General features: G+C 35.3%; 4 protein-coding genes, 1 long non-coding RNA gene and 1 pseudogene across 5 annotated transcripts; 3 read left to right on the top strand and 3 right to left on the bottom strand.

The window, feature by feature from the left end:
• The first annotated feature begins 2,040 nt into the window (after positions 1-2,040).
• LOC147405309 (pentatricopeptide repeat-containing protein DOT4, chloroplastic pseudogene) lies at positions 2,041-4,918 on the top strand (annotated as a pseudogene).
• Positions 4,919-5,051: 133 nt separating this feature from the next.
• On the bottom strand, positions 5,052-11,757 carry LOC147405308 (calnexin homolog). Its single transcript, XM_086432983.1, has 6 exons — positions 11,379-11,757; positions 11,213-11,282; positions 6,383-7,512; positions 5,791-5,862; positions 5,544-5,660; positions 5,052-5,402 (listed from the first exon to the last, which is right to left on the bottom strand). The coding sequence occupies exons 1-6, from the start codon at positions 11,457-11,459 to the stop codon at positions 5,268-5,270; spliced, it is 1,605 nt and encodes a 534-aa protein (XP_086289109.1). The 5' UTR covers positions 11,460-11,757; the 3' UTR covers positions 5,052-5,267.
• Positions 11,758-16,594: 4,837 nt separating this feature from the next.
• On the bottom strand, positions 16,595-19,942 carry LOC147405307 (uncharacterized). Its single transcript, XM_086432918.1, has 5 exons — positions 19,770-19,942; positions 18,808-19,299; positions 18,571-18,693; positions 17,619-18,160; positions 16,595-17,570 (listed from the first exon to the last, which is right to left on the bottom strand). The coding sequence occupies exons 2-5, from the start codon at positions 19,279-19,281 to the stop codon at positions 16,832-16,834; spliced, it is 1,878 nt and encodes a 625-aa protein (XP_086289044.1). The 5' UTR covers positions 19,282-19,299; positions 19,770-19,942; the 3' UTR covers positions 16,595-16,831.
• A 9,173-nt stretch (positions 19,943-29,115) lies between these two features.
• On the top strand, positions 29,116-29,760 carry LOC147405306 (uncharacterized). The gene has a single exon (XM_086432917.1). It carries the CDS (start codon positions 29,116-29,118, stop codon positions 29,758-29,760), a length of 645 nt encoding a protein of 214 aa, XP_086289043.1.
• Positions 29,761-33,533: 3,773 nt separating this feature from the next.
• HYD1 (C-8,7 sterol isomerase) lies at positions 33,534-38,682 on the bottom strand. Its single transcript, XM_086432981.1, has 4 exons — positions 38,375-38,682; positions 36,174-36,320; positions 35,939-36,047; positions 33,534-34,016 (listed from the first exon to the last, which is right to left on the bottom strand). The coding sequence occupies exons 1-4, from the start codon at positions 38,517-38,519 to the stop codon at positions 33,758-33,760; spliced, it is 660 nt and encodes a 219-aa protein (XP_086289107.1). The 5' UTR covers positions 38,520-38,682; the 3' UTR covers positions 33,534-33,757.
• A 10,744-nt stretch (positions 38,683-49,426) lies between these two features.
• On the top strand, positions 49,427-51,681 carry LOC147405304 (uncharacterized). The gene is made up of 4 exons (XR_015175732.1): positions 49,427-49,876; positions 51,310-51,393; positions 51,463-51,531; positions 51,620-51,681. It is a non-coding gene; the product is annotated as an uncharacterized LOC147405304 (long non-coding RNA).
• Positions 51,682-60,948: the final 9,267 nt, after the last annotated feature.

Genomic DNA, 60,948 nt, shown 5'->3' with positions numbered 1-60,948 from the left:
ATTTGATGGTTTTGGTCCATCAAAAAAAAATTGACAATGAAAAATTCGTCGGTCTTGGACCATCAAATATAGGCTTTTTTCATGTTGTGTCTTTTTCTCGAATCTATTATATGTGAAGATGAAAATTTTATAAAGACATTACAAGTATAATCATAATTGGATAGTTATAATAGAAATGTATTTTTTGAGTATCATATGAGAGATGCATATCAATCAAATTAAAATAAAATTTTATTAGATGGTAGTAAGACCAATGAAATGATTTGTTTGAAGGTCAAGAAGCATCACATTAATAAATTAAGTATAACTTAGATGAAGATGTTGAGATAGATTAGTAGAAAGATTAAGAATTATATAAAATTAGAAACAAATGCATGTGAAAAAATTATATACTAGTAGACAATAAAGTGAAAATTAATCGAGATAGTTTGAACTTGTTCGATGAAGACCTATTGTAGTCATAGTTAGAAGAATATTCAAGTTGAAGGTTTTAAATGAGTGATATGAACATGATTTGTTTAATTGATCCTAAAATTTTGGATAAGGCTTTGTTATTGATATATTTAAATAGTTGATTGATTCTCTCTAGAGCTTAGGAATGTAGTCATCGATTTTACTTGTTATCTGTTGTATAGATTAATACATATTTTTTTTTAGACTTTTGTGCATATGTTGACATGCTACACATTTGAAAATTATGATTATGAATTGAATCTTGAGGAACGAATAACAAATACAAAATTTATAATTAAAGCATGGGTATTTGTTATGAGTGCTGATATTCTAACTAGAAAGTCTTCACTCGGTCAATGCTCGACTAACGTGTTATGGATGTGAAACCATCGATCTATTTTCTTGAGATACACAAATGTACATCTTTTATGAAGATTTGCATTTGTGTATCCTGAGAAAATAGATCAATGATTCTATGCACGTAACACGTCAGACTAGTATTGACCGAGTGACGACCTTCTAGTTAGAAAATCATTATGATGATCTATGACGAATAAAGATCAACCACCATAGGCAATTAAGCACAACCATTGAGAATGTGATACACGATCATCGACTTGTTCTAACATCTAATCCCACTATATATATTTTAATAAAATTGGAAATTTAGACAGAATCCTCAACACCACCTTTTCCCATAGTGTTGTCTTTAAAAATAAAAATAAAAAAAATTATAAAAGCCTTGCATTCTATCTTTATAGATCCGAATCGTAAAATGCTGAATTGACTTCGTTCCACATTGAAATCAACACTGTGCTGATGTTGTAGTGGACAAATAACCATAGATTTCTTACATTATATCTTGAGGAAACAAATCTATGATTTTGTTTCTACAGTCATATCAGCCCAGTGTAGAAGGAAATCAATTTAGAGTGACTCATTTTAATAGAATAAAATATCTTTTCGTCAACAAAGATTTTAGAACGAAAGAGGGAAAGTTCATACTTATCCAAAAAAAAAAAAAAAAAGGGAAAGTCCATTCCTTATCTCCCTAACATCAACTTTTGTTAATGCCATCCCAAGATGTATGCTAAATCTTTGGTGATTTATGTATGATTTGGATTGACATTATAAAAAAATTGATGTGACAATAGAATCTCTATTTATTTATTGTTTGACATGCGAAATGTATGTGATTGATATGGCAAAGGCACATAACCATAAATCTTTGAGAAACACAAGGCAAAAGGTCTATAATTTTGTGCACTTGCCGCATTACCGTGTTATCATTGCATGTGTTTTACTATGTCATTTTATCATTAGTCTTAGAATGATAATAAAATGAGCACTAAAACAGACACGATGTGGTTGATGTGGCCAGTGCACAAAATCATAGATCTTTTTTTTTTTGGGATACACGAAGAAAAAGATTATCCGATGAAAAAGATCTATGATTTTATGCACTTGCACATCAACCACGCAGGTTTTGACTTGTCATTTTATCATTGGTCTTGGTCTTATCGTTTTCTTTTTCATTCAAATGCATCCAACACGTGTGGCACGTTTTTTCTTGTGTTTTTCATAGACAGTCATATATGTATGCATTATGTATGGATGTGTATAAAGAATTAGAGACTTTGGATGTTAACTACGTTGTTTTCATCTACGGTGGAATGTATCTTAATACTTAACTGCCCTACCTACCTTGGTTTCGTCAAAAGATCAAAAACAAGGGGAAGAAAGAAAGAAAAAAAAACATAGAAATTAAGCTTTGAGACGAGCTCATATGGCCGTTGTTCAATCGGCACAGAACCCATGTTTCTTCCAAACCCAAAATCCAATAAACATAACCCATCACCGAAAACCCCGTAATCTTCAAACCCACCTTCAAATTTCTAATAAATCTCAAGACTTTTCCACTACCCTCCAATTGTTTGAAGAAATTCCTCACTCAAACACCTTTGCTTGGAACAATCTCATCCAAAAACATCTCAGCAATGGAAATTTCCAGCATGTAATGCTGATTTATCCTGAAATGCTAATTCGAGGACTACTTCCTGATAAACATACTCTCCCTCGCATAGTGTCCGCCGCTCGTCTTTCGGGTAACTTATTTTATGGTAAACAGATTCATGGGCAGGCCCTCAAGTTTGGGTTCGGCTCAGATCAGTATGTTATCACAGCTCTAATGGAAATGTATGGTCGTTGTGATGGCACTAAAGCCGCAAGACGTCTATTTGACCAATCCTCTACTAAGAACTCTGTATCGTGGACTTTGCTAGCTGGATTATACATAATTGGAAATAAACCCAATTTGGCTGTTGAAACGTTTAATCAAATGGTGCAATCAGGAGTTGAAATCGATGCCGTTGCATTGGCTACTGTAATTGGCGCGTGTGGGCGCTTAAAGTCACTTCAAGAAGGAAGAAAAGTTCACAAGGTTGCGAAGAAATGTGGGTTGGAGTTCGATGTTTTGGTAGGTAATTCGCTATTGAAAATGTACCTTGATTGTGGAAGCCTTAAAGAGGCTCGGATGGTTTTTGATCAAATGCAACGTAAAGATGCCATTTCGTGGACGACGATGCTCCGTTGGTATGTAAAGAATGGGGAATTTAACGAGGGTCTTAAGCTTTTTCGATCAATGAACTCAGATGGGGAAAAACCAGATTCATTCTCGGTCTCTGGCATTCTTCCCGCTTGTGCAAGAATATCGGCTCTAAAGCACGGAAAAGAAATTCATGCATATACAATTAGAAATGGGGTCGACTCGAATCTAGCAGTCCAAAATGCTCTAATGGATATGTACATGAAATCGGGATTCCCGCCGTCGGCCTCAAAACTTTTTTTGCGGATGAGGGAGAAGGACACCATTTCATTGACTATTATGATATTAGGTTATAGCTTACATGGACAGGGAGAGCTCGGAGTTGAATTATTTCATAGAATGGAGAAGAACATGAACACTAAACTAGATGACATGGCGTACACTGCCGTTCTCCATGCTTGTAACACTGCACGCATGGTTGAGGAAGGAAAGTCTTACTTCAAATGCATTAGAGCGCCCAAAGTCGAGCACTATTCTTTAATGGTCAGCCTTCTAGCTCGTGTTGGACTCTTTGATGAAGCCAGGGCCTTTATTGAGGAGCGGCGGATTGAATGGAACATAGAGGTGCAAAGAGTATTGCTTTCTGGGTGTAGGATCCACCGGGATAAAAAGATGGGTAAGCGACTAGTTGAACGGCTTATTGAGATGGAACCTTTGAACGCTGATAATTATGTGTTGCTTTCAAACCTATATGCTGTGTATGGAAAATGGGATGCGGTTGACGAATTGAGAGAAATGATTATAGACATGGGTCTTAGGCCAAAGAGAGGTTATAGTTGGATTGAAGTTCGAAACAAAATTCATGTGTTTGGAGTAGGAGATGTTTCCCATCCAAGGTCGGAAATGATCTATAGTGAATTACAAGGTTTGATGCAGAAGATGAAAGAGGAAGGAGGGTATGTCCCGGATATGGATTTTAGTCTCCATGATGTCGATGAGGAGAGGGAGTGCATTCCTATTGGGCACAGTGAAATGTTGGCTATTTCTTTTGGGTTGATTAGTACACAAAAAGATATTACCATTCGCATCACCAAAAACCTTAGGGTGTGCCGCAATTGCCATAGTTCTGCAAAGATCATTTCCAAGATACTTGGGCGAGAGATCGTATTGAAGGATCCCGATCGTTTTCACCATTTCAGAGATGGCTTCTGCTCATGTGGGGACTTTTGGTGAGAGTTGTGATCAAAATCCCACCTTCACTTAAACCTATAAAAAACGATGTGAAAAACCACTTCATGGAGACAATTAAGTTGTTTTAGAGGGGAAACCATACAACAACGAGGAATATTTTGCAAATCTAGCATGAAACTAATGTCTAGTGCATGATTCGAGGCAGAAAATGACATATATATATATATATATATATATATATTTTTTTTTTTCTAGTTAGATGAGTGAGGTTAAATTTTATTCAAAAGATTGTGAAGTTCATGAATTTGGGATTTGATTGTCTCATGCAATTAATAGTTCATGTTGATTTGCCATGTTGTTTTTAGTTGTAAGTGGGCTATGGTTGGAAATGGATAAACTTGTCTTTCCTAAAAAGGACATTTTCACCAATTTGGAGTTTTTTCTAGCATGAAAGCAAACCTTTATTGTTCAGAGGAGTTGAAGAGGTTGACAAGTTCTGGGTTTTTGGTTAATTAGTTAATATGGGGGTGAAAAAGCAAACAGACAAGACACCCTTGTTGTAGTGTTGTATTTCCTTCACCTATCACTGCCCCCTCTAACATTGCCTGCTACTACCCCCACCAACACAGCCTCTCAACTTCTGGACAAAACTTTCTTCCCACAAACCCTCTCTCTATTCTTTAACAACAATTTCCACACACATTGCCATATTTATATTTACAGACGCAAAAACTTGATTATGAACGACTTATCTTCTTTTAAATAAGATCTATTTCCTTTTTCTTTGTGTTTCACATTTCTTTTTGGAAAAGGTGGGGGAGATCACAGAGATGGAAGAAGGCAGAACAACAGATGGTGTGTGGATACTCAAACATCATTTGATATATCAACATTTGGAAATTCCAACCAATTAAATTCAAAGGAGCAGGACTTGAACCCACGACCTCAATGTTGAGCTGCAATATGTCAACCAAACTATGGGAAGAACATAATTGATCACAACTAGGTAATTTTAGCAAGAATTCAGCTATAGTGTTGACCAACTCTCAACTCAAAATTTCCCAGAAGTCACACAACCTCAAGTTTCACGTCTGTTAGACCTCCGACGAGGAGCATCTTCTTTCAAATGCTCTTCTTCCTTCTCTTCATGGCTTCCTTGGTTATCAGCAGTCTTCGTAGCCCCCGTGTCCTTTGTCTTGAAGGTGACCTTTGCCTGTAACATAAGAAATGTCAGGCATTATAAGAAGCATTAAATGCCTCTCAAAGTTTCGATAAAATCATCACCCGAACTTTCCCACTAACTCCAGTAACAAGTGATAACTAAAAGATAATGATGAGGGTGGGGAAAACTCACAGCTGATTTCTTCCTTCCAAAAAGAATTTTGTAGAAGATTGTCAAGATAACAACAACAATGGAGACGAGAATGCCTATTGTGAGGTTTGGTTGTTTCTCTCCCTTTCCAATGAGGTCCTGCAAAAAAAAAAAAAAAAAAAAAAGACGTAAACCCAACAATTAAACCTCCAAGACTCTAGAGTTCAGAGGTTCCACAAAGCTGCAGTTGATCAAGATTATGTTTATAGGAAATAGTCCGGAGACGTACAAAGATCTTGAGCTTGTAAGCATCCAAGAAAGGAACATCCGCAATCTTGTACAGGAGATCAAATATCTTCTTCTGCAAGAATAATGTTAGGATCACAGTAACAATGTTCAGATTCTGTAATTATTCGGTGTGGGTTCAAAATTCAGAATAAATTCGAAAAAAAGTTGACAAAATTTCAGAGATTACAAAATATTTTATTGGGTTTCTTACCTAAACTTATCTTCTTCAACCTCTCTCTAAATCCTATCGTCTTTCTTCTTTTTTCTCTTTTTTTTTTTTTTTTTTTTTTTTTTTTTCTTTTTTGATTGGTAAACCTGTTTTTAATGAGTTCAGTAACTTGGTGATGGTGAGATTTGAACCCAGGCCTCTGGTTAAAAACTAAACTTTTTGGAGGTGAAGGGTAAAAATGTTACCATATTCCATGATGAATTGAGGTATCATCAATTAATTGGCTAAACCCTAATTCAAAGAATTTTACGAATATTTTGAAAATTTTGGAGAATTTTGTGACTATGGTTAGGATAGAGTGTAACAAGCACAAGAATAAGCAATATAAAGAGTACAATAAAAGTTTGGGACCCAGAAATGCCACCTTGAAACCTAACAGCCCATCTGAGAAACCCGCAGCTGCTTCCTCAGACTTCTGCTTTTCCTTCTCAACTTCAAACTTAGGCTTCCATGTCGTCTCCCTATATGATTCTGAAACCTTCTCATCACTCGCAATCAAGATATTATCAAACAGGATTCCATCCTGCATTGTCCAAATCTCAATGCCAATCGCTGCAATGGGTTCAAAATCAGGTCTGTCAAGCTCAAAGTAGTCAGGATTTGGGATATGCTCTGGTTTCCAAATTCCCTTGTAATTCGGATTGTCAATCAGTGGGGCATGCCATTTCCCTTTATAAGTAGGATTCATCTTTGTCGGCCTCTTCCACTCACCACAACCAGGAGCAATCTCACACTTTGGGTTATCAATCTTTGGTGCCTCCCATTCACCGTCTTCCTCATCATCCCAATCTTCTGGCTTCGAAGCAGAAGGATCGTCAACCGCTTCTGGCTCATCATCCAACCACCCTTCAGGCTTCACAGCTTCCTCATCTTCGATTTCCATCGGTGCATCCTCATCCCAGTCATCTGGCCTGACTGCGTCTGGGTCGGGGATTTTCGCCCTCTCATCCCAATCCTTGGGCTTCTTATCTTCTGGGTCAGGAATTGTCTTGGAAGGGATGAGTGCCGGCTCAAAATCTTCCGTTGACAGGAAATTTGTGGACTTCTTCTCTTCCCCATCAACTAGAATCCGCAACTCATTATTGGGTATCAGTATTGCAGTGTATACATGGGAGAGTTTATCAGAGGGGACAGAAGGAGGATACTTGAGATGGTGCTCAATGTACTCCCCACTCTTGGGGTTTTTGTTCCTGAAGATGAAGTGCACCTTGTTTGTGGACCCACATTTGTCAGGTCCAAACATGATAGAGTAAGGGGACTCATTGTTGAATTCCTTGGGTTTCCATCCGGCCTCTTGGGATCTAAGGTATTTCAAGTATGCACCACCACATTCAAGCCCATTCTGAAAGCGAGTCTCAAATTGTAGGATGACAGTTCCATCCTTAAGAGTCACAGGTTCATCAAGCTCTTTCACTATGGCATATTTCCTTGCCACCTCACTCACAAGAAGCCCATAATCATCATGCCCCTCACTCTTTGAGTGCTTCCATTTGCCTAAAACCCAACAGAGACATTATCTTAAATTTGCAATTGGTAAGGGCCAATATACTAAGGCCGTGACATATTAGCAAAAATTAAACCTATATGAAGCATAAGTTTCAAAAGTATGACAATTTGGCTACAGGGCATCGAAGTTTTATCACAACGTTCTATAGAGAATGAAATAAATATATAAAGGTTGCCAATGTAAAATCACGATCCACTTAAAATAAAAGGAAGATCAATCACATCAATTACACTTTAATCAACTTTTATCTATGTGATTTTGACTTGGTCACATTGTGAATCTATGCATAATCATACATACATCAAGTAAGTAATTTTCTCACTCTCCTTTACCTCTTACAAGCCCAGTATTGTGATTTTGGGGCATAGGTGGATCCCATAGATCGGACACCCACTTTGCAGCTAAGAATACACATATATAAGCCCTTGTTAATTCACATATCCTAGTCAAATGCATGAATGATTTCTATAAGGGACGTGTAGCAATACAGGCTCGACTATGGAAATTAATAGCTTCCTCACTTGAGGAAGGAATGGAAAAAAACTACTTCTAACACATGCAACTGCAAGCAAAACCTATTTGTAGTTTGTCAGGATCCTGTTGTGAGAAGTGAAATTTTCTCCTTCACTAGGTATTGAGAAAGCTAGAGTCTGACACATCCTTTTGTAGATAATTGTGATAGTCCTATTTTGTGATGCGAAGTTATTTTTTTTTTCACTAGGTCTTGAAGAAGATCAAGGACTCCCGAATGGTTCAAAAAGCTTTAGAATGTACTAGAGCAGTAAGGAAAACCTTATGGTGTTCTTTTTTTGCACCAAATATACAATATACATATGAATATAGCACAAGAATTCTAGAAATGGTCTAAAGGAAGTCTAGATAGGTCTTAGGAATATCCTAGAGTTGTAGAGTTTGCTTGAGATTTCAAGAAAGGACCATTGCTCTTGGATCGTTGTCATATAGTTTGATCCAGGCAATCCATTTCACCTACCTTGGTCCATATATCAGGTAGAGGACCACATTTGTCATATTCCACTTAGAGTAGTACGGAATAAAAAAGTTCTTTTTTCCATTACTTCCTTTATTGTTCTCTTGAGTGAGTGAGTGCTTGGGGGGTTAGGGAGAATTCTTAGGAAGGCTGGCCTTGGTACAAGAGATTTAGTTTGAGTGTTGCATGGGCGATACACTTGGAAGAAGCTAGGCTGTGATGTAATGCCCATTAGGAGTCAAATTTTGCTGTTCTAAATGTTTACAGCTTTAGCTGTTTAACCAATCGTGAAGGTATGGAAAGATTAAAAATAAAAAAGGTCAAATACAGTTGGTAGCTAAAAACTGAAAAAGATGCCATCATATGTCTATTAATGACTGGTTTAACTCATCAAAAAAAAATACTGGTTTGATAACTAAACAACACAAAATTAAAACAACAAATTGTACTCACCTGGAAGGTATGCCCACAACAAAGGTACCATTGATATAAGGGTTGATTGGTGACCAAATGAGTTACAAAGATGATAGAAACTGCAAAGCGACTTGTTTTATTCTTTGATTGGCGGTCAATGCATTGTAAAAATGAGATGTTCCAATAATATAAAAAAAAAAAAAAAAAAGGTGTTGTTCATTATCTTTAGTTGCTTTCCCAATGAAAGAAAGACATATGGCTTAGCAAGGTGAACTGATATATACACAATTCATCGGACAGGAAATGGTTGAAAATTTGATAGGTGATGAAATACCTATGGAAAGCCATGATGAGACAACGGGACACACAAAACTTGGCAACCCAAATAAAAGCACACAGCCTGAATCAAGATTATTTTCTTTTACAATATCCAAAATTTTAAAGAGAAACTAGACTAAGGGTATGTTTGATTACACATGGAAAATAGGGTGGAAAATCAATTTCCATGGAAAATGACATTTTTCAAGTGTTTGATTGCACATGGAAATGGAAATTCATTTTCCATCCCATTAAAAAAGTCCACTAAATCATAGATTTCACTTTCCCACCCATATGGGTGGGAAAATGAAATCCACCCATATTTTCCATCCTCAATTCTTCCCTACCACCACCACTACCACGACCACCACCACCATTACACTAACCTCGCCGTCGTCGTCATCGCCGTCGCCGTCGCCGTCGGCTCCGTCTCCGACTACATTATCTCTCTCTCTTCTTCTCCTTCTTCATCCCTCACCTCTTCCGCCACCACCACCACCACGTTCTCCCCCCATCTTCCTCACTTACCTCCGTCGCCACCGACACCGTTACCGCCACCGTCGCCGCCGTCGTTGCCGCCACCACCACCTTCGTCGCCACCGTCACCACATCCTCCCCCCTCCCTCTTCCTCGTCATCTTCTTCTTCCTCTCCCCCTCCTCTCATCTTCTTCCTCCTTCTCCTCTTCTTCTTTTTTCTCATAATTTTCCATGATTTTATCCAAGTGAAATCAAACAATGGAATTTGATTTTCCAATCCTACCTATTTTCCACAACTAATTTTCCATGGATTTCAAATTCCATGCAAAGTGACTTTCCATGCAATCAAACATACCCTAAGGGTTTTAGAGTACAATCCATGCTCCTAAATGCATGCTCAACACGTGTAGATGAAAACAGACAAACTATAGATTTTTCTCACTAAGTTTGACTAGCCCAAGTAAAGTTGGTCAATGCATAATTTCACCCCACGAGTAAACCTAACCTTATAGAAAAGGAGCAACCCGAAAAAAGTAGTAAGATATTTTATTAAATATATTAACTATATTTAGCTTCCCCAAGCCTATCTAGATGTGGTTTTATACAATGTGACTTTCAAAACCAAGGTAGGTGTATCTAATAGGTAGTGCTTGGTTACCATAACCGGAAGTGCCTGAGAAGTGACCCAATGTCGGGAGTAGAAGTATCACCAAAAAATAGAAATTGAACAATTGTACGACAAAAAACAAGGAAGAGACGAATAGAAGATTATTGTGGGATTGGGAAACTAGATCCCAATACTTCTATTGGTGCGATAAAAAGTTCTAGATGTCCTAAAAAATCAAATGGTGTGGTGATTTGCCATTTTGGACTAGGATTGGACCAGGGTTTGAAAAGAGCTAACCAACAATGGAAAGAGTTACACAATGAGGAAGGAACAAAACTCCATACCATATGCCATAGTCTCTACAATAAAACTCACATTTTTTAAAAACCACATAGAAAGCACACATGAAATCTGATAAATTTGGGGGTCCAATTCAAAACCAATTGGCGATGAGTGGAGAGGCCCAGGAGCTATAAGGAGAGAGACAAGGCAATGAGTGTCCGATGTGGGACTAAACTGAACAAAATCAACTAAAAAATAAATCGAAGGTGAAAAAACATGAGCTTGGCCTTGGATGTATGTTGAACTTTATTCTGATTTCATTAGGTATTCTGCTTTAGATCAACATAAATATTTAAGATTGAAAACTACATTTTAGAAACAGAGAAACATTCAGATTAAAAAGAAAAGAAAACTGGCCCAATCTATCTAATCTAAAATGCCAAAAATTCATCAACGAACCTTAAATTTTCTTTTCATAGATAAATCAAGCAAAAAACTAAATCAAATTCCAATTGTTCTGCTAAGTAAAGACTATGAACAAGAACTCTCAAAAACAAAAAAAAAACCAGAATTGAAAATTTTAAATGTATAGTATTTCACCTTGATAATCATCTTTCTCAGAGACGATCCAACGCCCCTCAAATGATTCATCGAATGAATCATAAAATATCTAAAAAATTAAGTAAATTTCCAACGTTAGAGTTCAAAAATCGAAGCGAACGTTCTCCAAATCTCACAAAATCATACAAAAGAAAGCTTTTCCTACCTTATTCGAAGCGCAAAGAGTGAAAGTAGCACAAGCAATAAAGAAGAAAATAAATTGCTGAGGAATCCGTTTCCCTTCCATAAAAATGCAGAGAACGATTTAAAAAACTCTGTAACAATCAGCAGTAGAGTAGAGTGGACTAAAGATTAAAAAAAAAAAAAAAAAATAGATTCAGATTTCAGAACCTCAGATGAGATGAGATCTCTAAATCTCGAACCCTAAAACACAGTATATTTGCTCTCTCTGATCTGAATCTGATGGAGATGGAGATGGAGATGGAGCACAAAAGTAGATCTTAGATAACGGGAATCTAACGGTTGAAAACAAAATAAGGGCGAAATAGACGGATGGTGAAGGAAGGATGCGAAGTTGTGAGATGAGATCTGCTTTGGTATTTAATTTCGAAATATATACGTTGGGTTGGCCCTCATAAGGCACGTGAAGGAGCCAATGCAATTTCCTTCCTTCCTCAATTGGCATACTCAATTGCCAGCTTGACGTGACAAATTCGAAAACCGTAGATCTGTGCTCCATAGATACTTGATTTTCTCAAGATACACATTTTTATGAAAAAGTGTAGTCATGTATCCCAAGGAGCGCAGATCTATGATTCCAAAATTTGTCATGTCAAGATAGTCGATTGAATTTGCCATGTGAGATAATTAGATTATCATTACTCTTTATTTATTTATTTATTAGAATTCAATCACATTGGACTTCATTTTGATCCTAACTCTTAAGTTTAATGTAACAAAAAAAATATATAATTAATAATTTGCGAATTATACCAGAATGATACACAAAACAATTAAAATTTTTGTCCAATTCAATTTATATTAAAATTCTCGACTTTTTGAACATTTTTTAATCATTCACGATTTATTATTTCGAATTAAACAAATCAAAAATACTTTATGCAAAGAGAGTTAAAAACACAGATTAACCTATATTTTTGTAATAAAAAAATTCTATCTCAATATCGTATGATAATATTTTCATTATTCTCTCTTTACGTTTAAAGATTTCATCATTAGATAATTATTAATTGTTGTCACACTAATCATTGTTTGTTATCGAATCTCACGATTATAAATCAACAATTAATTTTTTTGCTCCTTTTACGTATCTTCTCTATCCTCTAGGTTTATTTGAAAACGAGTCTTGGTAACTCAATTAATTCAGGTAGTATGTCTTTGCATTATGAAGATTTGTGTTAATAGTATGATTAATTATAAGAAAAGAAATATGTTCTTAATTTAATTTAATTTTTTTTTTTATATATGTTATGTTAAAATAAATATTAAAATGAAATACGTGTAAAGGTATCCAAGTGTTATGATTAATATTTTTGTTTATATATGTCATATGTTCTTAGTTTACCAATGACGAGTTCAAAGATGAAGAGTACTGATGGTGATTTTGAAAAATAATAAATCTTAAAAATATAATATTTGGATATGAGTAATATGAAAATTTTAATATGTATACACACAAATTTTTGAAAGTTTTTTTAAAGAATTGAAGTCGAATTATAAGTAAATCATTCTCGTATCACATTTTTGCCGTTCTTCGAATTTTTGGAAAATTTTTAAATGAACTACTAAATAATAATTCCAAATTGTACTAGAATTAATCTTGTAACGATTTTTTTCCATCTATCGAATTGCTAACTATACTCATGCCACGTATGTATACACCCCCTCCCTTCTTTGACCTTCTTGGTCCACCTCTTTGTGGGTATGTTTAAGGTGCAACTTAGTTTGATTTGTGGCTAAATCAGAATTGAACCAACATACGATGATTGCATTAAATAAGAATCAAAATCTAAATGACAAGAGGACTAAATTTAAGTGCTAAAAAAGTTGTTTGTTTAAATGTAGAATCATGTTTGTTACACATTGTTGAAACTGGTAAATTATCTTTTTTACCTTTACAATCATATTATACATTGCTTGCATGTTTCAAATGCCTATTTCTTATCAAATACAATAAAATATTTTATTTCTTATAAAATTAAAATACAATTCATTTTTAAATAATAAGTAATACTCAAATTTTCAATTTCTAAATAATAATTTTTATTTCTAAAACGCCACAAATTTCAAATTAAAAACAATAATGTCATACAAGTCACCAAAATTTGAAATCAACATTGAAAAAACTTAATTTTCGATGAATAATTTTCAATGGAAATGAAGGATGTGTAATTATAAAAGCACCCCATGAATTAATAAGGACAACCCACACCATAGTCAAGTTTTTTTGTCTTATATGGGTTAAAGTTTTTGGAATGAATCAATTTTTGGTGAGGTGATCTATATGGTCTAGAGATCATCCTCACCAAAAATCAGTTCATTCCGAAACTTCTAACCACATCAAAATTGATTTTCAAAAAAAAAAAAAATTGACGATTTACGGTTCTTGAACTTGTTTTGATGGTGTTAGAAGTTTCAGGATGGGATGATTTTTTGTGAGGATGATCTCTTCAATTTGGCCATGGTGTGGGTTTATTAATTTGTGGGGTGCTTATATAATTATCCATGGGATAAGAAGTAATATCCTTTTAAGTATAAGAGCATACTTATCCATGCCGAAAAAGAAAAGTGCTTACCGTTTCAATACAAAAATTAAGCATCAAAATAGTGCTGAATTTTTTTTCACTTATTTTTAGTTATAAGCGTTGAAAATATGGTGTAAACAAACACGCTAATTTGACAAAAAGTACTGAATTTTTTTTTTCAACATTAAACACTGAGAAATAGTGCAAACAAACAACTTCTTAGTATTTGTACAAGCACATTGCCGTATTGAAATTTCAAAGGTTGATGTACCAAACTTCGGACACTTAGGTATTGGACACATGTCGAGGTAGTATTGTTGGACACTTAGCCAATGTGGGACTACACATTTAATGCCCAACCATCTTCCAAAGAGACTACCACATATCATTCTTGTGTGGGGGTGTTGTATGAGGTCCAATATTGGTACATAATCCAAAATCCAAATGACACAAACTTTTTGCTGTTGAGTCCATGATTTAGACATGTAAATGTTAGGCTAAGGTGCAACACAATAGTCCCACGGTGTTAGATCAGGGCCTCCCAGTCCTCAATCAAACACTTCGTACTTGAATTTTAATTTTAAATTTTTTTTGTATCTTCTTGAAATTTTGTCCTGATTTCCATGATTTGGTCCCACATGCTGGAAATTAAGTGATGTCAAGCCATGGACACTGCATACCAAGTAAAAGACATAGTGCGGTGTGTTGTGTTGGTTTGACATGACACCTAAGGACATCTACAATATCTCCTCTTCTTTCAGCTTTGTTAACGCTGACTGTCTCTACATATGCGTAGAATTTTGCACAATCTAATGCGAAAAGCTGCAATAATGTTTGCTTGATCTTCTCTTTTCTTTTGTTATTCTTCATTGTGATAATGAATGTTGCACACTTTTTTCAGGAATTCCTGTTGTATTCCCCCTACCCATGTTACAACAAATTTCGAGATTAAAGGTGGACTTTACCACTTTCATCAAGTATAATTGATTACAATTTGAAAATTTGAATTAGAAGTTATCGTCCTCACTCTATAGTTTCCTCCCATGATTATAGTCAGCAAGTCGTAAAAAGATCACAATCATGACTGAAATTTAAAATTCATCTACCGCTTAAAAATGATCAAATTCTATGTCATCCCCATTTGCTAACGAATTGGGAGAAGCAGTAGATATTATTACAGGTCAATCCATTGGAGAATCGGGTACTCAACTAACATTAAGAACTTTTCATTCCAGTCGAGTATTCATAGCCAGGTCTACAAAACATGTACGCGCTCCTTCTAATGGAAAAATCTTCATCAATGTTATCTTCGTTTACTAGTGCATCATCTAGGACTAGTTAGGGGAAACTTTGAGGGGTGGGTCACTGGCAATTAAGGACCGAAAAGTGGGTAATGCTCGTAGGTCGTGAATTTGATACCTAGTATGAGCATTAATTCCTACCTGTGAGGGTACACCCTCACTTACTGATGTGCGGGCGTTGCACGTGGTCCAAGACTAATCCTTCGACAAGACCATTGTCTATGGACTAGGAAAAACCTAGATACGGGCCTGGTCCGCTATCTACAGGGATACCTGGTTATTATGGGAAGAGTAAAATTTTATCGAGACAGGCATATACCCCATAATACTAAAATAATAACAATAGACACACGTTTTCTCGATTTTCTAGATTTGATTGTGAAGTTTTTATAATTCATGATTAATCATGATTTAATCAACAATGAAAGAAAGTAGTCACAATTCAATCTTGTTTTTTTTGTAATAAATTGCCAAATTTGGTGACTATTCCCTCCACAAACACAGAGACATCCCACCTTACGCCCACCACACACACTCAGAGACACCCCACCTTACGAGCCCACATCCATTACGGTCTGGAAACGATGATTTATTAGTGCTAACGGTCCACACTTCCATTCAATATTTGTCCATGGACCCCATTTGTATTTATGTTCCTTTAGATGCAAGGAATGTGTAGTGAGAACTACATGTGCTTGTGATTATGAGCTTGACCACAATCATGGTGTCTCACTTTTGAATGGGATTCTTACTTTTCTTAATATTAGCTTACCTTATATATATAACTCATTAAAAGAAGAGGTCGAGAGCACCCCAAGCAACTACACTACGCCACATATCTTTACAAACATTACTTGTTACCATCTCATCACCACCCCCACAATTAAGTCAGGCTCCAAAGGGACAGAATCCAATTTGATTTGAAACACAGTCCAACATTTCAACTAATATTCAGAGTCTACTGGGTTTTCTCAATGATTTAAACAAAACTATGTTGTGATCATTATGTTCATGAACTTGGATATTATACTGGCCTCAAATGAACCATGCATTTAATCGTATTTTCGCAGACATACTAATTTAGTATTTTGGGAGTGTTTATTATTAGAGAGGTTCAATTGCCACACCAACTTTTGCTAATGCCACCCCAATTAATATGTAAATCACCAAAGAATTAGCAACTTCTTGGGGTGGTGTTAGCAAAAGTTGGTGTAGCAATAGAAGCTCTCTTATTTTTATTGTCCTAGGAGCCCATGTTCTTTGAACCAAGTCTCAATCAATTTGCTCTGCTGAATCTTTGATTATTTCATAAGAGAGTGGTGGAAATACTTGCAAGAGAAACAAACACATACAACTGCAAAAAATAAAATAAAAATGGTATTTGTAGCAAATCCATTGCCCATAACGCTTGAAGGTTTTGTACAAAAGTCATAGCTCTTTTACAAAGCTTTGTAGCAAAATCTATCCTCAGAAACAGTCTTTAGAAATTCGAACATAAATAAAAGTAGATTCAACAGTCACCGGAATGAGTCGAACAACTCTTCTAGGGAAACACAAGCAATAACATTAGTAGATCAAAAGAAGATAATTTCTTACTGCCTCATATGTTTCAAATTCCATCCTCCTCTCGCTTCAACTTCCCTTTCCTTCTTCAAACAGCTCTCTCGAGCCTTACTTGGTCCTTCACAAGCTGAACTTCCATGGTCTCGTGAAGGCCTCTGTTGGCCCCATTGCCTTGTTGGACTAGCAAAGCCTTGAGCTGATGTCATCCTTGAACCAGACAGTATGTGGTCTCTAAGACCCTTCACAGATTTATATCTATGTGTTTCATCCTCGTACTCTTGTTCTTGATTTTGCTTTTCAAGCTCAGAGAATCTCCCCCTATCATAACCATCACCCAAATTAGAATAATTTTCAGTTACAAAGTCCCAATCGATTCCATCTGATAAACGCTTTTCAATAGAGACGCTTCTCCTTGGTATTTTATCTGTTGTAGACTTCCTCCCTTTGATTTCTTCCTCGACGGAGACTCTCTTTGGATCTACTTGAGCAGCCCTAGTAGTGTACCGCCAATTGTAGTCCCGGTTATTGTTATTGTTGTTGTCCATGTTTAATTCAATGGAATGAAGATCACTTTCGGCCGAGTCCTCTTCTTCCGGGTCTACCTCTTCTCCATCTTCTACTTCTCCTTCATCGTCTTCCTTGTCTTCATTATGATCAGAGATTACACGGGTTTTACTTAAATGGGCACCTCGGGTTTCTTTAGCCCTTTCAACCCTCAGAAAGGCTTCAAGTTTGTCCTCAGCTTCCATGTTTGCTGTCTCTCCCTCTCTTTCTCCACCTCTTCTTTTTCTCCTCAGACCGAAATTCCATCCTCACCTTCCACCCTCCATCTTCTCTTCTCCAACACCCCTAACCAACTCCTCACAAACTTGTTTCGTCATCAATCTCTCTCTCTTCTCGCTCTGGAGTTCCTTAATTGTCTTTGACAGAACTGCCTTGGTCTCGGCCATTTCAATGCCAAGCTTCTTGTTCAAGCTCTCACTTCGTCTCCTCAACTTCCTCTCCACCTCAAGGTCTCCCACGACTGTTTCAACAGCAGCCCGGATCCTTTCTTTCTCCTTACTCTTCCACGATGCCTTTTCTTCCGCAAATCGCTTCATAAGGTAATCAATCTCGTATTTGTCAGACCGTTGTTCTCGGATTAGCTGATCAACCAAAACATGGGCTCGCTCAAGCTCTGCATGTAGAGCTGACATGAGGGACAAACTTGAAGAATGCTGCTCTTCAAGACCCCAAAACCGATTAAGTATTTTTAGAAGCTCTTTAGATGTAGTTAGACCATTACTAAGATCCTTCAAACGAGTCTTAACTCCTACAATAGACCCCTTAGGAGTCTGCCCTCGAGAACGCATCTCAATCTACAATATATGGGACACCATCAATAAAGCAATTTTATGTCTCATTATTTCTTCAAATCAAACCAAACTACCATAGATGAGCAAATTAGAGGGGTCTTTTAAAATACTCAGGCATCTAATCTGAAATTAAATTATCCAATACAAATGCCAAAATCCCAAACTACAAGCAATAAAGATTTGATTTCTTCAAATAAAACCAAACTATCATGGAAGAGTAGATTGCAGAGGTACTAAAATCTTACTAAATTCTCAGCCATCTGACTTCATTATAAAAATTATTATATTTTTGAGCTCAAAATGATACTACTCTGAAATTAAATTATCCAATATAAATACCAAAATCCCAAACTACAAGCAATAAAGATTTACTGCTGATCCAAATAAGGTAAAAGGAGTAAAATTTGTGGTACCTCCATTAAACTCGCACTACTGAGAGAATCAAAGCCTCCACCATTGTAGTCGGTAAGCCAGACCCTCTGAGAAATGGCTGAAGTTCTTCTCCGAATGCTACCCGTTCCAGATCGATCCATCCTCTACATATTCATACTCAATTAATATAATTTGGAAAAAAAAAAAAAAAGGGTACAAACTTTATCAATTTGAGGAACCCAAATAAGACTAATTCCAGAAATTAAAGAGAAACTCACATCCGAAACAGGGCTATGCGACGGATCAGATAAATGTGGAGGTAGAGAGCCCGAACCCGAATGAACCGACCTGTTCTTGATCCTATCTCTGTTCCTCATTTCTTTCTTAATTCTTCTCTCCTCAAAATCCTCTCTCAATCTAGGTGAAGGGATCTCATTCATCTCCCACAGAGTTGCAGCAAGTTTGCGAGCCGAAACTGGAACTTGTTTTGCTTTAGAACCGCAACCACCATTCTGTGATGGTGGATACTTCGGAGATTCAGCGATTCCAACAACCGAATATGGAGATCTCGAGCTCATCTTCCATGTCGGGACTGGTGTGCTCGATCCTCCTCTCTTTCCAACCAAAATTGCCCTTTTGAATCTGTAATTCTGCAGTACTGAAGATGTAGAAGACGAGGGAGAGCATCCTCGTTTGCGGATCTTGCATTGGCCATCGATCAGACCCTCGATGCTGCGGTTATGCCTCAGCATTATATGTAAGATTTCTCCCTAAAATGGGGGGAAAAAATCAGAGCTTTGATGACAAGAGTTTATTATTTGATCTTCGAAACAGAGATAGTAAAACCCCACAGAAGAATTAACTATATTTTGTAGAATAATCAAGTTCAGAGAAATCTCGAAAATGAGAAAAAAAAAAAACAGAGCTTGAAGGAAGAACAAAAATTTGCCAATTTCTGAAAAAGGTCAGAAACACAATTATTGAAACTTCAAGAACCCATTAAAGATCTCAGTAGGACAAAAGATACCCATTTGTTTGTTTCCTTGCTAAACCTTCAAATTGAGATTTTTTTATATCATTTTTGGTATTTTTCTTTACGAGATTGAAGGAAGCAGAGCTTCGATTTTGATTCAAAAAACAGGAAACCCTAGAGATTAAAGCGGAAAGATCGGTTAGAGAACAAAAAAAACATTCTTTTTTCTTTCCATAATTGATCGATGACAATAAGAGAGGATCTTACAGAGAAAGATCAGATCGAGCAGAAGCAGAGAGGCAGTGTGGGAGCTTTTCTAAAATCCAGTTAATGAAAATTTTGGAGTCCGAGCTATTGTTGGTCAGTGAGTCCACACGAGGGGGCGATTCTTAGGTCTCTTTGCAATTCCCTTTGACCACCACCACTTCGCTGTCAAGGCATATTAATCACTTCGCTGTCAAGGAATGTTATCTATCTATATATCTATCTAACAGTTAAAAATTGAAATTTTTGGATCAAGGAATGTTATCTATCTATATATCTATCTAACAGTTAAAAATTGAAATTTTTGGATACCTTTGTATAGAAACCACCAAAGAGGATAAGACAGAGATATAATTTTAAAATTTCGGATTCGGTGAGCCTCTATTAGCTAGATGTATAGTAAGGCCCCATTTGATGTATCTCAAAGGCCTTATAATATCTTATACACAAATTGTAAACTCACGACCTATCGCTTTACAAGAATCATCTTGAGAGGCCCAACTCTGAGGTAGGGGGGTGTTGGGGCTTGTTAGATAGAGAGAGTTCTAAACTATCCTCGCTCTTTTATAAATATATATTAGAATTTGTTAGTACCACCCACGAACATCTTCTTTAAGGTTAAAGGGGTAGGAGAGAAAATATAATAAAATCAGATGAGTTTTTTTTTAAAAGATGATAGAAGAGAATGTCAAAAAATTTGAAAGGGTAATAAGTAAAAGTTGGGGTGCCAATAGTAGTTTTCATTTTTTATGAGGATTAAAACAGATTTAATAGAGTTTATTTCTAATTAAGATTTTATTTTTTTTTATTTTCTATAGACTCATATAAATTAATCAAGAGAAGCAATCCTAACTATATTAGATAGTCTTACTCATTCAATGGATGTAGATTTTTGTTACCAAGATTTTAATTTTGCTTCCAACTCTATTAAGAGAAAATTGAACACAGCCATGATCAAAATATTTCTAGAAATTTTAAATAATTCTATGCTTCTTTTTTGTTAACAAGATATCAGAACTTACGTCCAACTAGTGAGACCAGGTGAGCTAGGGCCTCGACCAAGGCATATGGGTCCCTCCCTCGACCAAAGTAGAAATGTTCCAAAGAAATATTTCAAAATGATATGACTCTTCAAATCATGCTTGTCATTACCATTTCATTCACTCCAATTATTAAAACACATCCCTAATATTCTTTATATTTAATATTGAATTGTTGATGGTTTTCTCATTTGCACTACCCATACTTTTATTTTACAAGAGTCATGTGATTTTTTTTTATGGGTACTCTCTTAAAATGACAACGTGCTAGAATCATAGATTTTTCTCGAGATATACAACGGCACATCCCCATAAATATGTACAGCTGTGTATCTTGAGGAAAAAAAAAATCTTTGACTCTAACACGTCACATCAGGAGAGTATGTCCCGAGAGGGGGAGGAGAGGCAGAAAATTGTTATTCATTTTATAAACTTAAAAGAAATAGACGGGAGTTGCCAATTATTTATCTTATATTGAAATTGGACTAGAATCAATGAGACCTATAATCATCATTCACAATATTATTTTATTCAAAGATGCATGTGAAGCTGTATTCTAAATTCGAATATGAATGTCTTTATTTTTTTTAATCTTGTTTTATTTATATCTTATACAACAAATAAACATGCTATCTAATATAAAACTAGATATTTATGGACTTTAATATTCAACAAATCTATTTTAATATATATATAAAAATTGGAATCACCAAATTGACAGACTAGGTCATATATAATAGATACTGAAATCGAGAATTACAAGTTGAATCAAATCTATTGACATGCCCCATCTTTAATATGGAAGTTCGTGGTTAAAGTTTGATAATGACATCCCAACATGTTAAACAATTCCTACACATTGACTACATGAATATTCAAATGTGATTTGTGATTCTGACCTGTTTTTTGGTGGGTAACCATACTTAAAACCCACGATCGTAAAATCTTATTATAGTATAACAACCAACTAATCCATGAGTACAACTCCCACGATGATTCTAGCAAAGAAATCAACAATCAAGGATTTTGGCATATAGGTTCGCCAAGAATTGGACCACACATCCATCGGACTAGTAATTTAAATGAGAGTCATGTAAATCATGAGGATATGGGTATCAAAATTTTTGAACGTGAGATTGTTTTTCTACATGGATACCATTACTCGAGATCGAAGGCTATCGAAAGAGGAAAAAAAAATACTATAACTAATGAAATAAATACATGTATTTTGTGGGATCCAAAATTTTCAACTTTAAAATCACTATAACTAATGAAAAATTGAAGTCTCAATTGCAACGTCTAATGCATGGTTGAGACGGAGGATGCTCCTAGTTGTTCCCAAGATATGAATATCTAGAAAACTTATAACGAACTGTGAAAAATCTATGTTTTTCAATGTTGTTGTTTTAGAGAAGTGTTTAAATGATCAAGTTCCTTTTAGTTGTTTTTCCATTACTTGAAGTTGATTATATTGTTGACGAATGACTAAAGACTTCTGATCATGCTTGTTGGAATTTACAACGTTTGTGGAAGAATCTGATTGCCAAATGTGTGTTGTTAATGAAAATGAGAGTTGCATTCTAATTGTTTATGGAGAGTTTATGGGATTATACGTCCGTAAGTGTAGAAAACGAGAGTAAGTAACATGACACAAAAGAACTTCAATTTGGGCATGATAGATTTAGGCTTAGATCAAAATCAACATAATTTTAATCAAAAAACAATGTGACGATCGAATGGTCTCCAATGCTCATTTGGCGGTGTCCTCGATTGGACCTCTATGAGTCAAGATAGCCTTGATCATGCAAGCTTTAGAGGTTCAAAGTAGTGAGATTGATCAAGTTGGTTGGACCTCATTTGGCCCAAAAATGAACTCAAGACAGGGTTTGAGTTTGGTGGACCTATAAGTCAATAATTGTTTTTTTTCCTTCTAATCTTTATCTTACTCAAAGAGGGGACTGAATTGGGCATTGGTCCACTAATCATATTTCTATGGGCTTAAAATATGGGTTTGATCCAATTTGGAATTGGACCTCTATGAATTGGATGTTGTTGAATGAGATTCTCTATTGGACTTTATTGTCTAGGTAGGCTTGGAGTACACTGTAAACTTGGGTTGGTTGGTTCACAAGATATGTCACTCAAGAAATATTGATGCTGAGTATCTTCATCACACGCACCGGGTGAGTGATGGTGCATCCTCGCAGGTGGCCCCGACGAAATAGTGCTCATAATGAGTATCAAACTCACAACCTACGGACTTGAGTGGCAATATTTTTCTTTTATTGTAAATCAATTGTTGGAAGATATGGGAGGATTAAAATTCAATTATGTTGTAAGTTCGCGACGCATAGTCTGGAAGCATAACGAAGAAGACACATCACAAACATATATCATCAATACATGTTGAAGCATTTACTAGACCGTTCCAATAAAATTAAATCTCACAAGGGATCTATGGGCTTCTGTTGGGCCTGGTTATTAGATTTGTTTTTATTAAATGTATTTAATAGATTTAAAGTTTTAAATATAAATTTTAGTTAAGGCTTAGATCTTTAAGGCCTTAACTTGTAGATTACAAAGTCATTTTGAAAAGAAATTAAAAGGGTGGGGTTGAACCAATGGGCTATGGACCGATCTGGGTCTTCGAAACCTAGATCCATGCCCAATCCACTCATATTTGACCATGGGCCGAGCTAGGCTTAGGCTTGGTCTTTTGGGTTTACCTTGGGCTTCGGCCTATTTTTTTATTTTTTATTTTTGAAACCCCTATATAAAACACCATTTTCTAGTATGACATTCTTACGCTTATGAAAAGATGACATGAAATTTAAAGATTGGTGGGCTATCCATATAGATTCTTATTAACGTTAGGGCAATGGGTCGGGTAAGACTTCTACATACTCGGTACCCGAATTGAAACATACTAAGTTACACACCCATACCCAATTTCATACCCGAATTTTAGGATAATACCCAAATCCAAATTTTTACCCAAGTTTTAGGTGAATAACCGAACCTGATTTACTAACTGATTCTTGGGTTACCCAAAATTTTACCCTCTCGTCAGATTTTTTTTAATTTTATTTTACTTTAATAATAAAAATTATATAATAAAAAATTAATTTGTTATATATATTTATATATAGAATATGAAAATTATACTTTTGTTGTCGGATAAATTGGTAATCGGATAGGATATGACTTATATTCATACCCGACCCTACAAAACTTTTGGGTAAATGAGTATCAAGTAATATTATCCAAATTCTTAATTGGGTAGAAAAACCTTGCCCATATCCAATTTATTCGAGTCGGGTAAATGGATATTATCAGATCCATTGCCAGCCCTAATTAATGTCAAATTTCCAAATCATTAATATTATTAATGGGATAATAGAGTACTTTTATTTTTTGATTACTTCCAACATAATTGCATTGTCCAATATAATTATAATCTCTATGTTATCTCACAAAAAGAATGGGAGTAAGAAAGAGGTATGGACTTAAACATAACTTTCGATTAACTTGAATGTAAATTTAGTTGTAGTATTAATTTCAAAAAAATTAGATTTTATTTATTGTAGCATTTTAGTTGATAGTTCATTAGAAGGTGCCATCTCCATGAGGACTGTAACACAACGTGAAAAAGCCCATATTCGACGGTCCAGCATTTTAGTTGAATTTTTTTTTGATGGGCCAAAATCATCAAATTAATAAAGGATGGGAGAAATTTGACGGCTCTAAGCCATCGAATTTGGGGAACAACAAAGAGGATTGCAACTCGGAAAACGGCAAAGAGGATTTTTTTTTTTTTTCTAATTCTTCGAGAGAGGGCAATTGTGAGAGGATAGCATGAGGAGGTGGGAAAATAATTTTTCTTAAGGGGTTGGGGAGGGAAAATAATTTTCTACACATGATGGAAAATAGTTTTTTATGAAAAAAAAAATGAATTATAAGGAAAATGCACAATCATACACTTGAATATCACTTTTCTTTTTTAAAGAATTATTTTTCTCACCCATTTTCCTTTTATAATAGCTAGGTAGTTCATCAAACAAAATATAGTTGGAGTGACCAAATAACTTTTTTTATCCTTCTCATTCAAGATATTATGTGCAATTAACCAATCTACTACTGAATTGAATCAAATGAATTAAAATCAAAAGTGTCATTAAGTCATTCATTCCAAAATCATCAATTTTTTTCTAGTCGCGATTTTATGACTCGACTGTGCATGGTAAGGGCACAAAACCATAGATCTGTTTCTTCATGATACACAAGGAAAACAATTAATAGTTCTGTGCCTTTGCCAGATCAGCCAAGTACAGACTGAGTGAAAATTTTCGAGTCAAAAAATCATTAGCGGTTTTTTTTATTGGGTTACTTATTGAATAGGTCGAAAGTCATAACCAACAACAAAACTTACATTGGATTGCCTTGAAACATGCCAACTTGGTTAAGTTGGTAAGACTTGTGGGGTGTAGTAGATATCACTACAACTTGAGTTCAAAACCCATTGAACACCTTCACCAAGCAAACAAAATTATCAGGTTGTCTAGTCTCATTCTATAAATTTTGAAGTGTAATGATTTTCTAACTCAACTCTGACACAAATAACAAAAAAACTTATTGATGTGGCATCTGCAAGAATCGTATATTTTTCTCTCGAGATACAAAACCGCACATATCCCCATAAACATGTGCAGTTGTGTATCCCAAGGGAAAAAATCTACAATTCTTGCATATGACATGTCAATGAGTTTTTGAGAAATTCCATTAGATTGAGTTAGAAAATCAACACTCAATTTTGAAAAGAGCAATGATTTTCAGACTCCCTCACATAGCATACCCAAAATATTCTACTAGACCTACCTGGCATGTGTTAGAATCATAGATTTTATGCATTGGGATACACATTTACATAAATTCTATGCAAATGTTCTCCCGATGCATAAAATCTATGATTCTAAATCAGGATAGTATTTTGAATATGCCACGTGGGGGAGTCAGATTATCACGACTCTTTCGAAAAAGAATAATAATGAATGCACACAGTTTTGATACGTGGCTGATGTGGCAAGAGCACAAAACTACACATCTTTTTCCTATGTATCCCGATGAAAAGGATTTGTGCTTCTCTCCTACAAAAACATAAATGTTTTTACAAGAGGAAAAATAATAGATGGTTCTCTGTAAACAGTATGGAAGCCAGTGTTGTATGAAGATGTCAAAGTACTACCAACCAATCATGGTATCACTCCTTTGCTTTTATTCAAAGAAGAAAGCACGTGCTGGTCTCTATAGTTGCCTTGCCTTTTCTTTCGCCTTGAAATCAGTAGCGGAAAGCAAAAAAAAAGCAAACCACACACCACACCACCCACCCCTAGTCCTAGTAAACGACGAAAGGCTGTAAAGCTGACTCTCGCACTGTATGATTATTGTTTATCTGTCAAAATCTGATTGGTTGTCATATGCAACAAAACAAAATACGGAGTCCCCACAATTTCTGTTTCTCGTGTTTACGTGTTATACATATCTGGTATCTTAATCCATCGTCTCACTCACAATACAATGAACTCACTTTACTTCTTAATCAATCACAAATTATTCCCATTTTTAGCATACAATTCTCTCTAATTAATTCTAGATATCCAAATCTTTTCCATTTTTTGCCTTTTAGGTTAGTATAGTTATCAAGATTACCTTTTCTTAATCATGAATGTATATTTATCCAAATACATTCATCATTAAAATAAAATAAAAAATGACTTACGTATGATTCAAGTTTAAATGGTGGAAATCTTCTAAATCCATTTCAATTGCCTAAGAGTTGCATAAAAATAAAATAAAAAATTATGGTCAAAATTCATTAATGTCAAACACCGATAGTGATTTAGGGAAATTCACTTATAACTTTAATCAATGATGTTAACCCTGATTAAAAGAGAGACCAATAAAATAAAAGTCACAATCCAGAATGGTGTCTTGTTCCTACAGTTAGGAACAATGTCAGTGTAACATGTTTTGATCGGATTTAAAATAAGAGTTGTAATAATCTGACTCCCTCATGAAGCGTACTCAATTGATTAGTTTGGCGTGGGGTTTGTCAGAAACATAGATTTCCTTTCATGGGGATGTGTGGTTGTGTATCCCTAGGCATAAAGTCTATGGTTCTGACACACCTCACATTAGAAGGAGTTATATTGTCATCATTCTTAAAATAAATAAAGATACGTACACGACTTATTTAAGAATTCAATGTGTTTTAAACACCAACTAAAATTTGTTACACTATTCCTATTCTATACAAACAAGACACCGTTATGCATCTTGATTCATAAAATAAAATGTTAGATGTTTTCTTAAATTGACCAATTGAGTGATAGACAAAAGTATTTATCAAAATCCATAAGGAGGCCAATTGGGTGGTGAAATAAGATAAAATATTATAAATTAATAATCCTTGTGTTCCAAGACATTATTTAGTTTTTTTTAATATATATATATATATTTCATGAAAAATGCACCACTACCAGACATGAAATGACAAACCTAGCAAACGAATTAATATTGCAAATGGAAGATGGTCCCATATGATGATGGCTTTTTTTTTCTTATTATTATTTTGAAACGTTGATGGAAGAGTAGGTAAGCCTTGATTGAATGGTGGGCTACTTAGTTTTGAATACAAGTAATTTTCTAATCTCATACTACGTTTGAGGCATTTCATCAAATATAAGATGGGTATTGGATGGAAATACAATTTTCCTAGAATTTCTTAAGAATATACATATTTTAAGTTTTTTTTTTTTTTTTTTTTTTGTTGAGAGGGACTATTTTTCCACTCTAGTCACAAAAGTCTAAGATATTCATACTTAACAAATTTTCACAAAGTAGCGACAAAATGTATAATGGGTCTTGTTAGGGCACATGTTAAAGTGCAATCAATACACTTTGGAAATTGAATTTTGTATCAAAAAACCCTTAAATTTTTTTTATATTTTTTATTATCAAAGTATCCTTATATTCCAATTTTCAAATTGTATTTATTGCACTTTAACGTGTGTCCTATCTTAACAAAATCCATGTATAATTAATATAAATATTTTCATTTTTCAATTGGATCATATCCATTTGTTCATAGAGCTATTTATTTGATCGCACATATTTCTGGACCACATCGAATAGAGGGACAGATAGTCAATTTTGAAAGAATTTATTTTCAACCTTTTTAAAATATGAAATCCTTAGGCTCTTCATCATACGTAAGTTTAAGTTAGAAGGAAAAAAAAAAAAAAAAAAACTCGTATTTTGAAGCATCTTCCTAGTTTTCTAGAGATGGTTAATTTTTCAAGAGATAGAATTCTCCTGGGAATCCCTAGGAATATTCTTCAATCTCAACTGTTCGTTTGATAGATAGATTCAAACCTCATTTGATGTGGCTGCTCAATGATTGAACTTTATACAAAGCTAAATTAGTCCTTAGCCATTACTCTCTCCAAAACCCATAGTATTTTAATGTAGAATAAATTACTTAGAGCAATCATGGAAACACCCTTTGAAATTACATAAATACCCTGAATTTAGGATCATATTAATTAATTAAGAATAATACACAAAGGGTATGGAAGTCATTATATGGCACTTAGTTTGGTCAAAATACTACGAGCACAAAGTTTTGGTGTGATAGCTCAAGAGTCAAACAAACCAACAACAAAATCCTTTAATTAATGCCCATAATGAATTTAAAATTCATTATAAAACCCTTGTTTTTGGTGGTGTTACTTCTTTTTCCTCCCCTAATTAAGAAAACATTTTTGTAGTGTTTTTCAATGTTCTTTGACTCATCTATTTGAATGTGAAACCATTTAAAAATTTTAAACCCACTTTTATCTTCCTGCCCACCGACAGTACCTTTGTACCACTTAATTTACAAACACCATTAGCTGTACAGGACTCATAAACTCAAAATTTTCTAATAAAAATCAATCTTTTATTAAGTTTAAAATTGAAATATAGAAACGTTAGGGAGCAGTGGTTACTTGTTTGTACCATTTGAAAAATGTGGTGTTGGGTTCCACCCCATTTCTCTTCTCCGTCACTTTAAGTTTCCTTGATTCATTCTCCTATCTTTATCTTTATCTTCTTCCCCTATAAATTCATACCAATTCACTCCCCAATTTCATTTCATAGAATCTTATTTAATCTTCCTTCTGCGAGTTTCCCCTCGCAGAATCAAGAAAAAAACCCATTTGGATCCATCTTTCTCCCTAACTCTTGTGTTCGTTTATGTGTTTGTCGTAGAAATGGAAGTACATTCTCCTCGAAACTCGGTTGTAGCCAAGAGGCTATGGAATATATTGAGAATTGCTTTCTTTATGATGCGAAAGGGTCTAACTTCGAAGCGAAAGTTGATAATGGACATGAATTTAATGATGAAGAGAGGAAAACTAATAAAGAAAAGCTTAGCGAATCTCATGTTCCATCACCACTCGAAAGACACCACGATGACGCACGGTGGCTTTGGTGTACATGAGTACGAGTTCTCATGCAGCAATAGCCCGAATCCTGTTCTCTTCCACGTGACGAAGCGCAAACACAATTACTTCCCATGCATTAGTCTTCCCGAGGAACCTGAGGAACCTAACGCAATTGTTGTGTTACCACCAAAGATCGATTGTTCCCCCGAGTACTCCTTCAATTTTCGGCTTGGTACACCCAATTTTGCCCCAGGAGATACGCTAAGCCCACTAAAATCGCCATTTTCAATCAGGGTGTCAAATTACTCTCAAGAAGATGATAATGATTCGTGCAATAATACTAGACAAGTGGATGTCGATGCGGAGGACTTTATTAGAAGGTTTTATGATCAACTACGAGTTCAAAGTAGTACACAATTGTTACAATATCAAGAGATGGAATACCAAGAGATGCTTGCCCGAGGCACTTGAGTCACTAGAGTTGTTTTCATCTTCGTGTCCATCACCATGTCCATTAGACTCCAACTATGAAATCTCCCATGTTTTGAGACAGGAAGATGATGTTTGTTTAATGTCTATGTAGATTTTTATGGTATTTATTGCTATCTTCCTTCCCTTCATCTGTGTTTGAGATCTCTCTTATATTTTAAATAAACTTGTTATGATATGCGGTATTTAATGTGATATATTAGGGTTTATGATGTTTGTGTTTGTCCTTCCCTACCTCAGGAGTTATTTGGTTTCAAACATTGAATAACAAACAGGCCTCTCTCTTTTGGTGTCACCACATGCTTGGATACATTTTCAAGTCAAATTTGCCTTTACTTTTGCTTGTTTTTTTCCCTAAAAAACAGTGGCTTAAGCTTTTTAGGCACACCAAAGACCCATTTTACCTAACCCTCTGACTTGTTCTTGGTTCTGTCTTGTTGGTAACTATATGCAACCATGAAACCTCTGAAACCCTAATTATGAAATGGAGTAGTACCAGAGATTGAAGGGAAACCTTTTTTTTCTTTTCAGGTTTCCTTTTATATTATGTTACTACATACTATCAGTTGATGAAATAATTTCTATTGATTGTGGTCGTTGACGATTAAATGAGCCTTAATAGGATTTTTATAGATACCCTTTTTTATTTATTTATGGATTTTTATAGATAATTACATCAACAAAAAACATATATTTTCATACTTAATTAGGAAGATACTAACTACTTAATTGATATTTCTAATATTTAATTATTTTTTATAAATCATGACATACAATTTTTATATTTTAATAATATACGCCAATGGTGTCGGTGCACCTCATGAACATTTATTCAACACATCCCTATAATCTAATACTACCAAAGTCGATGGGTCCACTTGTATCGATTCTTGGGTATCAAGTAGAGGAGAATACTCCTAGGGATTCCCAAGAGGAATATCAATCTCTAGAAAAATCCATGTTTTTTCCACTCATGTCAGTCATCCATAGTGTTTTGGTCAGGTTTAAGTTCAATCATGGAGTCAATTATTAATCTTAATCCAATCTTACAAGTAAACATTTCATCGTTAGCTATTTCGTCATACTTTTGATTGCTCAGGGATCCTAATCTTTGTATTATTTGTCAAGGATTTTATTTAAACTTCTAGAAATGAAATAAAGACCCACAAGGATTAAAGACAAACAACAATTACAAGATTAGATAAATATAAAAGCAATCTTACATAATGGAAGCAGAGAAGATATTTCATTATATAAAATTCTCTAGTCAGCCACTTTGTGCCCAATCATTCTCTTAAGCAGACAACTCATGTCAAAGCTTTACCTAACCTCTATCAACCTCCCCACCCATAACCATGTCAACAATCATCCACAAATTTTGAGTAAATCTTCTAAACAATGCCATGTTCTTCTGCCCAAAACATTAATCCAGCTCTTCCCCTCTACCTAACTTTTGTCATCATCTTATAGGGTCCATGCCACAAATTCTGCATTAGTTATGCTTTGATACACCAGCAGTTAAGTATTTTTCACCATTATGTTCTGTTTGTTACACCCAATCACTAAATGTCTGTATGATTGCCCATAAAAAATGATTTTCCATCGAACCCTTCTACGACATTTTGAAATCCATTTTTCAAGGAATTTGTCTTCAAGCCTAGAAAACAAAATCACAGCAATTATACAGACCCTAAGAAAAACAAGATTTAGACCATAACATCAAGACTTCAAGAGCTAAATGCAAAAGTTGCATGAAGAAAGTCATTCACTTTCAATTTAAGTTTTTTCAACATTTCTATAATTCTTTAATCTAAATCGCACGAGTTCCTCAAAAGACGTATCTGTTCATGAATATGATTGGCAACCACTCCAATTACATCCTCCACATGACGTATCCTTGAATCCTCGAAAGAGTAACGTCTCTTCCTTGTTCATTACCTCTATTCAATTCGAATGTCCATTATTCAACCCTCCATGGATTCATAATGGTGGGACCTTCCTGTAACATAAAATCTCTATCCCTTCTCCAAATAGACAGCAAGCTGGAAACATTTACCCCTTAATAAATTGAGTCGTGATGAATGAACACGGTAAATCACATGCGATTGACATGGCAAGGGCACAGAATCATAGATCTTTTTCTTCGGGATACACAAGGAAAAAGATCTGCAGTTCTGTGCCCTTGCCACATCAGCCGCATACAGACCATGTATGATTTACTTCGTGCAATCATCATTATTCTAATAAATTATAAGGACGAAGAAGACATCCTCCCCAAGGCAGGTCCCAAATATCTTACATTTGAGATTTATCTATGTTGCCTTTCAAATAAGTCATTAACAGCATATATTTTAAAAAGAAAGGGTAAAGTACACTTTGACCCTCTGTAGTTTGGCATAATTTCATGTTGACACCCTAATGTTTTGATAATTACGCTTACCTCCTCTTTCACTAACGGAGTTAAAATTCAGATATTATTTTACTATTTTACCCTCTTATTTCATGTTTTTCTATTATTAAAAATAATAAGTTTTAGAACAAAAATTAAAATGTTCCCATCTACGCATTCGTTGAACCCATTTTCTCAAGGGCATATTTTTATTTATAAAAAGGAATAACATATTAAAAAGGGCAAAATGATCTTTATAAGAGGAACCTAACTGTTAGATGATGGCAATTTGATGGGGGGTAAGTGAACCCCTTAGATAACTATAAGGGAGGAAAGTGCAATCATCAAAACATTAGGGGGTCAAAGTGTAATTTACCCTTGAAAAAATTAAGTTCTAGTTAACCCTCTAGATTGGGTGGAAGGTTTTTATTTCCTTGATTTCTATCTTTCAATTCGAGACGAACAAAATTACCAAAATGACCTCAGCCACAGCTTCTTGCCAAAAACTCCTGATTTATTTTGGATAAACCTAGTGCCTTCAAACCATTCCCCACTTTCTCTTATCCTTCTTACCTTCCTTGTCTGATCTTCTTCTCCTTCCATCTCCATCTTCCTCAATTATTTCCCTTTGTCTTCTTGTCATGGTTCACAAACTTAATAAATCTCATAAATAAATTGGAATGCAGAAAGACTTCCACCAATTTTAGTTTGGGTGAAAATTTTCTCCTGTATCTCCGCCACTTTCATGTACAAAAACAAGGGAAAAGGGCCCATTTCATAAGCTCCCAATAGATGGAGGTTATGCAAAATACATTAATTAGATAAAGTCTTTTTTATTTATTTATACTAAATACATTATTCACAAACAATTCACTTAATCAAGCTGACCTAGGACATTAAACCTAGTATTTTCTTGGGTAATTTTTCAACAATGGATCTAGCATTTCTTTTGAGTCCCTAAATCCAATAGGCCGATTTGTGGAAATATGAGAACATCAAAGATGTTTGGCCCATCTCTAAGAAGACCAATACACGGAAAATTATCTTGATTGGTGATTTATCGGCATTGGATGTAGCACTTGCACTATTTTTAGCCTTTCAATCTTAATGTTTTAATGGGGCACTCAATTCTAATGACTACAAATCACCATATGAAGCTAAATTTCTGGCATTTAAGACGGAAAAAAAAAATATTTGGAGTACCTGTATATGTTACAAAGGAGACGGGGAAATGTACATATACACCTTGCATCATGCAATTTATGCTGTCATAATTGGATGTAATGCAAGGTTTCATTTCCATCATGACCCTCGGTGCCCGAAATTTGATAGACCAATAATAGATGTTTGATTAAATCAAACTAAATGACCAAACATTGCTCAGAAAGCTTTACTTAAAGAAGTTCAGATAGACGACAAGGTGTGAGGTCAGTTCTTTGGACTAATCAAGTGCAAACATAAACATACAGGTGTAAGTCAATAGTGCTGGATAACACATCAAATGCATAAGTGAACAAAAAATCGAAAAATCATGGAGAAGAGGTAAAATCAGAATTTCTCATAATCTTGAATTTGCAGTTGCATTGTACCTCAGCTAGCTTTTATCTTTTTCTGGAGTTGGACTGCTGTGCATATCTTCTTCCAGCAGTTGATAACGATGAGTGTTGGTATCACAACCCAAAAGGAATTTGCAAACACGTAGTATGCATAATAGTAAAATGGGCTTGCAGAAAAGTTGTCGCCTTCCAAGTAGGAAGTAAAGAAATATACCGTGGTTCCATATAACTGGCCCAGAGAAATTGCAATTTGAAGTATGTAGCTGTATGACGTTTTATTGGCTATAGCATACCTGTCAATCATAGAACCATAATGGGGAATCTTAGAATCTAAGGATTTTGAAACAAGACCAATACAAGATACAATGCAACTCTAGTAAGAGCATTCACAGGTAAGATGTAGTTAAGGCTAATGGACAAGAAATGCAGAGAAGTAACAACTAAATTATCAAAAGATGGAGAGGATGTTAGCTACAGTGAATATGCATTTCTGGAGTATTGTGTGCACGGATCCCTAGATCTAACGATGAAGCAAAACAAGAAAACAATCAAGAAACATAAGATCTACTTAATTATGTTGGGCCTACATACACATATGATGAGATGAGAGAGTTTCGCTAGCTCTAACTTATAAAACCATAGGTTTCCCAATCAGAAAACAACTCCCCCAAAACCCAAAAGTTCATATTTTCCCTTACATCAAAATTTTCTATTAGGGTCAGGTTGGATATTTGATGAACAATACCTGTTAAGAAAACCGGGGCAATCCAACCAAGAAAATGAATCGAAGAAAAACAAATGCTAATCACACAAAAACACACAGAATTTACATGGTTCTCTCAATTGAGGTATGTCGACAGATCACACCGATTCCACTATGAAGAGAAAACTCATAGTGAGCGGATCATGGGACATAAGTAAAAACAATGTAATAACAATCATTTTTCAAAAGATGGGTTAGAAGTTTCGGATTGAGCTGATTTTTTGTGAGGATGATCTCTATGATGAGAAAATTATCCTCACAAAAAATCAGCCCAATCTGAACCTTCTAACCCCATCAAAAGTGATTTAAAATGTGGACAGTCAATTTTTTACCAATAATTTGTAAACCACTTTTGATCAATTTAGAAGTTTCAGATTGGGCTGATTTTTTGTAAGGGTGATCTCTACATCATAGAGATTGTCCTAACAAAAAATCAGCTTAATCCGAAGCTTCTAACCCATACTTTGAAAAATGATTGTTTTTACATATATATACCATAGAAAAAATCTGACTAGGGTTTTACATATTACCAGTGAAATTACAAAAATACCCTTCAAAAATTTTTGTTTGAGGGCTCTGCCCCCGAAACCCCACTTTTTGGGTAGGGGGACCACTGGTCCCCCTCCAACCCCCTAGAGAGCTCGACCATTGTCTCCACTATGTTAAATGATGAACAGTACTCCTTCCTAACTAGTACCATCAGGCTCCACAAAACATAACAAAACCCACCAGGACCTTAATTCAAGAAAAATATGTAACAATCAAATTAAAGGGCAAAAAAAAAATACAAAACAGCCATTAGATCTGCAAGTACCTTTATATTATAAGCAAAATATAAATGAAGATGCTGAGATGGATGAGAGCTAAGACTAGGATGAACAAAATCAGAAATGAGTACATTCAATGGAATGTAGGACAAGAAACAATAAGGTATAAAATAAAAGAAAGTTGACTGAGATAGTTTAAGCATGTACAATAGGGTCCAATGATAAGTAATGACACCAATGAAAATGAGTGCTTTTGTGCGTGTTGAAGGTGAGAGGAAAGGTGGATATCACGTAGGTTGAGATTGGAAATAACTGAAGATACATGACTGACAGAGATATACTTTATATTGCCAACAACAATATTTGAAGGAATTGCTTACTATATGATTTTACCTTCCAAAAATAAAAACAATACTTGAAGGAATAGATGATAACAATGGTAGGGAATAGGGATGTATGGTCGAATACATCATTTTTCTCAGTTTTTTTTTTTTTTTTGTTGTTGTGGGGGGCCAATTTATTGTCTTCTTTTAATTGTTTAAAACATTTCATTTTTGTACACTAACCCTTATTTGTGAAGTTCTACCAACAGTTACAAATCTTTGAAAACCTCAAGTATAAAAGTAACTAATAGAGAAATTAGCAATCATAATTATCACTAAATGCTCTTAAACCCAAGTCTTACACAGCCAGAAGGCTTGCTGGCCCCTCTAGAACCGCAGTGATCCCTTCAACGACAACAACCCCTGCATCCCTTGCTGCATATCTTGAGTCTCCTTTGCTGTATTCTTTCCCTGCAAAGTTTGTTCTAAGCATTATCCAAGCAAGAATTGATCTAATGAAGAAGAAAAAAGCCACCCCAGTTCCCAAGTCATATCATGCAGTAATAGATGAAAGCAGGGAGTTAACGAAGAACTTACAAACTTCTGCCAGATAACAGGCAGTCTTATCCTTAAAGAACTCCGGAGAGAAAGCGAAATAACCCTCAAGGATAATGTGGGTCAGGCCCGTAAATGCCCACCAGCACATGAGCAATCTATCATTCTTGGATATTTTAGGAGAACGTCCTAACATTAGGGAAAAAAAGTTAAAAAAAAAAAAAAACGTAAAAAGGTGCAACCATTCAGTACCATTTATAACTGTCAGCTAGTCAAAATTTATAGATGATGAATGAAGAGCAGCTAGAATACACATTAACATCACCTGTTGTAGTTTGACACTTAAATATAAGCCAATAATTAATAACTAGAAAAAAAAATTGAAAATTCATCATCGTAGATGTTGTATATGCCTTGTCCCTATTAATTGGAGGGCATTGGCAAGGGAGAGTTGGCAGAAAAAATGAAAATTTAATAATAATAATAATAATAATAAATGAACAGTGAGCCTCTTGCTACAGAAGTATATTTAAACATTCTGTCATCATTCTTTCATCATGTCAAGCATTTGGGGTGCTTAGACATAACTGCTTTCACAAGGCCTTCTCATACTTTGTAATTCTCTAGAGCTCTAACGGTAGAACGGAATTTCTCAAACACAGTTTCTTCCGTTTTGAAGGAGCCCAAAGGTCCTTGGAGGTTATTCATTTATCCATTTGATCCCATTGTTAGAGTGGATATATAGCCATATGATTTTTCTGAAGAAGACTAAAAAAATGGATTTGGGAGAAGTGAATCTCGCAATAATTTTTTGTAGAGTGTTGCGTATCGCGTCTCTGCTCCCGAGTGTTATGTGCTCACATTACGTTCTCCAGTTTAGCCTGTGACCCCTCTTATATTCATAGTTGCGCCTTCCCTGTCAAATCGATCTTTTGGGGTAAATGGTTTGTCAACATGGTATCAGAAGGTTTGTATAGATCACGGGTTCGATTCTTATGGATGAGGGGGGTGTTGAGTGTTTAGTGTTGTGTATCGCATCTCCGCTCCCGGGTGTTATGTGCTCACATTATGTAACCTTGTTTAGCCTGTGACCCTGTTATATTCATAGTTGCACCTTCCCCATTAGATTGGTCTTTTGGGGTAAATGGTTTGTCAATATTTTCCACTATGCAGTTGTCACTTATGAGACAACTAGTGGACAAGTGGTTTCTATTTTTGAGGCATAATTGCATAAGCAACAATGATCTCCTCTAGTTTCCTATACACCATTGTACATGAACCAACCAGCTTCACTTACAAGGGAATGTCCCCGTTGGTTGCTGCATTATGCTAGAATGTTGTAGAAATCCAATATCACTCATATCCCATACATTCATTAGATATTAATGATCACATACAAGGCCTCTTTGGGCGAGACCAAATATCTCTATTATCCAAAGATCTTCATCAAAGAGGCCCATGTTGCCTTAAAATACCTCAGGCTTTCCAGAGCAAAGGAGTCTTTGGGAGCATGAATAGGAACCCGTGGTCAAGGAATTTTAGATTCGTCCCAAAGCTTGCAAAGGATGTAAATTTCACTCTCTAGGGAAGTATTTTGATGAAAACTGGGTTATCCAATTTTCTACTAATACCATGAAACAAAATCGAGCACCAATTTCTCGGCTTTGTGGACAATAAGAAGAAAACCAATACAGAATTTTGTGGTAATTAAGTGGTCTTTGGGACTTTGACATGTTTGTCTCATCAAAATGGTTCTTGAAGGCATTTATGTGAAATTAAAGCTTTGATCCAATTAAAGTGCAGTGATGTGAAATAGCTAGAATACTACTATGAGAACAGAAATACTTCAAATTTCTCTGTTACATTGTTTTATCCCCCCCATCCCCCTACCCACACACGCACGTGCACACACACCCAAAGTGCTATTATGTGAAAAAATTAAAAATGAAAAAATTAAAAGATGAGGGTCCTTCTCGGAATGGGTAATAGAAATCTGGTTTTTCTTTTCTACATCATCGATGTTCTTACTGGTTCTAAGATCACAAGACATAAAAATTTAAACAGTTTCGTGAAAAATAGCAAAACCCCGTTTTTTTTTCAAAAAAGAGGGTACATTAAAACTGAAAATCTAAAATCTTGAGAAATCCTAAAATGGGTTGTTAATTCTAGTAGTGAATCAAGTAATGGGCTACTGAATCTATGAAGAAGAAAAAAAAACACGGAAAGAGAGGAGAAAATGTTACCTGAAAGGATCCAAACGAGAGAGACGACTACGAAGGAAGAGAGTCCATAAACACAGAGAATGGTGGACATAGAGAGGAAACCAGGTACGAAGCCAGGGAGATTTAGATCTCTGGGAACATATGGATGACTGTTTGATGTCTCCATTCCCCTCTCTCTCTATCAAAATCCAAAGGAACCGTTGTGAAGTTCCGATTTATTTGATAGCTGCGAAGAGAGAGTGAGGCTGATCTGTTTTTTATCTCTAGTCGTGTCGTCTGCTCTGTTCTTTTCAAAGGAGAAATTCTAAGATGCGACGCACGTTTTTGCATCACAACAAGGCTACAACCTTGCTAAAAGATTATTAAAAAATAAAATAAAAAACTGTCGTCCCAAGATTCCGAAAATATTATTTAAAATAAAAAATAAAAATCTAACCTAATCTTTTAAAAATTTCTTAAAAATAATACTAATTGTACTTCATATCTATGGGTACTATACACTATCATGTCAAGAATGTGAGATATGAAGTACAATCTTGAGGTCACTCCAATACTCTTTAATTGGTCACGTAAATGCACCCGTCCCTCCTCCTCATCCACTTAGGTTGGGTTGTGTTTGGATTGAGAAAAATTAAGAGAAGAGAAGAAATGAGAAGAAAAAATAAATGAATTTCTCTCAATTTTTTGTTTGGATTATTAAGTTGAAAGGGAAAGAAAAAAAATTGAAGGGAAGAGGAGAGGATAAAAGTTGAATTTTCTTTTTCTCTAAAAAGATAGAGAAGAGGAGAAAAAAAAAGAGAGAAATCCTTTTAAAGTATTTTATAATTCCAACTCTGTCAAATAAATCTCTTTTAAGATATTTTAAAATTTCAAAGTTGTCCCAAGTTCTTTATTGTCAATTCAAACATGGTGGAAAGAAATTGAGTTTTTCTTCTCTTATTTTTATGAGGTTCTCTTCTCTCCATTTCTCTCAATCTGAACATAGCCTTAAGGTTGTCAATGGGTTGGTTCACGCTGTCGGGCATGATTGAGCCCTAACCTAGTTTTAAAGAGGTGGGCTCTACCAAAACTAGTCCTAACCAAATAAAATATCTATAATTCAATTTTTTTTTAAATGAAAAAAAACAAGTCTATCTTCAATTAATGTTTTATTAACTTATAATCTATTATAATCTTTAGTAGAACTATAGCCAAGCAATATGCATTTTACTGATCTATATTGTAACTTATGATTGTTATATGGTTTAATGAAAGGATAACATAAACAACCAAAAACACAAAAAGCTTTATAATCAGGTTGGTTGTTAAAAAGTATAGAGTAAGGAGTATCAAACTTTAGCATTTTGCTTGGCATTCTGTTGATAAGAAACACGGCTGTTTGGAAGGCATACTGCCAAAACTTCATTGGCATAGAAGCATAAGTCAACAAAGCTAATCCAGTCTCAACAACATGTCTATGCTTCCGTTCGACTCGTCCATTCTGTGATGATGTATAGGGACAAGTAAACTTGTGAATAATGCCATCAGATTTCAAAAAAGAGAGAAAAGACTTAAACTCCCCTCCATTATCAGATTGTAGACACTTGATCTTGGTTTCGAAATGTCTCTCAACCTGCAATTTGTATTGCTTAAAAGCAGGTAGAGCTTGATCTTTAGATTGTAGTGGGAAAAACCACGTGAATCTAGAATAATCGTCAACAAACAAGATGAAATATTTTGCACCAAGAGTAGATATGATAGGAGAAAATGTCCGTATAGATCAGTTTTAATGGTTTTGATGCACGAGAGGAAGAAAGAGATAAAGACAATCTGTGACTCTTGGCTAATTGACATGAAAAAAAAAAATTGAATGTGTATTATTGGAAGTTGAAATGCTACAAGTATGTAAAATCCTAGTTACAATATCAGAACTAGCATGGCCTAATCTACAATGCCATAGCTCAGTTTTATTTGTGAAAGAACTAGAATCAGAAACGTTGCTGTGAGGATTGTTCTTAGTATTGACAAAGGCTCTCTTCATGCCTGCAACAGGAAACCTGTATAGTCCATTCTCAAGCTTGCCTTGAGAAAGAACCTTCTTCGTATACTGATCCTTTCCAAAGAAAGAATTAGAGTGAAATTTTATCAAAACATTGTTATCCGAACAAAACTTAGCCACACTAATCAAGTGTGCTGAGATGAAAGACACATGAAAAACTTTCTTGAGCCGGAAAGAATGTGTACTAGAGACGAGATCCGATGAACCGAGATTAGAGATGGAAAGTTGCTTACCATTCCCAATAGTCACACGATCACTTCTTGTGTAGGCTGTAGCATTGTTGAGATTGGCTGGATTTGGAGTCAAGTGATGACTAGCACCTGAATCAAGGAACTAGTTCTCATCTGCAGTTGCATTTGACAAAGCAATCATAACAGGCATTGTTCCTGTATTTCCTAGAGAGTAAGAGCTGTCATTCTGACCTCCTTGGAAAGAAATATAAAACCGGTGATAACAAATATGGACAGTATGTCCAAATTTGCCACATAATTGGCATTGAGGTTTATTATTAGAACTGAAGGTTCCTCTTCCATCTTGTGCAGTTCTACCTCCATAACCACGACTTCTATTGTAATATCCCTATCCATTGTGACCTTGTGTAGTTCTTGACTACGACCACCATAGCTTTTTCTTCCACCACCTCTATTGTTGGAAGAGGAAGCAAAATTAACAGATATGTTTGAGCCATTCTCAATTGAGTTTTATTGCTCAAGACGATGCTCAAAGGATAACAACATGTTGTGGACAGCTTCAAGAGAAATTCGATATCTCTTGTATTTATTGCAGTGACTACTGCATTATAATCAACACCAAGCCTGCCTAGAAGATTTAATATTTGATCTTGCTCAAATACAAGTTTTCCAATGGCAGCAAGATTATCTGAAGCTCCCTTGATTTTCATGATGTAATCAATCATGTTCTGAGATCCTTTCTTGGAATTCTGCAATTCTAATTGAAGTTGCATGATTCGAGCTCTTGAAGAAGAAGAGAAAATTCTCTCCAAAGCAACCCAGGCAGAGTGTGAGGTGGTATGGCCAATGATCTGAGCCATAATTCCTGGGGTGAGAGAAGAGTAAATCCAACTCAAAATAGTGCGATCTTGTCTTCTCCATGTGATGAAAACAGGATTGATCTCCCTAGAATCTAACTCCTGTGCTGGACAAACAGAGGTTCCTTTTATGAAATCTTCGAATCCATTGGCAAAGATAACATTGTCAATCTGAGATCTTCATAGGATGTAGTTGGATCGATTAAGCTTCACAGGTAAATAATGATTGAACATCTGTTAAGCAGGAACATATGCCATTGATGAAGCTTAACCAGATTCAATCGAACCAGAAGTAGAAGAAGATTGAGACCTGGCGGAAGTCATGGTTGGATCGAAGGAAAAAATGAGAGAAAGAAATCCTAACCTTGCTCTGATACCAAGACAGAAAGTGATTTGGAAATCTCTGTTCTCAATAATGAGAAACAAGCGAGAACTACCATTATATATATATATATCTGAACAAGTTACAATAACAACTGTAATCGAACAACTTTATCAGTTAAAATAACAGATCTAGTATCAAATTTTAACAACTAAAATAACAGACTCTCACGTGACTTTGTTACACAGCTCATGATCTATTACAACTGCCTTAACTGTAGCTGGTATTGGACAAGTCTGGCTATCAGCATCAAGTGCTAGTCTATATTAAATCTATAATGGGGCGTGACCATGTTCAAAATTTTGGTAGAACCCTCATATGATGTGTAACCTATTAACTTTTTGATACTAATGACATCGTCTTTTACTCTCTGTGAATATTTGAGATGCCTCCTCATGTTTTTAAGTCGATAACCTTGGTTTTCTCTTATGGATTAATGATAAAATGATCTCATCATCATTATAACCATCATCATATCATCATGAAGATGACTAATTTTGAAAAAATTTCAATAACTTTTAAGTCATTTTCTATTAGCCAATAAGAGAATACGTTCAAAATTTTACACATTGAATCTATTTAGACCCAATCGATAACAGGTTACTGAGTGGGTTCATATTTTCTCAATTATCTCTTGCCATTTTGGGTGCATTTTGAGAAAAGGTATGGGAGAGGGGGCAATGAATGAGTGCGAGCCTGGTTTTTGTTTTTTTTTTTTCATGCTTTTCCAACTTCAACCCACACTAGATATCAATTCCGATCATCTAGGGATTAATACTCTTTTTCCTAGGGATACATTTTTCTTGAGAATCCCTTACATCTATCCCAATGATCATGTTGATGGAGAGCCTCAACCCTATGGGTTGAGAGCTTGAGGCTAGCATTTTCCATTTTTTTTTTCATAAGTTTAGAGTCAGACCCATTGGAAAAGGATTTTTTTAGGTTTGAGGCTCTCCATCGACATGTTTGTTAGGATTTGAAGAGGGGAAAAAAAATTATAGGGGTAAATTTCTCTAGGGGAGTCTCTAAGATCTGAACTCCATGTTGATCATGTTGATGGAGAGCCTCAGAAGGAAAATACTAATGTTTACTAATCCCTAAAAGATTGAAATTCATGATCTCTAGGAAACACTAATGGCTATGTTTTTTTTTTTTTGTTGCTAACCGAGTGTCCGGGCCAGCTTGCGTGCACCACGACTAATCTCGGGGAGGATTACCACAGCAACCCACCGCCATGGTCCCCCAGTTAAATCATGAGAAAAACCCAAGAGGGGAATCGAACCCATGACATGTGCCTAACCCACACTTCACATGCTCGCCCTTACCACCTAGGCAACCTATGGGTGGGTTACACTAATGGCTATGTTGATGGAAAGGAGAGCCTTAACCGTGGGTTGAGGGAAAAGTTAAAGAGAAAAAGAATCCAATGACTAAAAATCAAGGAGACCACCCATTGGCAAGTAAATTAAAAGCCTAATGGGGTCCATGGAGGATACATATTCTTAATACCACATTTCCACCCTATTGTGGAATTGGGAATATGACCATCAAACAAACAGATTATAATATATCATTTGACTTTCAAAACTAGCAAGACTATGCAGTCTAAGATATTATATATGGATATTTAACTTTAGAATAATGATAAATTGACTCCCCATCCAACAAATTCCTCTCAGACTCTCCCCCACATGATTGTGCATAAGATCATAGAAATTTTTTTTCTTAGGATACACAACTGCACATATTTATGGGGATGTGTAGTTGTGTATCGCAAGGAAAAATATATATGGTTCCGTGCACAACCGCGGCCAACTCAAATATTCTCATGATATGGCATGTGTTAGAACCATAGATTTTATCCCTGGGGGATACATATATGCACATCCCCATAAATATGTGCAGTTGTGTATTAGACAAAAAGAAAAAAAAGATCTAATGGTTTTAGCACATGCCACATCACAGGAATATTTTAAGTATGCCACATGGGGGAGTTACAAAATCACAACTCTTAACTTTTAAAATCATCAGACTACTTGCCTGTCAACCCAAGAGATTATGACGTGCACCCACTTAGACATGCAGTTACAGAGCTTACCTCTTCCTAGCTATGATTACCTGTTCAAGAACGAACAATGTCTGTCTGCACATGTGTTTGTGTGTGTGCGTGTGTGTGTGTGTGTGTGTGAGAGAGAGAGAGAGAGAGAGAGAGAGAGAGAGAGTCTTTGCTGAACACTAGCCCTCAAAGATTTTAAGGTCAAACTGGGTGATCTCAGTTTGAGTGAGAGGCTTTGAGGGAGAGAGTTCAGAGAAAACTCACTCTCTAGCTAGAGCCCTTCAGCCAGAAGAACCCGTTATTTATATATATTCTTCTTGTTCTTCTTCTTTAATTAAGTTCCCCCATGAGAGATTGTCTGAGAGAGATGAAGTATTGTTGCCTTTATATAGTTGGGGAAAATTATAAAAGTCAAAAAAAGGGTTTGTCTTGTCTAGCCTTTACCAAGTGACGACGAGGTAACTTCACAACAACTTCTTGCCACGTACGGCGTAACCACAGTTCTCTTCACTTCTACTTGTTTTCCTCGCCTACCAAAACAATAACTTTTCTTGCTCTCCAAGGGAATTTCTATGGACTTTTCTAGCCTCAACCCACGGCTGAGGCTCGTCATCAAGGATTTGAGATTTCCTAGAGATCAGTTTCCATCTTCTAACCCCAACCGTCACGTTCATGTCGTTTGTCATCTGAGTGTCCAATTAATGGTTTAGATGGAAAGATATTATCTCAGCTGTATTCCTCAGATACCACGCGTTCGGATCCTGGAAACTAATTACTAGGCAAGTGTGTTGAGTTGATCACTTGATTGGGATTTTGGGATCCTGTGCACCATTATGTTGGGTAGCTATATAGCTACAAGTCTACTTCAAGAACGTCGTACACTTTGCGTCCACTGACCCATCAACTTACTGATTCAAGCAATTTTTGTCCATTAACGTGACTATTAGGATTTGTGAAAAAATATACAGATTTTCTTTACATCAATTCAGATCTTGTACGGTACATTTTTATTGGGAATTCTAACATCCCAATGCTCATGTTGGTAAAGAGCCTTAGCCCACAGGTTGAGACTAGCATTTTCGTTTTGTCATTGATTTCATAAAAATACTCATGTGGATTCCACGTTTGTAAAAAAGAGTGCACAACGTATGCACCATACTCGAGTAGATGTCATGAATGTCATAATCTTTCTTGGATTATGGCATAAGTGACATGTCTTGAGGTTTGGGAGGAGGGCTTCAATCCTCCACCTTGGGTGCATATAATCCAAACTCTTAAAAAGCATATATTCAAATTCAATAGTTATTATAAGTGATTAAGGAGGCTCATCATCGAAGTGTTTGGTCCACAAAAAGAGGAAAAACATTCATGAGTCTGTTGAGACAAAGAAATTGTTTTTGAATTGGGCAAAATAGAAGGTAGGAGTTGGGAAACTTCTTAGCTCTATGCTACACATGATTTATATCAATATGCTCTATGTGATTTTGACTTAAGAGTACAATCCAGAAAGGTGTCCATTCTTATATTTAAAAATGGTCACTACAACATTTTTGGCCTACAGCGGCGTTTTATAACAGCGGAACCGATTATCCACCTCTATATATATACATGTTGCAGCGGATAATTGTATCCGCCGCGATAGATACCCAAAACAAATCCCAACCTCATATATTCAATTCCTATAGCAGCGGAACAGTATGTCCGCCGCTAAAAATCAAATTTTCTTTTATATTAGAAGTACGATTTAGTGAGATCTATTTATAAATTTTTTTTAATTGAATATAGCAGCGGATATGAAAATCTGCCAGTAAAAAAATTCAATTTTTTAATATAAAAAGTTCTGTTAATGTGTTGCTCTTTATCAATTTATTATAAAATTTAATATAGCGGCGGATTAGAATATCCGCCCCTATAAAATGAATATTTTAAATATTTAATAAAAATTGAATATAACAGCGGATTAATTTATCCGCCACTAAAAAATCAATTTTTATTTTGCTGTTTCTTTTAAGTAGAAAAAGTTATGTTGATGAGCTACTCTTTATCAATTTATTTTTAATTGAATATAGCAGCGGATTGTTATTTCCGCCTCTATAGGATTTTTTAAATGGTAAAATAATTCATTTTAGTGAGATTGAATATAGTAGCGGATGAATTTATCCGTCGTTAAAAATTAATTTCTTTTTGTAAAATTGAATATAGCAGCGGATAAGTATTTCCGCCACTATAAAATTAATTTTTTTAATATAAAAAATTCGATTTATGAATTTGCCGTGTGTTAAATATTTTTTTTAAAAATTAATATAGCAGCGGATGAGTAGATCCGCCACTAAAAAAATGGTTGTTTTAATTGGTTTGGCTGGGGGAATTTTTTTTTAATTTCCAGTAAGAGCGGATTGTTTGGTTCGCTGCTATAGTGTATACTCCAAACAAATTTGGCGCAAAATTTTCGCGGTAATGTTAGAGGACGAAGGTTCAAAAATCTTCATTTTCGTTCAGCCATTTTCTCCTCTTCTTCTCATTCTCTCCATTTCTTTGAAATCCCTAAATCTTAGAGTTTTATCCCTTTGTTCTTCAGTTTGAGCTCGATTGGAGTTTCAATCGACCCTTCTTCTGTTTAGAGGGTTGCTTCGTGTAGCACCAGCTTCGTGGTCGCTGTCGTGAAGGTTGATGCCGGATTGTTTCGCCACCATATCTGCCCTGTACCGCCAGGAGTGAAAGGAGGGACTTGAACCCTCAACCTCAGCTGCCACAAACTCTCCTCAATCTTCAATTTGGATTCGTATCTCAGGTACTCTTTTGATGTTGAACTACGATTGTTCTACATGTTGTCGGGTTGAAACCCTAGCTTTTTTATGCAAAAATTTGCAATTAACTTTGAGTTCGAGATGACTGGGATATCAGATTGGATGAGAGCTTTATTTCAGATTTCTAAACCAGAAAGAAGAATGATAATAAAACGGTGAACATGTCAAAAGAAATGAAGAGAGGAGAGAGATCACTAAAAAGAGTAGAACATAAGGGCAGATTTGCAATCTTCATAATCAATGTTCTGATGAAATACATCAGAACATATAAAATTGAAAATTTAATGGGGAAAAAAAAAAAAACCTGTTACTTAATGCATCAGAGTCCTATATGTGTAAATTAGACAGATAAGCAAAAGAAAGTGGCTCTCTCAATGCTTATAACCTATCATCATTGTCATCCAACAGAGTCTTGTAACAAACAAAACCATCCAAAACTGAACTGTTTCAAACCAAGAAAAAGACCCTCACACCCTAAATAAAGATTGTGAAGTCCTAGCAAACACTTTATATCCAGATGCATTTAGGGATATTATAACAGAAACCACCACCGATCATCCAACAAACCTCCTCTAGTGAGAATCTTTGACCAATTTCTGTAACGAGATCACACAAGTTAGAATAGTTATTGCTGGGTTTTTTTTTTCCCTTGTAATTTACCTATTTCTCTATTGAATGGAATCTTTCTAGAGATCAAACAATCCTGGTTATTCACATTATCTCAAACTCTATCAGTAACTAGAGATTTAAAAGTATAAGTACCTCTTCCTTCTTGTCTTTCATGCCTCCAATAAAGAACTTGTAACCTCCAAAGATAAGTAATCCCCAACCAGTTAAAGAGACGATCACAAACTGCAAAGATTAAAATAACTGATGAATGCCAGATCATCAGACTTTTGGAAGAACCTAAAATATGAACGTTGTCACAAACTCCCAAAAATCAGAGGCAAAGCAAGTGATGCAACCCAAAAAAGGCAAAGCAAGTGGTGAAAGGGGCAACCTCTGGTTGTTTCGTCTGATCTTTCCAAGTGCATAATGTACAAAGAGGTGTTCCAAATTACTTCGCCAGAGTAAGAATTAAAACTGATAACTCTACCAAAAATATAAAGATACTATGTAAATATTTTTTTTTACATTTTTATGCTTGTTAGCTCAATGGAAGATTGGGCAATACTTCGGTAGTTCTCTCAATATCTGAGTTGTAGAGTTGGCAAAGCTTCTATTACGTTGGGATAAATAGGGGGTAGTGTTAGGGGTAAATTGGAGTTTCATATTATAAATGGTCAATATGGATGGTAGTTGTCACTCAGTTTCTTACCAGCATAGTAGGTTGTATAGACATCTGTTTTTTTTTCTTTTTCTTCAAAGAATAGTATTGGTACTACATCATAGCTATCATTCACCTCTCTATCAATCATCAAATGCAATGTGAATCAAATGTGTATTGTAACAGGAAAAATCAGTAAAGAACATGACATATGTACCTAATCATCCAATATGTTAGCTCTATATATATATTGTAACTCAATGTCTTAAAAATGTGATAGATTGTGGATATGTATTCAAAGTCCATGTCCATGAAGACAAAAACTTGCACTTAAGGTGCTCTTAAAGTCCATGATAGGTTATGCTTGTGCCATTCGCTTTTAAAGTACTCCCGATATTGCTTGGCGTCCCTCACAACTGCATTGCATGTAATGCACTTGTTCTGCTTGACCTCTCCAGCATTTTCATTTACTGTTGTAGAGATGATGACTTGTTTCTGTATTTTCTCACTTAATCGGATTATGGAATCAATGGTGTCATCCTTGGAATGGCATGATGGAATGTCTTCATGGTAATCATAGTGATCAACACAGGTATCACCCTCACCAAGACATCACACTCCCTATAAAAACCAGGTTCCATTTCACAAACCTGCACAATTAAGAATAAAAAACGGTTTCTTTGGATGTGTTGTTGGGTGGTGTTGATATTCTTAGGTGTGTTAGGTATCTTTGTAACTTGGAGGATAGTGATTGATTTGTCTTGTGATTTATGAGATTGTGCTATTTTATTATGTCTTCATCATGCAATTGTTTTTACTCTTGTTGCAATTTATCACTTGGGTCGATTTATTTTGAACTTTAGGAATCCATTTTGAACAATTTTGCCCGCGCATGTAATATTGGGTACTTTTTATTTGCCAAGATTACTCTGGAAATACAGGAAAAATGATTCATTAATTACTAATTAGATACCCAATTGGGTTAGTTAATGCATTACTAGAGTGAAGCATCCATGAATTGTTTGAAGGGATTTATCAGATGCTCACACCTAAGTCATTGTTAAAAGAAATTTTTTCATGTGGGGAGGTCATACAGGGCCTATTATATTATATCCAAAAATTTTCAACACTACTTCCTTTGGCATCAAGTTTCTGCTGTTACACTTTCCACATTGTTGGGTCTCATAATAATTATTAGAATGGTGCAACCCATTTTTCAGATTTAATGAGACGTGCTCTTACAAATTCAAGAAGGACTGAAAGAATGAAACAGAATATCCACTTAATTGCCTATAGCCATGTTTTCTGTTAAGAATGTTCATATCCACTCTTAATACCTAAATCCATGGCCTTTTTGATTTTCTTTAATACGAGGAACTACTAATAAAATCATGCATAAACTATTGAACCATTTTTTTCATTCATATATTATCATATTGGTACCAATTTCAGTATTCAATTTCCTGTGTAGGTTCGTCGTGTGCAGATTTCATGGAGACACTTGACAATCTGAAGGCAAGAAACTCAATTTCAGCAACCATAGCAATGCTGCATCTATGACAACCAAATGGGAGAAGGTTGGGTCTGGAGTGGGAAGCCTGAGTGCTCCACTCCCAATGCCATCATCTTCAAAAATAACACAACTGGGACTAGGCTGAGGTCCTATCAGTTGCTCTGGTTAGTACACTCCTGATGGTGATCAAAATGCCATCATATTTGGAACAAATTTAATATCGTTGTACTTTTGCTTCGTTGATTATTCAAATTTCTGTTTAGTGGTGAGAGAGGAAATTACTGATTATGCCTCCTCAACTTCACAAGTAATTTGAAAGATATGAGAAAATCACAACCACCTCAAGTAATGGAACCTCTAGAGTCGAAACATGGTTAAGTGTGCTATGTGGACAAAAGAAAAAATTTCATGCGTAAGCCAATTTTTTTCGATAGTAACAAGGACTTGCATATCTTGCACTAAAATTTTATCTTGTTCATCCATTTACCTACATTTTCATTAGCGTGTGCAATTGGCAAGTCTTTCGTTAGTTGGTCATACTAGAGATAAGAGAATATTTCAACTGCAATAACTGTCCATGAGTAGGTACATATCACCATGAACCAAAGTAGATACCTTTTTGTACATGTTAGAATCAAATACAGTGAGAGATAAATTGGGACATTCTGGGAATATGTAAAATTGGGCATACCATTATGCCCATTCCTGCTCCATCATTATCTATCAACTCTTACTGCCTTATGACTTCTAGTCTTAGGTAAAACTCTTAAATAACTTGTGCTCAAGTTAAGAGTATGGCATAGAGAAATCTCATGAGAGTTGAACGACGAAACAGGATTCATGTTGCATACAACAACCATCTGATATATTAATGTTTTCTTTCATATTACATGTTTTGGACTAGATTGCCATTACTACCAAAGGTCAGAGTGGCATTCTCGTGGATGGGTTTACCACGATTAAGTAGCCTCCCAAACCCATCGCATGAGTGATTCAGAACAAGGGGTACCCATACGTAATGTGAGGGTGTAGGCATTTGGGGCAATGTTATAGAAGCAAAGTGTGAAGGGAGAGTTGAAAACATCTAAAACTCAGTAGTTTCCATCTTACTCTATGATGTATTCTCTGAATTTGCCTTGATTGATAAATTTGAATGTCTTGGAAGGAGGAACAGTGGCTTGAGAAACAGAGGAAAGGATGAAGAGGAAAAGAAATATGAAGGAAAATGTGACTAAAAGTGAAGAAGACATTGTTGGATGGCTTGTATTATCTCCCCTCCACAAGTTTATTAGTAAAGGATCAAGTCAGAACATTAAGTTTGAACCTGGATAATGGGTCTCTTTCTATGGCTTGTTATTGTAATGAAGAGCCAATATTAGACTTTGACCACAACTCTTCATTATTTATTTATTTAGATTTTAAATCATTATAATCTGATTATTCCACGTAGCAAACTCAATCGACTACTCTGACATGACAAGTTCGAAATCGTAGATCTACTCTCCTCGGGATTCACGGCTGTACTTTCCCATAAAAAAATGTATCTAGAGGGAACCATGTATCCTAAGGAGCACAGATTTATGCTGCCCCTACTTGTCACGTAGTCTATTGAGTATGCCCATGAGATAGTCAAATATCACAACTCTTTTAGATTTTATAAGCAGACTTCAACTTTTAGTTAAAAACTATACCCTTCAATTATTTTCTAAATACGTGTACATGAGCAATGGCAGTCTTGCTTCTCATTTATATAGTAAGTACAGATCGCTCTTTCTTCTTCTTCTTCTTCATATGGATTTTATATGGTTATTTATTGTTGTTAATTTATCATGTTGGCAGGTCAAGCATCTTTGATGCAAAGGTTGGAATTGCTCTGAATGAGAAGTTCGTGAAACTTGTGTCTTGGTATGATAATGAATGGGGTTACAGGTAATTTCACTCTCTAAATGCTTGTATTAATTATCCCTCTCATGAGTTTTTTTGCTCTTGCTGCTAAAGTTACTGTGGTGCCACCTTCACAATTAATGGCTCTGATTGGTCAGGCTTTGAAATGGTAACAGCACCAAGGTAGTAATCTCTCTGAGTTTCCGAGTCTTGTGGGTTAAAAAATTGCATTTTCATTCATCTTGATGAACCATGGTGCTATGGAACGCAGTTTGATTTGTTTCGAGGGACAGCTGCAATGAAACAAGATGAAGATGATATGTATCTCACTATGTAAAAACCTCAAAATTTGACATAAAAAATTGTTGGGCCTGGCCCGACGTATTTTTGAGCCCAAATTTGACGGCTAGTAGACCACGAATTTCATGTTTTTTCCCTATTAAATAGCTATTGGGACTCTCCTTTCTCTGTTTCTCTGTCGCTCTTGATCGATTTCCCTCGATCTCATCTTTCATAGTCTCTGATCTTTCTCTTCTTCGATTTCATCTCACCCTCTGATCGCTCGATCTCATCTTTCTTCGTCTCTGATCTCTCTCTCTCCCTCCCTCGATCTCATCTCACCTTCTGATCTCTCTCTCTCTCTTTGTTCTCTCGAATTGATTTCTCTCTGTCTCTGATCTGTCGAAGTGATCTCTCAATCTCTCAACATTGGAACGATGGAGAGAAGGAGCCATTAACCTCTTGAAATTTCTCTGCTTATTTTTAAGGTGTGTCGATTTCTCTTCTCTCTCTGGTTGGTGGATCCATAACACTATTATGATTGTTGAAGATGAGATCTAGGGTTTTTTATTCTACAAAATATATTCATTTTGGTTTTCTATTTTTCAAATGTGTTAATTTTGCACGATGAAACAAAATCTAAGAACAAATAAAAATCTGATAATATATCCCAATGATTTTATAGATTTGAATATTGTTCTGGTTTATATCCTAAATATTGTTTCGTATTTTTTGGAAAATCTGCTTGTGCTGCCCTTAACCAATGTTTCAAAGCTTCTTGTTGTTACAGGGGGACACGAATATTCAATCAATGTGGGAAGGACAATCTTCATTGATTGAATATTCTTGTCTCTGATCCTATAGATGTAACTTTTCAAATCAATTTTGAGCCAAAACCTGAATTCATCATAGAAAGCTTTGGACTTCTTTGATATTTCTTGAAGGAACATAGCAATCAGGTTAGTAATTTTTTTCTCCCATAAAAGAATCGATAGCATTAGACTTGATGGTCATTGTTTTGATTTATAGTTTTCACCTTTGTATATGGATATCATTAGGATTTGACATTCTTCCAGCAATATAATTTACCTAAGAGCATCCATTATTTTGGTGTGCATGAGCATTAGTATTGCATTTGCTTTCAGGTGTGCTTGTGGGGATAACGCACAGGTAGCAATGCTTGTAAGTGCTGCGAAGATATGGAAGAGTCGTGAAAAAACCTAAAGGTTTGACTTTGATTAATTACATACCTCATTTCTCTTTAGTAGATTTCAACATAAAATGCCTTTTTAACCATTTGTTTGTTAATTCCCAATAAAAACACATAATTTCATTACTAGAGAAGTCGATTGAGATAGTTTGAGCATGTACAACAAAGAGTTATGATGGAACCAATGAGAAAGAAAACTTTAGTTTGATAGGAAATGTGAAGGTTATATTTGATTTGAGGTAGGCTGAAAAAATTTAGAACATAAATCTTAAGAAAAGATATAGAAATAGATACAATTAAATGGCGAAAACAAGGTTCTCCAAATCGTCGTGATAAATTTGCATTTTTTTTTTCTGTTTTGGGTGTCTTGTTATACAATACTCAATTGTCGGATCCATATTGACTATTGGAGCAATGATTGGTACGATCACGAGTAGGTCTATTACTAATTTCATCGGTCGAAAAGGAGTAAGAAGAGCACAACACTAACAATATCTAACATACTTAGTATTTTTTGGATCACAAAATTTTAATTTTGTTTCATGGAGTGGAAATAGGCCATGAGAACTGCAGTTGCTTAAAGTGTTGCAGGATGGCTTGCCATATACTTTGCTAAGGTTTGCTTCATCTATCTTAATTCTTTTTAACTTTGAAAATGCTTGGAAGATGGAATTAAGCATATCATCTCCTTAAATGACCTTAAAAGGGACCTTTTGTACTCAACCTTGTTGGAAGACTTTCAACGGGATATGCGATGGGTTTCTTTATCCTTGTCTCCAAGCCAAGTTACTGAATGTAGTTGACATTTCTTATAGAGGTGAAAGTGGTTTCAATCAGGCTATCGAGCTGTCCTCGGATATTTTTTCCAATGTGAAGTTCGTCCAAGAGAAACGCTTAATTGGGAAATACTTTGAGGAAATCAGCCAGGACATGGGGAAGTATGTCTTCGGTGGGAAAATCTTGATATTAACAAGGATGTGTTGAAGAACAACGTTACAACACATGGCAGAGACCAACTTTAGGTCTCTGCTCGCTCTCATGTTTATTATCTTTTCCAATGGGTTGAAAAAACCAGGCCTGTCTAGCCGCTCTCATGTTCCAACTTTTGGCTGTAATGGCAAAGAGCAACATTGGGGATGGTACGTGGTATCATTGTTGTCTCTAGTTTTTCATCAATTATATGTATTAAACTTCAAATATGGTTTGTTTGTAATTCATTCACACACTAATGAGAGGGAGCTAAATCTTGTCTTGAAATTTGATCACATTTGAAACAAAGAAAAACTCGCTAATTCGATGTAAGTCCTTGTTTTTATGATGTAGATCTGCTCTAATGTCCTTCAAGAATCTATGGCAGAACGTTCCACCAAATTGGCAGGGATCAGATCCTTGTGGTGATGGTTGGGAGGGAATCCATTACACCAATTCACATGTCATCTTTATGTAGGTCTTTGTTTTAATTTCTTTTCTATCACTTATGTTGGTTCTTCAATCTTTTCATTTTGGAATACTTGAAATACTTACCCAACTGATTTCATCTCAGACCATTATGAGTATGGGACTAAAAGGTTAGTTGTCCAGAGATATTCAGACTTTGTCCAAGTTACAAGTCCTTTATGTCTTCTCTTTGTAGTTCACTTTCTTCCCTTGTAATAGAAGACTAATTCTATTTTAATTTTTCCAAATAAATTCATATCTGATTACTAATTGATCTATGTAGTAACTAATAGTTTTTTTCTTTTTAGGTAAACTTTTTTAACTCCGCCAATGAAAAAATTAAACATTTTACATTGCCGGTCCTAAGCCCGGATAAAGGAGGAGGGAAAAGGATGATCTAACTTCTTATAATAGGCAATCAAGAGGTATGTTTTTGTATTAAATTTCTAGATAACTGAAATAGCATCGTGGTGCACCATGAGGTGGACTGAACTTCATCCATAAGATCTACCTGAGGTGGACTGAACTTCATCCATCTGAAATAGCATCGTGGTGCACCATGGTTGGCTCTCAAGATATTCACATGCACGTAGATTGTTGTGTCCACAATGCTGGACCAACATCTTTTCGATGCCGAGCCTAAGATCCAATAACTGTCTTCCATCTGGGAACCTAGTTCGAATGCTGCACAACCATATTAGGGAAATAAACCATTGGCACAAAAGCTGGGATCCACAGAGATAAATGGTCGACTTGCCTTAGATGGATGGAATTTGATCTGCCTCAGGCGGATCTTATATTTCTCTTTTTTTAAATTTCCTTTCCCTCTTCTGTGTATATCCTATAGTCTTGAAGTCCTTCAAATCCATTTGATCAATTAATATCGAATCCATCTGATCAATTACTTTTTGTGTTTGCATTTGAAGTCTTTTTTTATATTATTCATATCAATGTCTTTTCGCTCTTCAGGCATGAAGATTCATCACCCTTATCGACGAGTTATACAATCATCACTGTTGCCTTTGCTGTACAGCAGCGGCTTCTATTGATGATCTATTTCAGGGAACAGATGAGGGAACACTGTTTAATCTGGAAAGGTAAGTGGTCTTGATTGTATTTTCAACTTTGATTGAACCTTCTATTGTTCAGGCCCCATAATATTAGGGCTTTGACACCTCTTGAAACATGCTAAAATAGGTTGTGCCCATGCTTCTGTTTTCTTTTTTTGGCAATACTTCATATTTCAAGCACTTGCTTAGTTTTAATCGTAAGAGAAGTTTGCCTCATTTTCCAAAATTTTATTTGTGAGAACTTGAAAGGAAAACTTAGGCATTTTCATTGAAAATGCTTTCTTGGTTCTCTAATAGAGACTCGTGCCTAATTTGTCGAACCAGTAGTTTATTTACTATCTGAAACCCAATCTTGTATATTCCCAGCCATGTCTCTCATGGCCTTTGACATATTAAGTCATCACTGTTATCAACATTATCGAAGCCTTCTCCCAAGGATTTTGGTTTGGTAAATGGATCCTGATATTCCTTTCAGTTCTGTCCATTCCAAAGACGTGTCTTCTATTATTGATCCCTTGCCAGCCCCTCTTTTTTTTTTTAATCTCTTGTCAAGATTCTCATCTTCGCTTTTAAAGTAATGAACTAAAATCAAATTCTGCATCTTGATGGAACCTTATTCCATTATACTCTGTTGTCCAAAATAAATAACCGGAGATCTGCTTATAGTCTCACATCTATAATTTCTGGTTTAGTATTTTGCATAGGGAAAGACCAGCTCCTAAAACAAATCTAGTCCCTTTATAGCTTCTAAGTTTTTGCAATCATTGGAGTGTAATGTTGAAATCATGATTACAGTTTGGTATTTGAGTTTGCAATTTCTGCTTATGACATATTAAACAGAACATATCTTGATGTGACACAACAATTTGCAACCACAGAAGAGACAATGATAATAAAAGGTATAACATACCTGCATACTAGGTGACCAACAACTAAAAGTGATGACTTATGTCAATAGAGGGAGCACCATCACACCTTGGATGGTCACTAAGCCTTTCGTGCCCTAATCTCAAAAAGGAGGGAGGGTTTAACATTGTGGTCTGTCAAGTTTCTAGTATTTAATCATTGCTGCATTGATCCACTATCTTTACCGTTGTTTGAGCACCAGTCCCAGTGTTTGTCACCTACATGTCATAGAGAAATCAGTGTTTGTCACCATTGTTTAAACCAGGGTGCCAAAAGTGGTGGTGAAATGGAGTCTGCACAAGATTTATTTACACGGTCATAAAAGTTAGTATACGAGACTGAGATTGATCTTGTCATAAAAGTTTTTTCTTGAAGTATTCTTGAGCTAACAATCTAAATTGCACACAGAAATTGTCATGCAGAGTTGTTGCATCTAAAAAGGCTGTACTTCGGGCTCTGAAACTATTGGCCTTTGGTCTTTTGCTTCAAGGTGATGTATTTCATTATTTTCCTTACTGTATAATTCAATATGCGTTTGGTTTTCCTCATTTTTTTATGCTTTCAAAGTGCATTAGCATGCATATTTTTTGTTCTCAGTTGGTACACAAAAAAGAAAGGAAGCTTGTAGAGAAGTGTTTGAAAATAGTTAATTTTTTTCTAACTCTAGTCAAACATATTAGCAGGAGGCATGTAAAACCCATGTGATATGCTTAAGTCGAGGAATTGCCCTTTAAGAAATGCGACAATCACTTTTTCTATTGCGTTGATAGTAAAATACATGAAATTATTAAGAGTATCGTAGTAAATTTACATATAAATCTCAGATATAAGAATAGTTAAATAATGGAGCCAATGGAAGCATTGTTGAGTTTGGATTAAAAGTTAAATCTTTTCAAAATCTCGGGAAAAAAACTTTTATGAAAAGAATACCAATTCAGTGTTTGAAAAAAGAAAAGAAAAAAATGCAGGAGGCACTTCTATTTTTTTCTTCCCTTTATAACAATTTTTGGGGGGATAGAAAGGGAGAAGACTCAGAAGAAGAGATCGACTCATCTCTTTGAAGTTCAGGAACAAGAACGTATTCTTAAAAGACATAAATACCCCTTTGGAGATTAAGTGAAAGAATTATTTTATAGGTTTATTTGAAGATTTTGGTTAAAAATTTGTATATATATCTAAGCAGCCCTGTTCTTTACAAGTAGTAGATATTAAATTAGAACATTAACAACTCTCTAATGAATGCCTGCAGCAGTGTAGGAAAATATTCAATCTTATTTCTGATTTGTGTATTTTCCTTCTATTTAGGAGGTTATTTTCATGGACTCTATGATCTAACTTATGGAGTTGATATCGAACACATTAAATGGATGGGTATACTGCAGGTATTTTTTTTTCCCACTCCATATGCTACAATTTAGGTCATGGGATCTATTAGCATGGCTAGCTGTTTTTTTTTTTCCAAGTTGGAATTCTGAATTTGTTGAATCTGGTGAGAGTCCAATAGAAACAATATGTTTTCTCTGGATGAATCCATGCCAGAAATCAATGTTAAGTACAAGTACTGTTAACTTGCAGTATTTTCTGCCTTCAATTCATGGAGACTAGCCATGGAAATACTAATACTCTTCTCTATCCCTTTGTTAGAACACTGGTGTTATGTGATCTATAATCACAGAAATGACCATTAAACAGTGTTCACATTTGAGCTTGTTTCAGTTTGTGTAAGCTTATTTGTGTCTAAAAATTTTGATTAACAAAAACATGCTTCTTCACAGAGAATTGCAATCGCTTATCTGTTTGCTGCACTATGTGAGATTTGCCTCAAGAATGATGATGTCGTCCATACAGAGATATCCTTGTTGAGAAAGTATCGGTTCCAGTGGTATGTTTCTTGGATAATTACTGCTATTTATATATATATGACACAGATCTCATTATGCTATCTAGTTTCCCATTGTTTATTTATTCACAACTTCATCAATATTTTTAACTGATCATTATGCTATCTAGATGATGAGTTGCCCATTGACTTTAGTGCCATTGAAGTTGTTCGGTGTTGATGATGCATCATCAGGTCTACTAATTGGGTGTCCTTATTGTGGATTATATTACTTACTAATTCTATTGATAAAGGAGAAAAAACAGATCTTTGTTAAAATTCAGGAAAAAAAAATTATATTTTTTTAAAATTTAAAAATTGACCTATTGCGGCGGATACTAAAATCTGCCGCTATATGATGTATATTTTGTTAATTGCAAATTGACCTATTGTGGCGGATCTGAATATCCGCCGCTATATGCTGTATATTTTATTAATTAAAAAATTAACCTATTGCAGCGGATATGAAGTTCCGCCGCTATATATTGATTATTCTATTAATTTAAAAATTGATCTATTGCAGCGGATCCTAAGATCCACCGTTATATGTTGAATATTCTATTAATTTTAAAAATCGATCTATTGTGGCGGATAGAAATATCCGCCGCTAAAGATAGTACATTTAACAATGGATCTTATGTTCCGCCGCTACATTTAGCGACGGAGGATACAACGTCGGATCTGGTTTCCGCTGCTCATCGCCGCAATAGCTTTTACTGGCGGAAAGATTGCCATTTAGCGGTGGATTTTTTCGCCGCTATAGACCAAAAATGTTGTAGTGGGTGTCTATGTGGCACATTTTGATTGGAGAATAAATGCATTGGACTGCGTGAATGACTTGTTGAAGAGTTTGAGGTATTTTAAATTCCAATCAAAGTGTGCCACATAGACACCGTTCCTATTTTATTAGAATGGGACACCGTATTGGATCCTAAGTCTTTGAATTATTACCTCCCTTAATATTAATTGCACAAGCATCAATTACTTCAATACAGATATAGATGCCTCTCTTGCCTTTGTCTTAGACAAGTTCTAAATTATAAATAAGATCTTTCAAAGAGAGGCAATGATTAACAAATTAAAATGAAACAGGGAAAAAAAGTTGATTTCATCGTTTACAATAAGTTTTATATATATATATATATAATTCTTCCCCCAAGGAGCATGTCTAATTAATATTATTTATGAGATAGGTAATTGAAAAGATTAATCCAAACAAGATAGTATATATATATATAGCGAGAGAGAGGATCTAACCATAAGCAACGAGAGAAGTGGTTCAATTATTTGATTAAACATGCGTAGTTCACACAACAATAGAATGGAGAAGTGTGCAGAAAAAATGAATTTTGAGTATGAAATTGATAAACGCATCTTCCAAAAAATGAAGTCCTCATCATATGTATAATGATTTGTGGAGATTATCCCCTCTACCACACTACAGATTGATAAGGAAATTGTTCACCAATTAGATTTTCACATTGATTAAGGGTGCATATTATGTCACAACATATGATCTTCACGAGAGAGAAACTTCAATTTTTTCAAACTTTTTCAACATATTATCCTTGGAAATGATACACAATGTGAAAAATGCTCATATTCGACGTCCCAAGGCATTGAATATCGTAAGATTTGACGGATCATGGTGTCAAATTTTTTATTGTTGGATTTTTTTCTTCTGATGATTTGAAACCGTCAAATTAATGAGGATGAAGGAAATTCAACAGTTCTAGACTATCAAATTTTGGTTTCTAAAATTAATGGGCCTTGGCCGTCGAATTTTCTTGTGAAGTTTTTAGTTTTCACATAGTAATATTACGAATCCAACATGTATTACAATTAGATATTATAAATGAATAATTTAACAAAGACAAAATATCTAATTTTCACCTCTCTTGAATCTCAACTCTACTTAATTCTATCTAACGTGATCATGGGAACAATTTTTTTAATAATGATGAATGCACACAGTCTTAGTACGTGGTTGGGTACGAGGCTGACGTGGCAAGCATGCAGGACAACACATCTTTTCTTTGTGTATCCCGATGAAAATGATCTATGGTTTTGTGTCCTTGCCACGTTAGCCGTGTACCATAACCACGTGCATTCATCACGACTCTTTTTTTAGTACTGATAATATGACGTCGTTTTTGACATACTCCCCCCAACATGTTTGCTCACAACCCAACAAACGTTTGACATGTGGTGCGAATGACGTCAACAATAGAGAGAACTTTTCTCTCTTACCTGCTACCAAATCTTAGAAAAGGTCATTAGGCTCACATTGATAAAAACATTGACAATCTAACAATACAACATTTTAGATTTCATGACAATATTCATATTCAAAAAATATATATATATATATATATATATATATATATTGTTTTTCGAGCTTGATCCAAGGTGTTGAAAATGGACAATCATTAATTTAAAAATAAAATTCAACGGTGAAAAATAATTATTTTTAATTTTTTTTTCTTTCAAGTTCATATAATTTACCGTCCACAAGTCCATTTCATCGGATTATGTTTTAAAATGTCACAAGGTGATCGGATCGCAAAATTTACTGTTTTTCACTATGAGCAGGAAAGAGTCAGGGGTGTACTTTAAAAAACAAGATCATATTATCAAAATTCCTTTTTATTTTAGGTATCACTAAAAACTTATTAACTAGATCACAGCCGTCAAAGGAAGGATTGAAGAGAATGAATCCATTCATCAAAAGAAGCCATATAATCCTCAATATTATTCAATCCAACGAGATGGGATGTTGTATTAAAATCAATCCATGCATTGACTTTTATTCGAGTACT

Source organism: Akebia trifoliata, chromosome 3, assembly GCF_017979445.1.
Source record: "Akebia trifoliata isolate Shusen 1 chromosome 3, ASM1797944v1, whole genome shotgun sequence".
Taxonomy (NCBI): domain Eukaryota; kingdom Viridiplantae; phylum Streptophyta; class Magnoliopsida; order Ranunculales; family Lardizabalaceae; genus Akebia; species Akebia trifoliata.
Note: the sequence above shows the minus strand (reverse complement) of the source record. Positions and strands in the feature narration are given on the sequence as shown.

Coding starts and splice junctions, on each gene's coding strand:
- LOC147405308 (XM_086432983.1), bottom strand. CDS start 11,459: ATGGAAGGGAAACGGATTCCTCAGCAATTTATTTTCTTCTTTATTGCT. Junction 7,513..11,212: donor TGAGAAAGATGATTATCAAG/GTGAAATACTAT, acceptor GTTGGGTTTTAG/GCAAATGGAAGCACTCAAAG. Junction 5,403..5,543: donor TTGGAAGGAAGAAATCAGCT/GTGAGTTTTCCC, acceptor CTTATGTTACAG/GCAAAGGTCACCTTCAAGAC.
- LOC147405307 (XM_086432918.1), bottom strand. CDS start 19,281: ATGCTGAGGCATAACCGCAGCATCGAGGGTCTGATCGATGGCCAATGC. Junction 18,694..18,807: donor CGCATAGCCCTGTTTCGGAT/GTGAGTTTCTCT, acceptor ATGAATATGTAG/AGGATGGATCGATCTGGAAC. Junction 17,571..17,618: donor GAGAAGATGGAGGGTGGAAG/GTGAGGATGGAA, acceptor AGGTGGAGAAAG/AGAGGGAGAGACAGCAAACA.
- LOC147405306 (XM_086432917.1), top strand. CDS start 29,116: ATGGAAGTACATTCTCCTCGAAACTCGGTTGTAGCCAAGAGGCTATGG.
- HYD1 (XM_086432981.1), bottom strand. CDS start 38,519: ATGGAGACATCAAACAGTCATCCATATGTTCCCAGAGATCTAAATCTC. Junction 36,321..38,374: donor TCTCGTTTGGATCCTTTCAG/GTAACATTTTCT, acceptor CCCTAATGTTAG/GACGTTCTCCTAAAATATCC. Junction 36,048..36,173: donor CTGTTATCTGGCAGAAGTTT/GTAAGTTCTTCG, acceptor CAAACTTTGCAG/GGAAAGAATACAGCAAAGGA.